This window comes from Octopus sinensis, unplaced genomic scaffold (genome assembly GCF_006345805.1).
Source record: "Octopus sinensis unplaced genomic scaffold, ASM634580v1 Contig18740, whole genome shotgun sequence".
NCBI classification, from domain to species: domain Eukaryota; kingdom Metazoa; phylum Mollusca; class Cephalopoda; order Octopoda; family Octopodidae; genus Octopus; species Octopus sinensis.
The window spans coordinates 237,771-309,859 of NW_021835990.1; the positions used below are offsets into that span (position 1 = coordinate 237,771).

The window sequence follows — 72,089 nt, forward strand, 5'->3', positions numbered from 1 at the left end:
AATTTCTACAATATGTACGTTCGCTTAACATCAGTGAGAGAACGTATGCATACATTCAATTACTCACTATAAAGAAGACCCTTGAGGTCACTGTTTGTTTCTTATAAAAACAGAGTTGAACCGTGGGAAAGAACGCTTGAACTGGACAAAAGAATAAACGATATTTATCACCAAATTAGTATGACTTCAACATCGCCCCTGCCTGTCAATACCTCGAAGGGAAAGAGGCTGGCTTGCCTACCTGAATCACTTTGGGAATAGAGAGTGTAGCGATCAGAAGGATAAGTTTAATTAATATCTGGATTTGATAATTTGTTTTTGGAAATTATTCCAAAATAAATTTAATATTAAATTTATTCTCAAAAGAAAACTCTTGCTTAACAGAATCAGCTGTAAATCAATACACTCGATAATGTTTAAATTTGAGGAGTCAAATATCGACGTATCTAGGTATTTGCAATGAATCTAAAAATGGAACGATGGTCCACGGGGCAAAGCATTGTACTGTCTTTTGCAAGATAGGAATTTGTTCTTTGCATACAAAGGATCACTCTGCGTCCATGATAAAAAAGCAAGCAGACTGTTGACCATATAGCCACGCGATGTGGTAGGATTCTAAAAACTGATTTCTCAAAGACATAATGAAGTTGTTAAGTGTGTCCATCTTCACTTATGTCGAAGTATGGAATTAAACAAAACAGGAAACTGAAAGGACATTTGGTTCTGTCGATAACATCGACCCAAAATGTAGAAATCAGAGTTGACACGTTAATTATGACTGAAACGAAAGTCCAGTTCAATAAACATGACATTTTTGATTACGAAAAAAGAAATAAATTTAGTAATCAAAGTGGGCATTACCTCAAAAGATAGTTTAAAGAAAGTTAAAGTGGATAAATTTAACAAATACGACCTCTTTGCAGACAAACTGTCGATCCTCTTTAAAGCGAAAGTAAAGATTATTCTAATTGTCTCGAAATGGGATGGAGTTGCGGCAAAATTTTTTAAAATTCATAGGGATAAGTTATCCATTAAAGTAGGAACTAGGACATAACCAGGCGGTTGTGCTGAAGAGGACGCTGGAGAGTATGCTCATTGAACAGACACGGACTGAAAGTAGACAATGAAGAGTACTCCTCTGCTGCCAATCAACTTGCGGAGGTGGCATGTCGCAAAGACACGCAGCTGAACAATTACTTTAAAGCAGAAATGGAAAATTAAGGGAAGTTTGTGGAAAACTCTTCTTATTTATTAAAAAATCACTTATTTATTATTTATCCAAGCAAAGAAAAAAAATCACTGACGATTTGGATTCTTAATTAAATAATTTAAAATAGAATTTACATGATTAAGTCATAATAAAAAGTTTATGTAAAACTGGTCCGTTCAAAACCGGTGAAATGTGTAACCTTGAATGGCTTTTTCAACGGATCGCGATATTACGTGAGGATTGCCTGTCAATCCGTGAGGAGTGCAACTAATTTAAATTAGAAACAGTTCTTTCATGCAAAAAAATATATGATAAAAACCTAAGATGTGTATTTTACTTTCATTTTTCCAATGCTTTTTAAATCTAACTGTTTATATATACTTGGAGGCTTTCTTTGATCTTTAGAAGGTCCATATTTTTTTGAAAAATGTAGACAACTCAGGAACGGACAAATGGAACAAAATGAAGTAAACTTTATAGTTATTTAATCTTGAAAGTAAATGCTCCTCTCAGGTTGTTGATCATTTATTTAATTTAGAGAATAACCCCCGTAATAATCTCAGATGTGCCTATAACTTTTTGACGTAATCAGCAACACCACAAAGATTGAGCAATTTGTATACAATCAAATAAATTTAATACATTTGAATACATATAATTTTTTATATAAACGGCCAATACGCTTCCATCCATCACCCCGCTGTTTAATGGGGGATGAATATATTGACACATTCCTCACAACACGCGACAACACTCCAACATTCTTTGTCCCCTCACAACAAGAAGCACTCATAGACTTTGAAAACCTGACCAACATCCTCTCATTCTCCTTCTTACATTGCTTTCCCATAAAACAAATCACTAACCACATAATATTCTCGCCAATTCTGGTCCTCCTTCTTTCCGCGACTGGATCGAGTATTAATTCTGGCACAATGATCTTTCCACAATGACTGTGTGTGACTCACAAACATCTACAAGTCACCAAAACACACAACAGGATTATAATACTCAATCCTCGCCAACTGCTCGGGAGTGCACTTTTCCAAGACGGGCCAGAACAACTGCAGAGGGACCAATCCGACGTGTTCTATCTATACAACACCGGCAATACGAATACTGTTGATATTCCCTAACAAATGTTCCAGACACAGGGATTTTAAGGATGACACGTCTGTCCACATTATTTAATTCCTTACCCTTATTCACTCTTTTTTGTCCTGAAAACACCCGCGTTTTTGATGTTTTTTTTGAAAGTGACAAATCTTGGACTTGGCTTGTCCTCGAAGGCCTATCCAAAATCGAGTCCACGATCTACACTCTCAGTCCTTCAACCACCTTATTCACTGCCTTCCGAGGGATCCGAGTCTTAGCCTCACTACACGTGCTCATTGCATCCTCGAAGGACAATTTCCCGCCACTACTGAAACCTCCCTCGTACCGTCGCCGTTTTTCGACACTATTTGAAACCATTCCTTCCTGTGCTGGCTGTCTTTTGGCGGGAAATGCATTTTGGGGTGGAGACTCGGTCATCTCGGGAATAACACGGGCGATGGTATCTGAAATCACGACTTCCTTGGCGGGAATTGGCTGTTTTTTGGCGGGAAATGCATTTTGGGGTGAAGGCTCAGTCATCTCGGGAATAGCACGTGCGGAGATAAGTTGGCGGGCCTGTTGTAGTTTTCGTTCTCTGCTGCGTTTAATTCGTTGGAAATATATTTTGTTGAGGAATTTGGGCTTGTCGATGAGCACAGGGAGACCATCATTTTTGTTGATCAGATCAACGTTGGGGACAGTTGCCAGGATTAAGGTCTTCCAGTCTCTGATGAGAGCACGGGCCATAAAGCCCACCGAGCCAGGATGGTTTCGGAAGAGAGCGACCGTCCTTCCTATGCCTGACACTGCGATTGTACAAAACTCGATGTTTTTCATATTTTTGAGTTTATTTAAACAGTTTTTGATCTACTTTTATTTCTAAAAATATACTCGACTGGAGTCAGGGAAGTCATTTAAAATTCCTTTGACTACAAGAACCTCATCAAGTGACATTAATATAATAATTTATAACTTTCCTTCCACATTAACATAATAAATCAAAAAAATACAAAAATCTGTTTAATTAAAAAATAGTCCTTTCAACTGAGGGGTATAGTCTTGCTCATACCATTAATCTCCAACAAGGCCACACCCGGGATAAATGCTTGTTTAATTTTTGGTTGATACAAACCCCAGGCCGTAGTGAAATGTCGTTTGGAGTGTGCTATTTTAGAGTTTCCATGTTCTTTTATTTTCTTACGTTTCGGGGAACAGATGGTCAGCTCGTGTTGTTACAGATCTCTTGAAGTTTTTGATACACAAGATTGAGTCTGGAGATAACAAGCGTGAGAAAGACATTTGTGCAAAAGAGGGACCTTCACCACCTCAACCAAAAAACTTTTCTTTTTCCTCGTAAATCACGTTTTTAGGTTGGAAATAAACATCTTTGAACTAAAAGTAACAATAACGCAGAATTTATCAAATCTATCACCTTGAAATAACCATTGGGCATTTTTTTCTGTCTCTAAAAAAGAGAAATGATGTCATCAGTAGCAGTCCATTGAACTTGTCGTATAAAGACATAATACAGTCAATCCTTTGCGGAGATGTCCCTATGGACGCTGATGACTAATCAACCCCTAGAAGAATGGTCGAGGAGCATGTTAGCAATGAATATTGATGTGTGTTAGTTTGGGCATCACCGGTGAACAACATTCGTCCATATACTTTTCAGATGTATCCCTGTCTCAGTGAAGGAGATTTAATTATTTCCAGAGGCACCAAATAATCGAAAATATCCCAATCGTATGATCAAATCGATTCAACTATATACCAAATATCCCAAGTGGCTAAAGATACGTGCGAGATTAAAGATATCAATAATTTATCGGAATTCGTGGAATATAAACATCCTCACCTCTATACTTACCTGTTAATATCGTCGCCTCTATTACGTTAGCCATCAAATTTTTGATAACTAACCTCGTTCCGTTGCATAATTTAGGTGGCGCAAGATTTCGTAATAAAACCACTGGAACGCCTATCTTTAACTTTAAAAGATGATTCGGCATTCGACATCTAAGAAGTTTAAAAATTCAATCCGGTTGAATTTTTAGAAAATAACAAAAAAAATAAAAAAAACAAATAAAAATAAATAATTTAAAAACAAAAAAATAAAAAAAACTTTAAAAATTTGTAAAATAGTATAAACAAAAAAAATCTCTGCCGCCACGGCAACAACCTGTCTAATTTTTTTAACAGCCAATTAAGATAATGCTTAAGAGCCTTTATAGTCCGGAGATTTAGCTTAGTGACCTTGATTAGACAAACCACTGGCGGAAATGGGGCAGGCAGAAATGGGACAGGCGGAGATGCGGCAGGCAGAGTAGCAGCAGCCAAAAAAGCGACACACAAAAAAGATTTAATTAATTACCTTAAGCTGACCGTTTTTTCTTCAGCTTCGTTTTTCCTCCTTCGGTTATCTATTTAAAAAATTATTTTTGAATAATAAAAAATATTAGGAAAAAAGAGGCATACAGAAAATAAATTCTATCTTTACGAAAAACTTCTTTTCTTAAGGTCGTCTTCCCTCCTTCGGTTATCTATTGAAAAAATTATTTTTGAATCTTTGTCTTACTCAACATTTTTTTTTTTTTTTTTTTAATCATGAAAATATTATGCGAATTGTGGAAATGTTAAGAAAATTAATTAAAAAAAATAAAATTTCTGATTTTTTTGATTTTTTTTTTGATTTTTTTTTTTAAATGACAAACTTATTGTTAATAAACGAAAAGAGTTAAAATGCGCAGCGAATCGACTGGCAATTCCCGCGCATGATGGCCAATGAGATCCTTTGAAAGAGTCTGATCGACTCGTTGGGATCTTTCGTGGCAACCACGAGCTTAGATCCAAGGCGACGGAGAAACGATAGCGTCTGCGGACCGATGACTCCAGAGGTTTCCACCGCGACTGCAGCGAATAGGTGATTCATGGCCAGGACCCGGTACTTCTTCTGTTTGTTAGTTCCGCCTGCTTTGCAACTGAGCCCGGTTCCGCAGCGGAGGCAATTAGATTCTTGGCGGAGAAAGTGTCGGAGCAGGTGGCGTCCCAGATAAGGCATTTCCCTTTTTCAAACGGGAAGATTGTCATGCCATCCGGGCGCTTACCGTCGCCTCTGTCGAGCCCGACTGGTTCGAGCTCATTAGGAAACCCCGCCGTCGTTAGGGCACGGCTCACGGTGTCGTTGATGGCGGCGTGTCGTGGGAAACGTCCGGCACTACGTGAGCAGGAGAGGGGATGATGGCCATAAGGGTCCACTCTTAAACCGCAGCGGCACTGGTGTGTTTTGCAAATGGGAAGTCCGAGGCGGAGAGAGACGGAAATCCTTACACAGTCGTTGTCCATTAAGGTGCCGATTGACGCCATAGGGATTGCTGTAAGCCATGCACCGGAGTATGGTTGCGAGGCGGCCAATAAGCACGCCAAGCGATGTTGATTGAGTTTCGGCTTGAGACTGTTTATCTTGTGGTCGCAAAGGATCCGGTCCCATTGGCCTTGAGCGTGCGTATTCTCCGGGATTTCCAGAGACATCCCTTTCCAGCAACTTTCTGCGGCGACCGACTCTGTGTCCATAGATGATTCGGTTACGGATTGGAGAATCTCCTGGACCAGATCATTTGTCGCATTAACTGAAGATAAGTACGCCGGGATAGAAAGGTCCACAGATGATCGGATACCAATACCGCCATGGCTTATAGGAAGGATGGCCTGTTGCCAACCGATCTCATCGAGGGTAATGTTGCAAATGGACTCCAAGCTGGATTTAAGCGAAAAATCAAATGATTCGAGAGCCCTCAGGTTAAAGAAACATGGGGCACTTCTGAGGATAAATAGAAGCTTTGGAATTGCAAAACAATTGCGTAGGAAAAACAGGCCGGAATGGGAATCGATTTTTGCTAGTTTGTTAGAAATTGCCACCAGCGAGGATGTTTTAGCATATAGGGATGATTCAACACCCAGATTAGATATAGGGGACCCTAAGATTTTCAAATTTTCAATCAAGGTCCTGCGGATATTTGGAAGGACATTCGAGAACGTATTAAATACAGAGGTAAAATCTTCTGGGGTAAAGCCAATATTGGCAATTTCGGATTTGAGCGGATTGATGGATAGGCCAAGAGAATTAAGGGAGGGGATCAGATTTTCCAAATCTTTAAGGACAGAAGCTACCGGACCTCCGATAGTAGCGTCGTCCAAATACCATACATTGAAACGAGATGAGATGTTCCGAACAACAGGATCGATCGTCAGGGCAAAAAGCAACGGGCCAAGTGGGTCTCCCTGTTGAACACCGTTGCTGGAATGTAGGATTTGGTCATCGGCAATAAGAAGGCTTGGCTTGGAGTAAGCCATAGATACCAAGCGGGCAATTGAGGGAGCACGGCGGTAGCAAGTTTCGAGAATACAGTCCCGACGAAGACTGTTGAAGGCATTTGTCAAGTCTAGCTTCACGAGTACAGAGGCGTTATCCGGCCTTTCGGACGAGGCGGAAATAAACTTTCTTGCGGCATGGACAGCAGCTTCACAGCCGCCGCGGACACCGACGCCCAACTGAAACGGGCGTAGTTCCTGGCCCAAAGACTTGGTAACTTGTCTACAGGCTACTTTGGAAGCTAGACGGCGAAAAAATGTACCAACAGCAATAGGGCGGATCCCGCCTTCCTTCTTCCTCAATGCGGTGATGTTTGCAGAAAATAGGAGGTCCCGAGCGTACTCGGGGATTTGTGCCTGGATGATCATGTTTGTCAGAGCAGTTATGGAGACGAGGAGCCGAGCGCCGGCCTCGCAGGTGTGGCTTGAGAGTAGATCTTTCACATGCCCTGGGCGTAGTCCGTCGATGCCCCCGCAGCTGCCGGTTGCGAGGGAATTAATAGCATCTAGAACATCTTCTTTGGGGGCATAGGTTGCGGGGTAATCGGAGTTTAGAGTAGTAGAGCGAAGGTCCGCGGGGGGACTCGGATGTTTTGCATTAAGCTCAGCGAGGACACTTGGTGTAATGGAAAGAACTCTGTCATCAGATGATAAAACACGGACAGCGCTGGCAACATTTCCCTCCATCAGTTTAGTGTTGATCCTGTGAATAAAGAAAACACGGACTTTCCCTGTTTTCAGGGAGATGCAAAAGCGTTAAAAATCCCAATCACAGCGGAAGAGGTGGAACTAGCGATAAATAAACTGAGGAACAACAAGAGTGCTGGGCCGGACAATTTCCCTGTTTTCAGGGAGATGCAAAAGCGTTAAAAATCCCAATCACAGCGGAAGAGGTGGAACTAGCGATAAATAAACTGAGGAACAAAAAGAGTGCTGGGCCGGACAACATAAGCCCCGAGCTCCTAAAATATGGGCCAAAAAAACTCAGCGACACAATTGCAAAATCCCTAAATGAAATTTTCGAAACTAATACCGATCTGGGACTTGGAAATGGATTACTAATACCCATACAAAAACCGAACAAACCAAAAAAACCAGTAGAAAATCTCCGCCCGATAATACTCCTGAATTCGATACGCAAGGTGCTGGCAAACGTCGCACTAAGGCGGATAAAGGGTGTGGCGGATCAATACCTATCACCGAGTCAAAGTAGGTTCCGAGATGGGAGGTCTACGGCAGACATTGTATGGAGCCACAGATGGCGAAAATCCCGAGACAAAACAATCAGATGAAAATTGGATCCCCATTTCGAGACAACTGTTAAAGAATACTAATAAAATTTTAATATAGAGAGTTTGGGGGGAAGAAAGAATGGAATAAATCTTTTAAAAATAGTCTGGAGTATCTTGAAAAAAACTTGTTTTGTTTCTATCCGTTATTGGTGGCTATTCGGAATTTCTACTACGACACATTGCTGACAACTACGTTTCTGGATATCGAAATTGCAATGTGAGCAATATCAAAGAATTATTCAATAATAGGAATGAAAAACCTTACGAATATGATCTATTTCACAAAACAGTAGAATTTGCATGTGACAAGCGTTGTACAAATATCATGCAAAATTGGTTCAGTCAGCTCATCAGAATGGTCACTGTCGACTACTCAGAATCACTTTAAAAAGTGAGGAATCAGCGAAAGATTCATAGCTGCATCGACTCCCTTATGTCAATTCAAGTAAGATAGGACGTAAAATTCAGATACGAGACCTACTGATTCGGTCTCTAGATGAGTGGGTGAACTTTTTGGTCTCTGATGAAATCTCACCAGTCTTCCGCATGCAGTTGGTTTTCGACAACAATGTGATGCAGACATATCCTTCATACAAAAATTTTGAAAAAATTCTTTACTACCCTATAGAAAAAGTAAATCTGTGTTATTTTCACTTAAAGATTAAAACTTGCCTACAAACAGTTCCGACGTTATACTCTTGGATAAAGAACGACGAGAAATATCTCAACACAAGAGTATTCGTTTTGTGGTCGATTAATAGGTCGACGAAGAGTTTGTAAAAACTGTGTTTAACAGATCACTTCCTTTGCCATCTATTTTTATGGGCAAGTTATGCAGTTTATTGAATACTACGGTTTTGGGAATGTAGATTTAATCTTTCTAGGGGAGGTTTATGGAAGCATTGCAGATGGTAGTAGGATCAACGAGTTTACGGAATATCTTAAACAAGATCACATGTTTGATGACTATTGCCAAGTAATATTTGTTCCATATACATAGCATATTGATTACTTTCGTGGAATCGCTAAGAAAATAATGAGTCTGCCTCGGTATGAATATGTGAAATGTACAGTGCTCGTCAAAAAAAATTGCTCAGCCATTTTTTCATGCTTTTATTGACAAATTAATAAAAAATTTAATCTTACGTTTCATTTTTTATTCTAATTCTCTAGTATATTAATTTATTTATGCGATTTTATTTCAATATAAGGAATTTAAAGCATAAAAATTTAAATCTCGTGACAAAAAACATTGCTCACTTTTCTTGTTATTGCATATGCCACGTTCTCCCAAGAAACAGTTAACTGAATTTAAAAAAGGCATGATTATTGCGTACTTTAAATAGGGTAAATCAATCAGAGAAATCTCAAAAATACTTAATTTGCCGTATTCCACAATTTCATTTAATATTCGAAAATTTCGAGAATTTGGAACACTGCATCGGAGACCAGGCTCAGGACGTCTTCCGAAACTAAGTTCCCCCCAAATACAATTTTTATGTAATGAAACCGAATCACATCCTACATTGTTGACAGTGGATTTGTCCAACAAAACTAAAGAAACTTTCAATATTGATGTTTCCCCTAGGACAATTCTGAGAACTTTGAATAAAAATGGGGTATATTGTCGTGTAGCAAAAAGAAAGCCATTGCTTTCTCAAAAAATATTATTTCGAGATGGTCTGCGTCACTACGATTTTTATCGATATCTGATAGTACATGGAAATCGGTGATATTCTCAGATGAGTCAATGTTCGATGTTTTTAACAACAGAAAACATCAGGTTGTTCACAGAAAAAATAAAACGGAGTTAAAAAATGCACATTTGCTGCCGACTGTTAAGTTCGGAGTAGAGAGAGTTATGATTTGGGGTTGTATATCGTATAGTGGTGTAGGCAATTTGGTTTTTATCGAAGAAACTATGAACTCTGGATATTATATAAAATTACTGTCTAATAATCTGGACCAATCAGCTGGAAAAATGGGCTTATCCTCGTTTATTTTTCAACAGGATAATGCTCCATGCCATACATCTCGTATGGTTAAGGCATATTTCGAAACCAAAAAATATATTATTCTTGATTGGCCATCGCAATCACCGGATCTTAATCCAATAGAGCATGTATGGTGCTTTATGAAAAGAGAATTAGCTAAAAATCCCCCGAAAAGTAAAGAGGATCTAAAGACAAATATTATGAAAATTTGGCAGTCAATTCCTAAAAGTTTTTACAAAACTTAGTAAATTCAATGAGAAAAAGGAGTTATTCTTTATATTTAGCAAGGGGAGGACATATTAATTACTGATAATGAGATTTCCAAATTTGTGCTAATGTTTTTTGTCTTGAAATTTTTTGTTTTTGTTTAAATTTGTAAATGAAAAAGAAAAATTTTATTATAAAAATTAAGGTATAATAATAAAATACTACTTAAAGATGTTTACAAAAAAAATAAATCAGAATAATGCTATATAAAGACATAAACATTGGTGAGCAATTTTTTTTGACGACCACTGTATATGTATCGACTGCGAAGAACTTAAAAGTAGTTTGGCGGAAGAAGCCCATTGAATATCTTCGATTCTTTTGGAAAAAGTAGCAACGGACAATAGAAACGAAAACTCTTTGTATTACAAAATCAATTTGAATTTAGAATTTGCCAAGAATTCGAGGAAATATTTAACAATGCAGTGAAACAACCTGAAAACACAGAAGAACTTATAGAACTAACAAAATATATTGAAAAAGCTCGCACAGTTGGAATGGTTAGTTTGAACAAACGATTAGAGGCTGATTACTTTATTTATTTTTCGAAGGAGTCGAAAGAGCGGTTAAACTGGCTGATTGACTATTACCTTTTTACTAAAGAAGACATTGAACTTAATAATAAAACATTTTTATGGTTCAAATCAATAAACAATATTTTTGATGAAAATGAAAAGGTTATTTTCTTATATTTAGTTCAAGCTAATTGAGAATGTTTACGTGAGTAGACAAGAAATTCTAAACGAGCAAAAGGAGAAGACGTTGCTAAAATTAAATCAACTAAGACTACACGTCGAAGAATTTGCTGATTTCGGGGAACAGTCGCTATTACCTCAATACCTTCAGGACATCAGACAGACAGCACCAAGTTGAACGAAGAAATGAAAATGATAGAATGGATCAACAAGGTCATTTGATTTATTTAGATTGGTAGGAAGAAAAGTTGTTGAAGATCGCGATTACAAACTACGACGAAGCATCTGAAATATTTTCTTCGTTGGAAATATACCAAAGACTTTTCACGATTGTACAGAAATGGCAGAAAGCAGATAAAAAGTCAAAATCAATGTTTATTTCAAGGTGGATGGAACCACCAAAGACCTCGCCAAAGCCATTGCTGTTCAATGTGTTGTGTTTAACTGTTCTGATGGACTTGATTATTTGGCAATGGGAAAGGTTTTCATTATTTAGACCTACATGTTCTCATCGTTTTTTAAAGGGTTAGCCACCACCGGGGCATGGTCTTGTTTTGACGAGTTCAATAGAATCGAGTTAGAAGTCTTATCTGTGATAGCACATCAGGTTTTAATATCTAATAAAGTACTGTTAACAGATTCTGTCAATTATCCGTGCAGTGCAAACAAAGCAAACAACGTTTAATTTCGAAGGGACAGATATCAGCCTAAATCCTCAGTGTTACATCTGCATTACAATGAATCCTGGATATGGCGGCCGGTCAGAGTTACCAGATAATCTAAAAGTTTGTTATCGATATTTAAAACATTTAGGTTCTTTTTAGACCAGTGGCTATGATGGTCCCAGACTACGCAATGATAGGAGAAATAATGTTATATTCGTTTGGTTTCTTCAACGCCAGGGAACTGGCTGTTAAGATTGTAAAGACATATCGACTTTGTTCTGAGCAACTTTCGTCGCAATTTCATTACGATTATGGAATGAGGGCTGTCAAAGCAGTGTTAGTTGCTGCAGGAAATCTGAAATTTGAAACTCGCATTTCCTGATCAAGATGAAAACATTATAGTTATAAAATTAATCTCACATTTAGCTCCCTCGTTCAATTATTGATGTCAACTTGCCAAAATTTCTGTCTCATGACGTCCCTCTATTCCAGAGAATTGTTTCCGACCTTTTTCCAGGAGTACAACTCCCGAAAGCAGACTACACACATTTGATTAGTGCAATATCCCAAGTTTCTGAGAAAAAAATTTGCAAGTAACAGAGTATTTTGTGTCCAAACTGATTCAAATGTATGAAATGATGTTAGTAAGACATGGGTGGGTTTTTTGAGTCTAAAATAGTTTTATGCTTGTGGGGGAGTCATACGGAGCCAAAACATCTGTTATACAGACACTTTCTGATTCTCTAACACTTTTAAGCAAAACTGATAGTAACTACAAGCCTGTGGTATCCAAGACGGTAAATCCCAAAGCTGTGTCTATAGGTCAATTATTTGGCCAATTTGATATCGTTTCTCACGAGGTAATATTAGCCGATTAGCAACCTAATAGTGGACAGATGGAATTGTGGCTAATACATTCAGGAAATTTGCCTCAACTGATTCGAGTGACAAAAAATGGGTAATTTTTGATGGCCCTGTGGATACTCTGTGGATCGAAAGTATGAACACTGTTTTACACGATAACAAAAAACTATGTCTAATGAGTGGGAAGATTATTCAACTTACGAATAACATGAGTCTCATATTCGAAACTGTCGATCTTTCACAAGCTTCACTACATAAACATAAATCTTTTTTAAGCCAGCCACAGTCAGTAGATGTGGAATGATTTACATGGAGCCAGCAAATCTTGGTTGGAAGACACTACTAAACTCTTGGCTTGAAACACTCCCAGAAAAGTTGAAGAATGAGAGTCAATATATTTTTGATCTGTTTGATTGGCTAGTCGACCCAATGCTAAATTTAGTCAATAAACAGCTTAAAGTTCACAACCAAATGAGATATGATATTTTAGAGTTATACGCCATCTAATTCAATCGGATTGGTTTATTCTCTAATGATTTGGATCGACATGCTTTTGAAAGAACCCCTCGCTACTCAAAATGTGGAACAAAGGCACTGCAAAATATGGATTACTGTATTCTAATATTATCTAACTTAGTCGGCTTTCCTGTTCGGGCTAGTTTGGTCACTTGGAGCTTTGGTAGACGAAAACGGAAGAATAAAGTTTGATAGTTTATTGAGAGATTTAATTAAAAATGAAATGCCTAAAAAGATCGGGAAATTTGACTTCCCTTTTCCAGAAAAACTTACTGTTTACGACTATTTTTACGATGTAAATTCATTTCAAACTACAGATAATAGTTTAAAGCACGTGGGTCGTGGAAAAATTGGAATAAACTCATCGTGGGAGCATCGATCCCCGTTGATAAGATACAGCGCGATACAAATACTTACTGTCTATTTCCATAGAGAACCAGAGGTTATTTTTGAAAGTATATTTCAGACTAATTCTTTTCTGCGGCTTACTGGCACCGGAAAAAGCTCATATGTTCAATCAAAACTTTTAAATGAACTAGAAGATGATAAATATTCAGCATATTTCCTAAACTTTTCAGCACAAACAAGTGCAAATCAAACTCAAGTTTGCTATTTTTATATTAATTTAGAATATTGTCATGTCAAAATTGGAAAGACGACGGCGGGGAGTTCATGGACCACATATTGGAAAGAAAGCTGTCATCTTTATTGATGACCTGAACATTCCAGCAAAGGAGAAGTTTGGTGCTCAACCACCAATCGAGTTACTTAGACAGGTCATTGATCATAAAACATGGTATGATTACTTTTTAAAATATATATAGGTATGATCTCAAGGACACTAGTAAGTTGACAATTCAAGACGTCCAATTTGTCTCTGCTATGTGTCCTCCTGGCTGGGGAAGAAATTTTGTTACAGAACGATTATTAAGACATTTTACTCTTGTCGGAATAACGCCATTTGACGACAGTTCTCTCACAAAAATATTCTCGACAATAATGACAATTTTCTTTAAGGTTTAGTCTCAACTTTATTTGTAGAAAGAGGACTTTTCTTCTGATTATATTCAACTTGGGAAAAGTATTGTCGAAGCCTCTCTGAGAGTGTACAACGAAGCTATAATATCTCTTGCCAACTCCCAGCAAATCTCATTATATATTTAATCTTCGGGATTTTTCAAGAGTTATAAACGGATGTTGTCTTATAAATAAGAAGAAAGTTGAAAGAAAACGAACACTAATAAGACTTTGGGTGCATGAAACCTTGCGCGTTTTTTATGATCGGCTGACAGACAAAAGTGACATGAGTTGGTTATTTAAGTATTTTTGTGCTTTAAATGATTTTAGTCTTTTGAAATCAATTGTTAAAGAGTCTTTTAATGAACGGTTTGAAGGACTCTTTGAGGTTCTGATGAAAGAAAATCAAAAACAATCGTTGAAGGACGAATGTGAAGCAGATTTAGCCGAAGCAATCCCTGCCTTAGAAGCTGCTATCAATGCCTTAGACACACTCAAAGTAATTTTTGAAAAAGACCTTAGCCCTCTGATATCGTCATTGTCAAAAATTTTATTAATCCTCCTTCAGGAGTTAAGCTTGTTATGGAAGTCGTCTGTGTAATGAAGGGAATAAAACCGGATCGGGTGAACGATCCAGCCGGAACTGGACGAAAAGTAACAAAGCATCTAAATAGTTTCTAGATATTAGATTACTGGGGTCCTTCAAAGAAAATTCTCGGAGATATGACGTTTCTTCAACAGTTGAAGGAATACGACAAAGACAACATACCGGTACAGATTTCCTAGCTAATTTCCAGGCTTCGATAATGGCGGTCGTGCGCAACGAATATATGAAAAATCCCGATTTCGATCCTTCCAAAGTCGCGAAAGCGTCATCTGCAGCTGAGGGACTATGCAAGTGGATTCTTGCTATAGAAATATACGATCGAGTGGCCAAAGTCGTTGGCCCCAAGAAGGCTGCCCTAAAAATTGCAGAAGAAGAGCTAGAAAGCACAATGACAAATTTAAAAATCAAACAAAAGGAATTAAAGGATGTCGAAGATCGCTTGGTCAGTCTCAAAATGAATTTAGAAGAAGCCCAAAATAAGAAAGAAAATCTTGAAAATCAGGCAGCAAGCAAAATAATCACGTTTTAGGTAGAATTGTGCGGGAAAAAACTGGTCAGAGCGGAAAAGCTTATTGGAAGTCTTGGCGGAGAAAAAGAAAGGTGGAATAAAGAGGCTGCAAACCTCCAAAACACCTTAAATAATCTTCCTGGTTGTGTCGAAAAAATAATTCCTCTTTCTAGGAAATATCCTCATATCTGCCGGATTTATATCGTACTTGGGCCCGTTTGCTTATTTATATCGAGATAAATGCACGAGTGAATGGACCAAATTGTGCAAAAACTTGGAAATTCCATGCTCGTACCGATTTTCGTCGCCGGAAACATTGGGGGAACCAATTAAAATACAATCTTGGAATATTAACGGTCTTCCACGTGACCAATTTTCGACCGACAATGGAATTATAGTGGCCAACGGGCAGAGATGGTGATGAATTTCCAAAATACTTTTTAGGCCGTTGATGATAGATCTTCAGAACCAGTCGAATAGCTGGAATAAGAATATGGAGAAAAATAACTCACTGGCTGTAGTAAAATTAACTGATAGTGACTACATGCGAACTGTAGAAAACTCTATCCAGTTTGAGAACCCTGTCCTCATTGAGAATGTGGGAGAAGAGCTCGAAACATCGCTCGAGCCAATACTTTTGAAGCAAATCTTTAAATCTGGTTGAATCACAACATTACTGATATATAAACAGGAGGAGTCGAAATGATTAGTTTGGGAGATTCCGTGATTGAATACAGCAAAGATTTTAGACTTTATAACACAACAAAAACTTCGGAACCCTCACTATCTTCCGGAGATTGCCACGAAGGTCTCAATAATAAATTTTATGATCACACCGGATGGGCTGGAAGATCAGCTACTCGGAATTGTGGTGGCTAAAGAAAGGTATTTCTATGGGCAACTATTTTTAGACCAGAACTGGAACAAGAAAGACAAAATTTATTTATAACAACTGCTCAAAATGCAAAACAGCTCAAGGAAATCGAAGATAGGATACTTTACACATTGGAAAACTCTGAGGAAACATTTTGGAGGACGAGACCGCGATCGAAATTTTAGACTCTTCAAAGCAACTTTCAAATGAAATTTCCAAGAAACAGAAGGTCTTTCTATTTTGAAATATTTTCTAAGGTTGCAGAAGAGACTCAAAAACGGATCAACGAAACAAGACTTTGCTATCAAATGGTCGCCAATCATTCTTCAGTGTTGTATTTCTCAATTTCTGACCTTTCCAATATTGACCCAATGTACCAGTACTCTCTCACGTGGTTTATCAACTTATTTATAACGTCTATCCAAGACAGGTAGTTATGTTCTTTGCACAATTCTTATTAGCAATAAATCTAAACAAGTTGAAAAGCGAATTCGATACCTTTCCGATTACTTTACATACAACTTGTATTCAAATGTATGTCGCTCTTTGTTTGAGAAGGACAAGTTGTTGTTTTCGTTCATTCTCTGCCTCGGCATTCAAACGTAAAATAAAATTCAATTCAGTGCTAAAAAAATTATTAATTCAGAAAATGTCTTATTTATGCTCACTGGCGGCGTGGGATTGGAAAACACCGAGTTCAATCCACTTTCCTCGTGGCTATCAGACAAATCATGGGACGAAATTTGTCGGCTAAGTCAGCTGGAACCATTTACAGACTTAAAGTAATACGTAAAGTAGACGCCGCATTAGAAAATCGGTGGTTGAATCCGAGAATCTTTGGAGAGACGTGCATCAAGACCCTGTAAAGATAGACTACCCGTATCCATGGAATAAACTCAGCTCTTTTGACAAAATGACTATTTTGAGGTGTTTTAGGCAGGATAAGGTTTTAATTGATTTGTAATTTATAGATTATTCCTGCAATTGTTTCCTACGTATCTGAAACATTGGGAACTAAGTTCACAAACCCGCCACCGTTTGATCTCCAAAAGAGTTTTTTGGATTCTTCAAACGAAACTCAATTGATTTTTGTGCTCTCCCCTGAAGCCGATCCCATGAATGCCTTGCTCAAATTTGCGGATGATAACGGCTTCAACGGAAAAAGAATGCAGGTCGTCTCCCTCGGGTTATAGAAGTCGATGGTTTATAGAAGGTTTATAGAATGATGGTTTATAGAAGTCGAAGAATCTTCCAAATTCCCAATCTCCAGAGGTTTTTGGAATGCATGAAAATGTGGACATTTCTCGAGAACTTCAGGAGACTAAACAACTCTTTGACTCGGTCTTATTGGTCGTCGGTACAGGTAGTCGGGGAGGATCGGCTCAGTTGGATGAGAGTGTCAACCAGGTTGCCTCCGAAATCTTAGCCAAGGTTTAAATAAATATCTAAAAATAATCTTTTCAAGCTTCCTTCCAGTTTTGACATTGAACTGGCTAATATTAAATATCCCGTCGTCTATAATGAGAGTATGAACACAGTTCTTGTGCAAGAAATGGTAAGATTTAATCGGTAGTGAGGCATATGCTGACTCTTTAGCTTAACTGCTCTAATTCGCTCAAATCTAACAGATCTCCAAAAGGCTGTAAAAGGATTAGTTCTACTCAATTCAGAGTTAGAGGAGATTGGAAATAGTCTTGTTTTGGCAAAGAACTGTCAATTTGGAATAATAATTCGTATCCTTCTATGAAACCATTGGGCAGTTATATCAACGACTTGGTCGACAGATTGAATTTTCTACAGGTAATATTAACAAAAATACATGCGGTATATTTATTATACGAGTTTGTGGTTTTGATAGTATTTGAAATTTCCTTATACTGGTATCTTCCGTTATTATTAGAAATGGTTCGATTTCGGGAAACCGAACACTTTTTGGCTTTCCGGATTTTATTTCACCTAGGCCTTCTTAACTTGAGTCATGCAGAATTATGCTCGGAAATATGTGATTCCGATTGATTTATTCACATTTGACTTTAAGGTTTGTCATTACATCACGACAAATAAGGTTATGACGCAATACACCTTGGACAGTTCAGTCGAAAACGGAGCCTATGTGTATGGACTTTTCCTTGATGGAGGCCGATGGGACATTGACAAGTTAAATTTTAGTTTTGATTGAACTTAGAAACTGTTTGGTCGAGCAAAAACCAAAAATATTGTTTGAAGAACTGCCAATAATTTGGATAATTCCTAAAAAGAAGACTGATATGGCTGTAAATGATCAGAGGTTTAGGAAAGCCTCTCGTATGAAATTCAACATGCTCCGACTCCTTGTCAAAGACAAACATGTTGGAAAGTGCCTGCAATGCCGGCACAACTGCGGATAAAGCAGAGGACATCAAGAAGAAAAAATATGATGGGCTCACCGATCGTTACGTTTTCCGGCCGGTTGCTGTCGAAACCCTGGGATCGATTGGGAAGGAGTCGTTGTGCTTCCTCAAGTGTATTGGACGTCTTAAGACCTTGAGAACACACAATCCTCTGGAGACAAGATGGCTCCTCCAGAACGTGTCCCAAGCAATAGTGATGGGAAACAGGATCGCCATCAGCTCTTCTTCTTATTCCAATTAGACTTCATAATTTTTCATAATCAATATTCTAAAAAAATACCATCATAGGTTTTTATATTCATGTAAATGTGCTTAGATACGTCTGTCCGGTGTATAAAACACTTGAAAGACGTGGAACTCTATCAACCACAGGACATTCGACTAATTTCGTGATTTTTATGCTTCTTAATACGCAAAAGCAAGCCCAACATTGGATTAAGCGCAGAACAGCAATAATATGCCAGTTAGCAATCATATTAAAATTTTCCTGCTACAACCGAGATCATGTTTTTTAACATCCCATCTACAAATCATCACTATTCTCAATTCACTAGAGAACGTCATAATTTGATTAAAAAATAAAAAACTAATTAAGGACTCGCACTTATTAAATCTCTAGTAATTGAGTTTAAATTTCAAAAATTTCTGAATTTTTGCAAAATAATTATTGTTTCTCTTACTCGCTGAGACCACCTTTATTGATAAAAAAAAGAAACTAATTAACTAAGTATTTCTTCTAAATAAGTCCAGAGCCATCGAAGTGAGCAGAGGATGGCACTCCACGCACCTCCTTCCCTTCTTCCTTCTCTTCTCCGGTACCGTAGACCTCCAAGAAAGTGCATTTCAGCGCCACTTGCTGACTAAATGTCAGGAAAGGCCTGAATAGGCGAGCATCAAACGAGACACTCTCCAGAGTCCTCTTAAGAACAGTTGACTCCATATAAGCCTGTAGAGACTTATCTACACCCAACTGTCTTAAGTACCGCTTGTGGTAATTGGTGACCAGTCCATCCCATGTCATCACACACGTGATGCCCACCTCCACGATAACAATCTTCCCGGTAACCTTATCATTGATCACAATATCGGGTCTGTTGTGCTGGACAACAATCGAGGTGCGTATGGGGACATCCACTTTAATGCACACCCGCGAGTTCTCACACCGATTGAACTCGATGGGTTCGCAACTTTCTGGACCGCCTCAAGCCATACTTATTGCAGAGCAAAAGATGGAGGGACCTCACCACCTCGTTATGCCTCCATGTGTAATCATGGTAAAGCATACTTCCGCACTTCGTGGCTAAATGGATAAAGACAGAATATTTCGGATAGTTTGGATAGACTGGAGACCGATAAGAAAAGAACTGAACACGTGTTGGAAAGACTTAAATTGGAGATTTGAGTTTTCGTGGATGTTTGATTTAAAGGGTTGTGAAGAGAACATGTCTTTATGTCACTAAAAGTTGGAAGGACTAAAAAAGAAGGCATCTCAGGTGATCGTCGACACCAAGGCCGTGGGTCAATATGAGAAGCGCCTGCAGTGTCGATTAGAAAGGGACTCGACTAAGGGTTTGGCAGACAAGCAAAAGTCGGTGGTGGAGAAGTTGTACTGAACTGAGCGAGGCCCGAGGAACGCGATTCGTGGAAGCCCAGAAATGCCTTGATGAAGCCACCACCAAACTGAATTCAGTCAACTCCGAAATTGGTCGTCTTTCAGTAGAACTTTGTCGATATGACATGTTTGGGTGATTCGAATGACTGGCAGGTGACAGATAACATCGAAAAAATTGATTTTCCTGTTCAGATAATCATTATGTTTCAATCTTCTTTTGATGGTCAGAAGCCATTCAGTTATTTGATAGAGAAATACGTTAATCCAAATTTTGAGTTTGATTACGTTTTAAGTTAGATGCTACCTATAAAATGATTGTTGCCTTTTTTTGAGATTGTTTTTAGACATCTTTTTGACAGGGTTCATTTCCTTAGCAGGAGGGTTGTCCTATGGAGAATTGGGATCTGCCATAACAAAATCTGGGGGGAATACGCGTATTTACAAAAAGCCTACGGAAACTTTTTTGCATTCCTATATTCATGAACACTGCTTGTAATAGTGATGCCAGCCAGTACGTCAGTGAAGGCCCTGGCATTCGGATACTACACTCTCAAGTCTATCTATCCTGCATGTGATCCTCCTATATATCTAATACTACTTGTGTCTGATCTTTCCATAAGTATTTGTTTTAATTCATCAATGATAGTTCTTCTCGCTGGAATCAACTGTCTGAGTGTTAAATTCTCTTCAATAATTCAAAATATATTCACAGGTGCAAAAGCCATTTCTTTGATTATTATAATTGGAGCAGGACTTAACGAAATAAGAAAAGGTAAAAATATAATTATCAAACTAGATCCCACCATTATTTATAATATCAACATGAATGGCACTTCAAATCAAGCTGGACCTATAGCACTCTCTCTTTACGCAGGAATATTTACATATTCCGGATGGTTGGGAATTGTTATTTAATTGCAGGAATTGTCTTAATTCGATTAGCGAGGAAATTGAAAACCCCAAGAAGTGTGAATTTTTTAATATTTTAGAAATATTCAACTGGCTATAGTCTTCTCGGTGGTCTCCCTCATAGCAATATATATGTTTGTCAACCTGGCCTACTTTGTTGTCATCCCCAAACAAGAACTTTTGGCGACCAGCACAATTGGATTAGTTCTCTCTTTATTTTTTAATATTTTAGTCTTTCGGAAAAGAAATATCAACACTAATGTATACAATCATTCCCATCTTCGTCACCGTCTCGACCTTTGGGAGTATGAATGGAGGATTTATGTCTTTGTCGAGGTAATTTTATTTTCTTTTTTTTCAAAGCTTATTTTGCTGCAGGAAGGGACGGAAATCTTCTTCGGTTGTTCTCCCTGGTCACAATAAATCTGAAGACACCAGCAGTCCCCCTGATTTTTACGTCTTGTTATAGACATATGGGCTAATCCATTTATAATCTAATGAGTTGGTCTCCGAGGGAATTGAATCAGTCGTATGGCGTAACCAGCCATGCCTAAAAAACACAACGAATTCTCAACCATCCTACTGGAACGTGAGTTGCATCATAACTGAGATTATATTGAGGTGAATATTCCACCCATCGATCTCGAAGATAGAAATAAATTTTATTCTCAAAGTATTTGTTACCAAAAGAATCCTCTCCAACAAGGGTTCCCATTTTTAAAGTGTCGGTTCTGGATTTCTATATTTATTTTACCTGTAAAGTTTTTTTATACTGCCGATAATTCCATCGTTATGTTTTATTATTTTTATGAGGTTTGAAACTTTTGACCAAAGTGACATCACAGCAAGAAAAACTGATATTATAATTTAAAATATTTTTACTGTTTTTTATTTCAAAATATAATAATTACAAAATTAACATTTATTGAATAATTTCAGATATCACATAGAAAGTCAATCTTCTAGTTCTAACACAAAAATAAATCAAGTATTATTTGCCATTTGTTGTTCATTAAATAAGATAGTTTACGCTGATTTCAAAAAGAGTAAAACAACAAACCGATGTTTTCATAAAAAAATCCGCTAAAACGATTAATAATATCGTTCAGGAATACCTTTTTTAAACAAAAACTCTCAAATTCTTTTTTATTATCCATATAAGACGTTTATGTTGGATTTTCGAAGCTTTAACGTCTGGAGCGCAAGCATTGACCCTTCAACCATTAGTTTTGACGCATTTATCATTACTGTTAATGCACCAAAGATTACTTTTCACGCTTAAGCATTAATGTCAATGATTGAAAGTTTAAACATTAGTTTTTAAACTGCATATAAGCAAATATTTACGTTTTTCGGGAAATTCTGTGTTACGGTAAGAGTTATAGATAACTTTATACAGAACTTTTCGAGAAATAATCCGTTACGTAATAGTATACTCAATGATTCAAATTGATGCATTGATAAAATTTGGAAAAATAATTATTTATTTGTTATATTTTATTTATAATATTACTTTAGCTCATAAATACTGAAATATAAATTATTCATAAAACTAAATTTTTAAAGCATTATCAAATGCTTCCAGTTATTAAATTTCTTAATTTTCTTCATCAGTCTGACCAACCTAGATTCTTTGGTCCAATTACCTCTTAAAATATCAATTTTTGTGTCTGTTCTGCAGGCTTATTTACTTTGCATGTTGTGAGAGTATCTTTTTTCACGACTTATCGTGTGAATCCAGGCTCTCTCGTATTTCGCACCAGGCTACAATAAATAACCTTATCAGCCTACCTTTCTAAATTTCCTCTACAATTGAACCCACTGGAAAAAAAAAAATTGAACCCACTGGAATCGATCGGCGGGATGGCTTAACTTTTATCATCACCCTAGAAATGTCACTCAAATGCGCCTCCACGTGTGTGGATTCATTCTCGTCTAAGAACCTACTGATGCCCGCTTCCGCCCCTGAATCAATCGCCACAAAAGCTAAAAGAAAGAAGATGCGGAAGTACTCTTTACTTGCGGAGATTTAAGAATTCCCTTCTTTCGCAGTTGAGACTTCCGGTTCCATTGCAGGAAAGGCAATCAGCTTCGTTCCGGAGATCGGTTCTCGGATGTCTACATTCACGGGCTAAGCTCGAAAATGCTTGAACTCTCTGGGATCGACCGGGGGGACGGAAAAAGGCCTGACGGGATCACTGTGTTTTCCTTCAACAGGGGGAAGCCTCTTACCTGAGATGCCACGTGTGTGGACTCTTTCTCGCCTCAGAACCTGCTGATGTCCGCATCCGCCCCTGGATCTATTGTCACAACCGCAGGAATGCAAAAAGATGCGGAAGTACTTCTCACTTACGGAGAAGTTCCAATTCTTTCCATTCGCGGTTGAGACTTTCGGTTCCTTGGGCAATCAGCTTCGTTCAGGAGATCGGGTCCCACATGTCTGCTCTCACAGTCAACGCCCGCGAATCAAGATGGTTTTTCGAGCGGATATCCCTTGCGATAGTACGCTCTAATTCTTTCTCGATCGCGTCGGCTTCCCGTTTATGAAGCTTTCGAACACTTGACCGAATTCTTTTTTCGTAATAAACAAATCTCATAAAAAAAAGCTCGAAAATCGAGATGGTTGTACAGCCAGTACTCACATATCGCTACGAAAGCTAGTTCGGTACAGAAAAGAGTAACTACCTTATCGAACAGTTGGAAAAAACAAGACTTTTCGCATTGAAACTGCCTAATTGTGTAAACCTTGACTGGAAGCTAAAAGACTTGCAAGAATCCTCTGTGCTCACGATCCAAATGATTCTGGAGGAAAGTTATATTAAGTAATTATAATTGTGGTTAGCATAAAAAGACACATTTCGGTGTCTTTTTTTTTATCTCCTTGTTAATGATCTTTCCTTGTTTTTTGGGTTTTGGTCTGCAAAAATAAAAAACTATTCTATTCTAAACATTTTTTTTATTTTTTTGTCTTTTCTTGCTCCTGTCCAGGTAGTTTTATGCCTTGCTCGGTGGTCGAAGGCGGTGTTCGATATGAATAGGTCAAATGCCGAACAGAATTGAATCAAGGACTCTCCGCAAGAGTTTCTGCGATTTCTCCCATGCGACCCAATGCAGGTCTCTCCAAACCGGGCTCTCCCTGCTCTGACGTTCCAATCGCCAGCAATAAGAATTAAATATGACGACGACAGGGAGTGATATGTTTTCGTAAGGGTGGAATAAAATTCGTCCAGCTCTTCAGGATTGGAGTTGACTCTCGCTCCTGTTGGCGCATATATGTTGATAATTGATATAATAGAATTAGGTTTGTCTACAAACTTCATTTGCATAACTGCAACACGATCAGAAACCGCCCATGTTCTAGTCACCAAATTGTATAACAGACGGTGTACTGCAAACCCCAGACCATAGTGTCGACAAGTGCATGGTAGGGTAATAATATAAAAATTGCCAGCCAGTGTGATGTTTTCCTCAGTCGTCTTCGTCTCTTGGAGACAGCAGACACTGACGTGGTGATTCCAGAGATCCCGTGCAAGTTGGTGCTGTTTGTAAATGGATTTCAGTCCTCTTGTGTTAAAGCTCCCAAGTGAAAACGTGGGGGACGTCGTGAAAGTTATAAAACGCGAAAAAGACATATCCGTAACAGACAGAAGTACGTCACCACCTCAACCAATGAAATTGAAAAATATAAGGATGGAACAAGGATGTTTAAAGCTGTTCGTTTAATAAACAGAGGAAAAAGAACAAACCATATTACTGTGCATGATAAACTTAAAAGAACAGTCATTAGTGAACCTGAAAAAACTGCAATCATTTCGGAATATTTTCACGAAATTTTTAACCAAAATAGCGAAGTCAATGAAATTCTGAACATTCAAGACACTCGAATAATCAGTCCTATTAATATTACAGAAACTATGGATGCCATTAAGAAATTAAACTGCAAAAGGTCCCCCGGACCAGACGACATTCCTGCAGAGCTTGTCAAATTTGGACCAATCGAGCTGCCCGAAGTGATCACACATACTGAACAAAGCAATTAAAGAAACGGAAACTTAGATATTGGAAAAGGATTGCTAATTCCACTACCAAAACCCGGGAAACCGAGAGGACCTCCTGGCAACCTGAGGCCAATTATTCTGCTATCAACATTGAGAAAGACATTATTGCTAATTATACTGACCCGAATCAAAGACCGAGTAAACAGTTTTCTATCCAATAGACAGAGTGGATTCAGGGAGGGAAGATCAACAGCTGATGTAATTTGGACATACAGATGGACTGGTGCCCTGTGCCAAAAATATAAAAAGTGTATTGAAATTCTTGGGGTAGACATGACTCGGGCCTTCGATTCCATTCACAGAGGGCTCCTTATGGAAGTATTAAAGAGCTTCCTCCATTCAGACAAAACAAGAATGATAAACCTTCTCCTAGTGAACACCCAACTGGCTGTTAAAGTCGGAAAGACGACATCAAGATACTTCGAAACAACACGGGGTGTTCCACAAGGAGACTCGCTATCTCCCGTGCTTTTTATTGTGTATCTTGAGGCCGCTCTGAGGGACTTTAAATCAGTTATAAAAAATGATTATCACGAGATATCCTACGCAGATGACTTGGACTTTGTGTCGGACGACGGAGAAATTCTCAAATATATATAATATGCTTCCGAACAAATTCGAAAAATGGTTTCTCACTGTGAACACCGAAAAAACCGAATATATATCCTTAAGCAGATCGGAAAGACGCATTGATGAATCATGGAGAAGGCACAAAAAGTTGGGAGCGCTCCTGGGAGACACAGGAAAATCCTTCCTAATGGTGCCTTTAGAAAGCTTATGTCTCTATGGAGAACTAAAAAGAAGCTAACTGGAAAAACGAAAATAAGGATATACAGCTCGTTCGTACTGCCAATCCTTACCTACAACTGTGGAACCTGGGGACTCACAAAATTGGAAAATCAGAAACTAGACAGTTTCCATCGATCTCAATTACGTGCAGCACTTAACATCCGCTACCCGCAGAAGATCACAAACGACAAACTATACAAATTATGCAACTCAGAAATTCTTTCGATCGAAATCCTGAAATCACGATGGAGGTTATTTGGCCACATTCTGCGGATGGACGTCGCCACTCCTGCTAACATTGCTATGGAAACATATTTTATGCAATGCGGAGACGCATTTCGAGGAAGACCAAGGACAACACTTCCATCGGTGCTAAATCAGGATCTCAAAATTATTGGGAGGAAACTCGAAACTGCTGATGATCTCGACAACCTGAGAGAATTGGAAAAGAGAAGAGGCACCTGGAGAAGGTTGTGGGACAGTATTGTTGTTCACGCGGCACAAGGGAAGCTTAATTAGTTTTATGACTTCTCGGGAGTGCTTTTAATAATAATAATAATGAATTATTGTTTCTCAAATTTTCTTTTCCTTTACTGTTAGGTTAATTTCATTTTAAATTCATAGTAAATACAGTGAAACCTCTCGAATCCGCTGCTTCTCGAATCCGCCGCTTCTCGAATCCGCTTGTTTTAATCAAAAATTTGAAATTTCCTATGAATGATTCTTGAATCCGCTTGTTTCTCGAATCCGCTCCTCAAGTATTATGAAAAATAATTTTTTTATCTAATTGTAAGTTAAATTAATTAACATTTTAAAATTTTCATTACACGTTAAATTGTATTTTTGTGATGCGTCGCTGTGTTAGACTTTCTATCAACGAAAAAATTTCTATACTACGTTATATTTCTGACAACCCATTCGTTTCTGCACCTCAAATTTCCAGGATTGTTTCTTCACGGTTAAAAAAGAAAATTTCTCCGAGAACTATAGACGACCTTAAATCAAAATCGGACCTTTTGAATAGGACTGACATCAAAAAATTAAACATAACGAGAATTCCAAAACTCAAATTTAATGAAATTGATGTAGCGATGATAACATGGATTAACTTAGTGGAATCTAGCGGAGCAATTCTATCAGATTCGATGTTAATTGCAAAAGCTCTTAAATTTGGAAAAAATTTTCCAGAATTTAAAGCAAGTCGTGGGTGGCTAGAAAAGTTTAAATTACGAAATGGTATCAAGTTAAGAAAATTTCACGGAGACAGTGGATCAGTAAATCATGATGAAAAATCTATTACTGATTTTAATGAAACAATGAGTTTAAAAATTGAACAATATGGATTGGACAATGTTTATAATGCAGATGAAACTGGTGTTTTTTACAAGGCGATTCCTTCCAAAAGTGTGTGCACCAAATCACGGCCTGGAATAAAGTTGTCGAAGGATCGATTTTCGTTACTATTATGCGCAATTTGTTCTGGTTCCGATAAAAGAAGGCCTGTGATGATAGGAAGATTCAAAAGTCCAAGGTGTTTTAAAAATTTCAACATTGGAAAATATGTTACCTACACCCATTCCAATAAGGCATGGATGAACCGTGAAATTTTTAACAAGTGGCTCAGTGATTTTGATTGTGAACTTGCAAAGAAAAAAAGAAAAATTCTACTTGTAATAGATCAATGTCCATTTCATCAAATTATTTAATAATTATACTTAGGAAACAATTATTGAAGAGGAATCAAATGAGAAAAAAGTTGATCTCTCAGAAGCCTTCAGAGCTCTAGAGATTATTAAAACTTATGCTTCTCAGGTAAATGCAGATATAGATGATCATGAAAATATTATGCGAATTGGGGAAATGTTAAGAAAATCAATTAAAAAAATAAAATTTCTGATTTTTTTGAATATAAATAATTTTATGTATTCAGTCATTTGTATATAAAAAGAAATACTTAATCTATATTGTAAGTTCATATTTCAACTATAAAATATTATTTAAATTGCCTCTCGAATCCGCCGATTTCTCGAATCCGCCGATTTTTTGGTCGGTCCCAAAATCGGCGGATTCGAGAGGTTTTACTGTATGTAGATTTTCGGGAAATTTTGTGTACATATTATATTCGAGTTTATTTAGTATGTCAAGTATTCTAATTTCTTCAGTTTTAATTCTATCACAACATTTTATCCTCTGCTGGGTTGAATAATTGTTTATTTTCCACATGTCGTAAAATAAAATCATCCAAGTGCTCATCCGTCAGTCTACTTTCAAAATGGCCTCTCCATCAAGAGTTTTGAATAATAGTCCATGCCTCCTTTTGAAACGGTCCAATCACCCAATTGATGCTTTAAACGAGCTCAAGTTTAGTCTTACAGCAATTTTTAACGCAATATTTTTTAATAATGTTCCCAAAACTGGAATTGAATCATCGCTTAAATCTTGGAAAGCTGAAAAGACTAACTTGTCTATTTCCGATAAATTAGTTGTGGATTCATGGCTCATATAATTAACAGAAAAAACAAAGCTAGCGCGATTTTGAAAGGTCTTACACAATTTTGGTTGAAACCGAAAGCGTTCCTATACGTATACTCTTCCTGTATAGAGCCTTTCCTAATTTATGGCTTTCAAGGACTGTTCAGAAGCTGTGAAGGAAGGAAACACGTTGAACTTTCGAAGAAAACGTGGGGATATTTTATTAAATTGGGGTATGACTTGAATTTAAAATCCAAACTAACCCCAAAGTTGGAGGTATCTGTACGATTTATTGAAAAATTGTCTAACCACTTAAATAAATAGTGGTGAAAGGTGTCATTATTTTGTTTAAGGGACATCTGGTGTCTTATTAGAGTAGACCACAATCAGAAAACAAACTCGGTTCTTTCGTTTCTTGATTTCGTCCGGTTGTTTTCTGGATTGGCAAGAACTCTTAGGTTGGTTACATGCCGCTTTTTAGTGTCAGGAAGAAGTTGAGTCGCAGATTCCAGAAGTTTCGAAGGCGACAAATTCGAAAGCGTATGAAATGCACACATATTTTGCTCTTCAGCATGAAAACTGATAGAAACCAGGTTGCTGCTCATCTTTGATAATATTGAGGCAACACTAATGGCATTCAAACAAGGGACTTGCTTTCTCTAAAAAGAAAGGTAGTTATCTGCCAGGACGCTTTCCGTCACTCTGGCAAAGACCGAATGGCTTCATCGTGGAAAGAAAAGTGCAAGATGGTAAACCTTTTCGACTCTTTCACTGTCCTCGGCAAAGATTCTGACAGTTGAAAGTAAAATCCAAAGTCCTGAAAGACCAATAAATGATTTGGTTTAGATTTGCATGTGTAATGAGCTCCAAATATGTTACGAAATGAAAGAGAGTCTTAGCCAAAGTCGCCTGTCCCTACGCTGCATCAAAATTGATGTTCTGCTGTAAACGGTAAGTCAAGGCATAGTCCGATTCTCAGTGTTTCGTCTTCCACATGAGAAACAATTCAACTAAGCACCTCCCAAGAGCTGTCTATTCATTCTTTGACCCTGCCGGCTTTCCCTGGCCCCTTGCCTTCATTTAGTTGTTCATATGCTTTTTATTAGATTAGTGATGTCCATTGCGATTGACGGAGAGAATGAAAATAAAAAAGAGGTCATTTCTTAGCTCTTCACACGCTGTAATAAAAAAGTTTGTAAAATTCATTTGATAATTTAGCATAATTGTATTTGATGAATTAGAAGTTGTGCCGTAAACTTGAGTTGTTGAGTAATTAACACAAATGAAACTCTGAATTAAAAAAATATTGATTTTATTCTCGAATTGGCAAATTTCCGGAATTTTTCACAAACTTTCGAAGAACCAAAAATGGCTAATTCAGAAGGAGCCACTGTACTTACTTTTTTAATTTTTCTTCAAATAAAGTTTTGGTGAACGAACTAAGCAAAACATTAATCAGAACATGTCTTATATAATCGATACATTTTCAAAGAGAACTGAATTCCTAATCAAAAACTTGCCTATTAGGTTTCAGTAATTAATTTTTTAAAGCAAAATCTTTCCACAATTTTTTTCTATTAAAACAATCAAAAGAAGAAAAATGGATACTTTTAGGCATCTACCTACAATCAAAATTTTAAGTTATCATACAGCTGGACTTTTAATGTCAGATTATTCTAGTTAGTAAGGGAATCCCTTTCTTTTTTGTATGTTCTCCAATGTTTTCCTAAACACGAAAAAACTATATATAGACCCTGGTTTCTTTTTATACTTCAAAAAAATAAGTATCTGTTGTAGAATTTGGGCAAAATCCCGTTTGATGTATGACCCATTAGAGATCATCCTCACATTCCAATCAGAAAATAACAAAATATTTAAATTTATTGGTAAAATCAATTTAATGAATGTCAATTTTTAATTCCCCGATGTAATAAAATTATTTTCTGTCATTAAATTACTTGAATTAAGTGGGACTGCAAGATTTATAAATCTAATAGAATATCTCTTATTTCTAATATATTCACGAAAAAATCTAATCTATATAACATGAGAATTTACATTAATATTGCTGAAATAACAACGAAAATGCTGAAGAATAATTTTAAAATGAATATTTTAGTGAAAATCATTAAATATGAATATTTAATAATAATCAATAAGAATTTATTTGTAGCAACTATGAAACCTAGATGAAAAATCACTTAATAAAGTTGATTATATTTAAATTATGTATTTTATAGATTTTAAAAGCTAACAAAAGTTTTATTTTTATGAATAATTAAAAAATAAAAGCTATAATTTAATATCTCTCTAGTTTAGAGATTAAGCAATAATAATAATTTTGAATATTTTGTTATTCTAGAAATTAACCAATACACTTTCTTCGTATTTAAGAATCACGGCTAAATAATTAAAAATAAAATTAATTAAAGTGTTATTAAAAATCTCATTCATTCCCAGTGATGGTTTTAAGAGTCGACACAAGTACCTTAAGAAACGGTGGATTTAGGAGCCGACAAGCAAAAAAGATTTTTATAAAAAAAGAAACTTGTCAAATGGTCATTAATCATTTTAGTATAAATAAGGACTTTTTTAAAGGTGAACCAAATTACTCAAATCACTCAACTTAATGTTCACGTCACAAATATACATATAAAAAATTACAAAATCTTGCCCTTTGTAATATAACTATAGATAGTATGTCGCGAATTTTTTCTCCATTTTTTTCCAAGTCCGCTAACAGATCTGTATTTCTGATAATTAAATAAAAAAATTATTAAAAGTCAAATTTGAGCTAAAACTAGCGGCAATTAAACAAAATGAAATCCAAATGCATCAATCACAAAATCCGCACAAGCAGGAGGCAAATTTGGCCCAGAAATTACAGTAAAAGTGCGTCTACTAGTCCCCACGGATGGACTTGTACAGTGACGAGTTAGCATTACACGACCAGTCATAAAATGGGCCCATGTCAATCCCAATGCTGGGATTTTACAAGGAATAAATTCCTCTAAACAATCCGCAACTTGATTCAGACACAAAATAACTCCTTTTGTTCGACGCTGTAGAGACTGGAGAACCAAGCCCAATTGACAAATTTGGCGGGCTTTTTGTGGTGCAGAATAAACATTCTCATCTCCTCGAAACACTCCAGCCACGGAATCAATGATGATCAAAGGCACTGAAAAACGTCGAAAAAGCCCTTCGATTTTAGTTTTGAGGCACTTTATCAGCGATTCCTGTATGAGTAAGTTGAAAATGCCAAATGACATAATCTCGACAGTCCTCGACGAATATTCTGTCCGATCGGTTTTGGATTTGTTGTTTACTCTCAAAGAAAGAAAGGATTTGGAAGAGTCTTTGACTAGGAAAAGGGCCTCCGGTGTTTATGAACAGAATGACTGAAATTTATTTTTAGAAAATTTTCCTTCTGATTCTGCAAGATTGGCAGCACAACATATTTGTAAAGCCAGCTGAGTTTTCCCCGAGGCACTTTCTCCGCTTACTTCAAATATCCCTCGAATTCCACCTTCGATATTTACTTGGCGTATTACCTTTGAGCATTTCGTCAAGTTTAGGGCAACCTGACTCAATGTACCTGATAGGGTTCATTCTATAGTATTGTTGAGCTGAGAATAATTCACTCATTCAACAAACCTGTGACTCACATGAATAAATCAAAACTTTTATTTAATTCAAAATTAAAATTTATCGATTTTTAATACCGATAAATTCATTTATAATCCCAGAAATATTACATTGGACTAGTCCAGCGGTTCTCAACCGTGGTCCCCGGGGACCACTAGTGGTCCCCAGAAAATTTTTAGTGGTCCCCAGGAATTTTCGAAAAATAAAAATATATTAAAGTTAAAACTAATTGTACAATTAAGTATAAATCAAAAACATTGAAATTAATCAAGCGGTTTTCAATCGTGGTCCCCAGAAAATTTTTAGTGGTCCCCAGGAATTTTCGCAAAATAACAATATATTAAATTTAAAACTAATTGTACAATTAAGTATAAATCAAAAACATTGAAATTAATCTGATTTGATTAGCGTGGTTTATCATTCTAGTTATGGTTAACAAGAATCGTCGTCTTTGGTCGGATTCTTACGTACAATTTGGATTCACTAAATTCATTGCCCCAAATAATGAAATAAAGGCAAAATGCATGATTTGCCATAAAATTTTGGGAAACAATTCACTGAAACCTTCTCAACTTAGGCGCCACAAAGAAGAATTCCCCATTTTGAGTAAAACTGCATTGGAATCAATACTTGCATTCCCCACTACTTATCACTGTGAAATGGCGATGTCGTGTCTGACTTTTCTAAAAACAAAATATAGAAATAGATTACGGGTACAAGATGATATGCGAGTAGCTTTGTCGAACATAGAGCCTGATATAAGTAAAATTATTCTGAGCAAACAAGATCAGAAATCTCACTAAATTACTATTAAATTTTCTGTTATTTTCATAATGTTCATGTTATTTTTATAATAAATATTCGAACATGTCTAAACCTGGCCCTGGCGAGGCCAAAAATTGTGCGCTAATACCAAAAAATGTTTATTTTATTTAAGGTGGTCCCCACAAAATTTTATAGTGCAAAAGTGGTCCCCAGTCTAAAAAAGGTTGAGAACCGCTGGACTAGTCGATATTGAGCTATTTAAATATGAAGTGCTGGATCATACAATCCGGGAAAAATTAATGGAATACAAGATACATCTGTGATCAACGAACAAACAAAGATTATAACTCCTCCGTAAAAATTTTGGGCCAGGATTGACTTCAATTTCTCTTTTTTTATCATCGTCTCAGCTAATGATATTGATTCGATCGTTAATTTTACCACTTTTGCTGAAACTCTGTTCCAGGCGTTGACAATTTCCATTATTTTTTACATGAGAAAGTACAACAAGGAATACAAGCCAGCATTTAAAGTAACAGGTCAATATATTTTTTCCAATTTTCTTTATAATGGTCTCAATCTATCTCCTTTCAATCACACTCCATTCCAAACCAAAGTGGTGTGGATGAGCCTTCCTCATCATTCTGGCTGGAACCCCAGTTTACTTTATTACTGTCAAAGGAATTTCAAAAAATTCAAAATATAAAGAACTTTCAAGTAAATTCATTTTCTATTACCTCAGAACGCTTTTCGATCTTTTTAAAAACTATCATTGTTTCTGACTTTGCAAAAGAAGATTTGTACCTTACCGAAGAGGGCCCTCTTACTGAGTTACTTTAACTAATCATACTTGTTTAAATTATTTTGGTGCTATTTAAATCTTAATTCTTTAATTATGGACAGCAAATTGTGTTTTTTGTGGGATTATCGACTTCTAGAAAGTCACTAATATGCGCTCTTCAAAAGTTCTAAACGAAAACCTCAAGCCAATGAAAAGAACAATAAAGAAATCTAAGGTAATTTATGGTTTCTCTTGTTATTACGAATTAGTATTTTTTAAATTTTGTTATTAATCCTCGGAAAGCTAGTTAGTAAGTTATTAATAATATATCCCCGGCTCCGATGAATAGATTTTTGAGTTCCACAGAATTTTTTGTCCCGTCAATGTTCATAATCATTCCATGTGAAACATGAGTTATCTTCGCGACATCCCTTTACAGTTAAAACAACGTTAGAACATTGATATTGATTGATTGTTTAAAGAAACTGCAATAAAGTATGACTGAAATCCGTCCCGTTTCACAGTGTATATAATCACATCGTTTTCAGAATTCACATTATAGCTTCCCCATTTGAATGTATCTTGGTTATAAATGTCCAGATAAAAGGAAATGGTTGAGAATCCTTTAATTTCAGTTTCAGCAGCAGTTTGAATCTTTACATTTTTATCAAATTCCAACTTTTAGGCCGTGCATGAAGAAATTACGTGAAAATCCAAAATTAGTTATTTGAGATGAGCTAAATCCTTTACTTACGGCTCCATCATTCCAATTCATGATTGGCTGACTATCCATGAGAATATCAGTAACTTTTATTAAATAAAAACATCCCTTACTTGGTACCGAGAGGAGTTCGTCCCCATAATTTATGACGATTGACCACCCTTGGAAGAACATTGGTAAACTTAAGTTTTTGCGTGAGGGTGAATTGGTTTCATCACTGATCTAAACAGATTTAAATAATTGGTTAGACTGTATAAGCTCGGTAAGGTTTAGTGCTAAAGCGAGTCCCATCTTGTTTGATGTTTTGAGAGCATTGGGATACGGTTGTGCATTCGAATTTATTAATAATTAAATCAAGCTCTTTGTGCTCTTGCATGTTAGTTTTTAACTGCATTGCAATTATCCTGAAAATTATTAATGTATCACTACTTGTCCGATGGAAGGACTTTTTTCAACTTTTGGTAAACGGAAGAAAATAAATTCGGATCAAGGTCGTCTAAAACAATTCCGTCGATGTAATACACCACTTTCAACAATGCAGATTTCATATCAGCATTGCCCATATTTTCTGTTTTGAAGTCAATTAGAAGATTAATGTCTGTCAATTTAGAATAGTGAATTCAAACCATATTGGCGTAATGCTTTGCTTAAAATAGCCAGGTCTTTATACGGCTCCAACGTAGGGACCAAATTTTTTTCAAAAACATCGGTTGTTTTGAAAACTTCGATCCAAATTGCACCAACATGAAGAGATCTAAGATAATCTAATTTTTGAATAATTCCTAGAAATGTCAATTGAATGTTTGACCTTTTAAGTCTCCAATTCCGTCATTATCAGAGTCAAAAAAAGATTTGACATTAATTCGGTAAATGACGGAGTTTTGGTACCATTTTTGATCCCAGGGAACAGTACAGATAGGGTTAGTAGTCACCAAAACAACCACGGATATAATCAATGCGACAAATACCAATGCAAAAAAGCCAGCAGACCATATCTTAGCTACAAATAATCTTAAAAGCACTACCCTTCTCCAGAATGGAGTATTTGACTGAGTCAAAATCTCATCGACTGATAACCCTGTGGGGGAATCGTCTTTCTCAACTCTTTGGCGAATATTGTGACCTTCTTCCTCATTTAGATCTAAATTAATATTTTCAGTGATGCAGTCGACTTTGGACATTGAAAATACGATCAAATTATTATAATTTATATTAGCAAATTTTAACAATGAAAGTTAATAATAATTATGTAGATTCTATCTTAAATTATTTAAGAATCCAGATCGTCAGTGGTTTCTCTTCTTTGCTTGGAAGAAGAGTTTGCAACAAAATTCTTATCATTTTTTCATTTCTGCGTCAAAGTAATTGTTTAGCTGAGTGTCCTCACGACATGCCAGCTCCGCAAGTTGATTGGCGGCAGAGGCGTACTCCTCGTTGTCCACCTTTATCCCATGTCTGTGTTCAATAAGCATACTCTCTAGAGTCCTCTTCGGCACAACCGACTGGATGTATGTCCTCGTTCCTTCTTCAATGGATAACTTGTCCATATGACTTTTAAAGAACTTTGAGACAACTCCATTCCATGTCAAGACAATTGAAATAATCTTCACTTTTGCTTCATAGAGAACCGACAGTTCGTTTGCAAGCAGGTCGTATTTGTGAAATTTCTCCACTTCAACTTGCTTTAAACGGTCTTGCGAGGTAACTCCCACTTCGATTAAATGAATTTCTCTTTTCCTCTTGTCATAAACGAAAATATCAGGTTTATTGAATTGAAATTTCGTTTCAGTCATAATGACTCTGCAATTGTCAACTCTGCAATTGTCAGTTGAATTGTCAACTCTGATTTCGACATTTTGGGTCGACATTATTGACACAACCGAATGTCCCTTCAATTTCCTACTTCGTTTAATTTTATACATTCGACACAAGTGGTGATAAATACACTTTACCACTTCGTTGTGTCTTCGGAAATAATCACTGTTTAGCATCCTACACACCGCGTGGCTAGATGGTCAACAGTCTGCCTGCTTTTTTTGCAGTGGACGCATAGTGATCCCGTGTATGCAAAAAACAAATTCCTATCTTGCAAAAGACAGTACAATGCCTCGCTTCGTAGACCATTATTCCCTTTCGATAGCCATTGCGAAAAAGTGTGCGACCACCAAGAAAGACGTGGAAAAATATATCAAATTTGAGCGGAGTAACTCGCTAGGTCTCGCATGGTCCACACTGGGATACTAATATGACAATACAGTCAATTTCCGACTGATGGAGGGACCCCTTCTTCAGCCAACCTAATATCACAGAGATCAGCGAGTCGTCCAACATGTGGGAATTTTCGCTCAGAAGAACTCGAAGGAAGGCAACAAATCTGCAGTCGACATCCTCGTCAATCCTGAGGTCTTCGGTTGGGTAAATTGAAGAAGGGACACTGCAATAGAACAACCTAATCAACCGCGAATTGAAGATAATCCTCCAAAAACGTCCCCAATGTCGATTTCACAGAAATATTCCTCTCAAAGATGAAAGGACGAGGAGTACCACTCATATTCTATTCCAACACCTCAATCAAGGCCAGAAACGCCGCTCTCCACAAGTTCGGGGAACAGGCGTATTTGCACGATCCAACGTACCCCAATGTCTGCCACTCACCAATCACATCAACCTCGATTATCTTTTTGAAGCAGTCTATCCCAAATTTCCCACCACGGAGAACCGAGCAGTGTCCGGAGAGAATGGAGACCACTTTAACGGATAAACAAACGTGTCCAAAATGCACCAAATCCGGCTGGAATTAGTCACTGTCGTCTAACCGTGCCATAATCCCCCTCCGACACCAGTTTGAGTGGAGTGTCCTCAAAAACCGGGTTATTGAGACCCAGAGTGATAAATTGGAGTAATTGTGTAACAAATTCCACGTGGAAAGAAGAGGAATGGACTTCAAACCTCTGCTATTAACTGAACTGGCACAACCTGACACAAAAACATTAAATTTTCGACGACAGCGTTCTGCAGCTGAGTAAGTGAGTTGACGGACTTTGACTGAACGACGGAAGCAAACTCGCCGAGGACGGGGACACTCAGGAACTCATAATTGACCCTCACAAATGACCCGATTCTCCCGTCATCCAAACTGCCACGTAAGCAAATTAGAAGGCAACTCTAAAAAAGGAGTGACTTGTAGCATCAGGCCGAATGCTTGGGCAAACGTGGCCTGACTGTAGGGAAGACTGGGACTGTCCTTTAGATCCGTGTATCGGAGTCGGCCAAAGTACGTGCCAAGGGATATCCAATTGTTCCAACTGAGGGTCAGAGATCTCTCCATTTCCTCCGAGCTCGGGAATCTCTCCAAAGTATGACAGAAAGAAAAAATAACGGCCAACGCCAAGGTCTCAGAGGAGTGAAGTGAACCCCTGACCACCAAGTCGAGATACTTGTCCCAGAATCCGTCAAACACACCTGAAATGAGCACGGAAAATACCATCTTTGATGAGAAAAAACATTCTGAGGGAGAATATGCGGGATAATCCGTCAAAATATTGCACAAAAGTGTCGACCCACTCCGAATAAGTAATGGAAGTGAGGACAGTCTCCCAAATCATGGTCTGTGTGTCGAAGAGACCTTTGAGGAGTGTAACCCACTGGGAGTCCTCGATGGACTTGTTGTTAGCAGTGATGGCCGAATAGAGTGAGTTGACGGCAGACCGACGGAGGGAGTATCTCTCATCCATGCAGCAGGCCGACAGATTGGCGAATATGTGACAGAACATATCCGGGTGCATGAACACATCTGGTCGCACATTCCCCACTACCAGTAATCCACTACACTACCAGTAATCCTATGCAGGACAGACTCGTATTCAAATCCACCTTCCCCGTGGCAAATTGGACGACCAAATCAGCGAGAATGTGGACATTTTCCACACACATATACTCCAAGTGTCGTTCGGATATTGTCTGGACAGTCTTGAATGCCCTCTTGGTATCACTGTCATGTCACAACAGGCCATTACACTCCCCTCAGACTGTTCAATAAGAGTGACCAGACTTCTCCCTCCGTCGGACATGTTGATAATATCAAATTGATACAATCCAGTTGAACTCGTCTGCACTCCTCGTCGTGGGGGAAGGAGGCGACCACCCGAGTAACTTCAACATGCAATAGAATGGCCACCATCAAAAGAACTGTACGATTTGACGAGAGCGAATATGACAAGTCCTGAGACAAGACCGAGAGTGGCTGTCCTTAGTCGTTTGTTAGAGAAGGAAAGGAGTTGAAGAAGACAGTCGGTGGCCATATTCCACCACACATCGACCTTGGCAGCACACAGTCCACACAACTCCCCAATCCAGGCAGCAAAAAGGAGTTGCATGTCCTCCTAACATGAAGGGTGCCTCTACCTCGTGGTGACTCAGTTTGCCCAGTCTGGCGATATGGGACAGGACTTGCAGCTGGTCGTCCTTAGCACTGCAAATGGACAAACACACCAACCTGACATATCGGCATAGTCCGGGGATCAGACACATCTTATCCCACACAATCTCGAAGGGGGGTCCTTCACAGGCACTGCAGTTGGAGGTGGAAAGCACATCCATGACTGCAGTGAAATTGAACGTAGGTCTCATTCCACGCAAAATGGCCATGTTCTGGGAATATCAAACACACCCACATTAAAACACAACACAAGAGGACCCCACCCAGCCTCCAATCCTCCCTCGGAAACCAATCGAATGAGGACCTGTTCTGCCATTTCCCTTTTACGACGTTCCTATGAGTGTACAGAGAAATATGACCACACTATGAATACTTCCATAGACATCTTCGTACACGTGGGAGTACCCGAAATCTGCAAGTCGACAGTAACCAGTACAGTTCTCCAAATACGTGTGCACATTGTCGTAGGATAACACTCCCGTGAATCTCCGAGGGAGCATCGCGGAGGACACGAGTGCCACCAACAAGTCGACTTGGCAAGTCAGTCCCCGCCTATTCCACTCTCGCACTACTCCCTCCACCAAAGAAAGCAAATTAGTCATTTAGAGTCGCAAGTACTACAAATAACAACGAGAGGCCACCAGGATATCATAAACAGACTGAGGGATTTCACAATGTCCTCCAAAACAAGAGAAATGAGCAGACGACCTCCCAACGTGTCCAGAAAGAGGGTCAGTTTGCCAACATGTCCTCCACCTGGTCATAGATCAGATTCAGCACGTGTGCAGGACTAACCGAGGGTGCCTCCCCCTCCCCCATATTGACACTGGACGATTAGGAGGGTCACCTACCAGTGCACTGAACACCCGTCCGTGTAGACCAGTTTGATGAGAGGATAAAACACGTTTCCGACACGGAATCCCAGCTGGTCATAAAATTCCGCAATTCCGTGATTTTGACTCCACAAAATGGATTCACTCCAGCAGAGAGCAGAATATGTACTCAGACTCACTTTGATGACCTTAAAGTAGCAGGACCTCCTCTCACTGTCCTCCAACTCCACCGCCCTGCCACTTTCTCGCCAACCAAACCTTCTAACAAATGCGTCCTCAAGAAAGCCTGCAGGGTGTCTGCGGCAAGAGAATAAAAGAAGACGTCCCGGTCTCCCATGAGGACCAGTTTAGACAGGAGACCGGCAATGAGATGACTCTCCAGTGCCTACCACATCAAAACGTGTCCAAACCAGAAAGTCAAATGTCCTGACTAGTAGGAATACCAATTTCATCAATTGTTGTCTTGCCGAAAAAGACACGTGCAGATATTGATTTTCGAATGTACGGCCGTGGGACAAGAGTTGGACGACGACCGAGCAGACCTGTGTCCTAACCAGGTCTCGGAAGACCTCTTTCTGGAATGATGTGACACCCAAACCGTGCTAAACAGCTTGTTGTTCAATACTGAAATAATTAGTTCAATAGAAAGGGCATGCCCCCCATTTTCTGAATCCACTTGGATTTGTCGCCTCCGGCCACTGCACACAAGTCCTGAAATATAGGCAAAAGTGACCTGAATGAACATGTAGGTGTCCCCCTCATAGGAGTTGAGTCCCGGGGGGAGAGGACAGTCACTCACTCTCCGCGAAGTGGACGGGTCGTCGTTCAATGTCAGTGCACATCAAATACAGAGGAGGCCAACTGATTGACCACGGCCAGGCCGGCCATGCACGTGGTTTGTGTTGGTGACCCAATAACCCCGAAACAGAGGGAAATGACCCGTCGGAGGACATCCGAGGATATGTGCTCGTACATTGCCACCAGCGAAGAACACGTCTGGAGGACCCGGAGTTCCTCGATTCCGTTATTGGCAAGAAGGGAGAGGAGGGAGACCAGATGGTCCACGCCTGCCTGTGAATAAGTCTGGTCACTGCGTTGTCCAGGACAGACTTTGTGGTGCAGTATCTGATCGACTGCAGACCGATTTTCACGGCTGAGGGAATTCGCGAATTGACTGCCTCGAAGAAGGGGGAAAGAAAGGGGACTGAGTTTTCTCACATGGCTTTAATCAGAAATTCATCTTGTTTAATATCTGAAAGCAGTTTTATTGTGTTTACACACGACTATATTTAGGAGATTTGGATTACTGTTATTAGGTGCTCGGACTTTCTTTTTGCTTGATTTTTAAGAGAGTTTAAATCCCTGGTCAGGATATCTATGAGGTCAGTCATGTGCGTCCACAAAACAATTTCTTTTTTAATTATTTAAATAGTAATCAATATGCTAATAATAATTAAACTTTATTTATTAAATAAATTACTTTGTATTTTTTTACGAAAATATTGATTTTAAAAAATATAGTTCAAGTTAACATTCAAGCTCCAAGGATCCTAGGGAATTTACATTCCTAATCCAAAGGATCCTGTTGGCCGTTGTGCGCGGGAACAGCTGTTCCATCCGGCTTGCTGACCGATTAATTTATGATTAATTTAACTTTCCTTATTTCCTGATCTTTGTCACGATTTTCTTACATATTTGACATTCAAGAAAAAATGGGGAAAAAATAAAATGATATTTTCTAACAAATTGATTTTGACTATATTTGGCGTAATACTGATCACAGTATGTACTCCAGTATTCATATCATAAATAAAAATCTAATATTTAATTAAAAAACCTATATTTCAGGACAAGTTAAAATCAATAGAAGTGATTGAGCAAGGAGAGTGATTGATAAGAATATCGGTCGAATTCTTATGGACAGTCATATCCACTTGAAACCGGCAAAAAAGACTTTATCTTTAAGAAAGGAATTTGGGAGTAGCCTGGAGTCAGTTAGCAATAAAGCGGGAAGAATGCTTCTTCAATTTTATAGTGATTTGAAATACTGCCTAAAAAGAACAGAAATTCTGCGTCCATTAATCCAAAGAAAACACATATGGCCACTACCGTAGAATTCTTATCTTGAAAATACAATGAAAATGTATATGAATTGACAGTATCGGACCTGCTGAAAATTCAACGTGAATATTTATGGGAAAAAATTGAAAAGAAGCCCTTTCAATCTATTTTGTTTCAATGCATAAAGAATACTGAAGTTGATGTTAATTATGCTTGCGGGTTGTTAACCCATGGAAACAATTCCCCCAACTGAAGCAAGCCTGTCACTACTGCAAGACCGAAATTTGTTTTTTAATAACGGAGAGAATAAATGCAGTCACTGCAACTTGGCAAGTCAAGTCAAAGTGGAATACGACTTGATGGCGAAAAAACTGGAAGCGATCCACCGCGCAAAAGTGAAGATCGTCTCTGTCATTATGACCTTGGACGGATTTGTGTCAAAATTCTTTAAAACCCGCCTGAAGGCGCTTGTCGTGGAAGAAAGGGCGAAGGCATAGATTCAGACACTGGTGTTGCGGAAGACCTTAGAAAGCATGCAAGCCGAGACAAGGCACGGGTTTTCAATGTCTGTTGAGAAGGTAGCTACTGAATCTAGACTCGCGTTGATATGAATCTGGACATTCGTTCATTGAACGTAGGTGAGCCCTAAGAGGGTGACGTTGATGTAACAAAATACTAAGAATTACGAAAACGAAAACTGAATAACTATTAATTATTTTTATTTGTGACTTTCAGAATTATGTATGCAAGGCGATTAACAAATGGGTGAAAGTGACATTGAGAAAACTTGATTATCAAAAACCGATCCCTAAACTGGAGTAACTGCTCCGCGTATGGGCATATGGAATGTTTAATTGATAGACGTTTAAAGTTTTTTTTTGCTTTATTCCTACTCGGATTATTTTGGTTGGATTATGTAATTTCCATTTTACTTTGCTAGAAAGTTACTTTTTCTGTTCATTTCGTAATTATAAATAATATAAATAGTCATAGTCATTTCTTTCTTTTCATTGCACGTTGCTGTTGTTGTTGTTCATTTCTTTCTTTTCATTTGTTCATTTCTTTCTTTTCATTTGTTCATTTCTTATTCTATAATCCATTTTTGTAATTGTCATCTATCTAATAATCTCTCTCTTTTTCCATTTCTCTTTGTCATCCATTTTTTAATTGTTTCTATCTTGCTCTCTTTCTATGTCTTTCTGTTTCCAACCCACTTCTGTTCAATGCTCTTTTTGCGAAGTTAGTAACAACCGCAAGAAAGGGAGAGTCTGTTCTAGTTGCGACAGATTCTTCCACCTTTCCTGTGTACATCTTTCCAGGCGCATTTCAGCTTCTCTTGTAATTTGGAACTTTTCTTCCTGCCGTACTCGCCAGCCGGTTCAGTCCTTTTGCCCGCAAGAATTCCCCGAAAAAGTTCCAATCACAACATCCCCGTCAGCCGAGGAAGCTCTAAGACGTATCCAATGTGTCCGTTCCATCCGCCATATCCCTGCGCGGATTCCTAAGGCAGCCAGGTTTCAAGCTGCTCTCTCCTTGTCTACAGCTATCAACCGCGCTCTGTCCTCTAATGACGAGTGTGACTGGCTGCACCTTTTCGGTTTTGCTGTATTTGGTATCGGGATCCCGCCCTCTAATAGCAACTCTAAAAAACTTTCTTCCGCCTCGATAATAAAGCAACAACTTACCCTCTTCGATCATTGTAATTCATTGTTCTCTTTCCAGTTTGACTCTCTTCGCTCAGACTCCTCCCGTTCTGACTCTCACAAAATTGATGCCCCTTCTCCCGTGGACAGTGAAACTTCCCCTGACAACAACTACTTTCGCCGCAGGGTAATTAGTAAATTAATGGATGGTGATGTCCGTGGAGCGGTCAGACTTGTTGCCTCTTCGAACCGACTGTTATCTCCCTCTCCATCGGTTTTGTCTAATCTGAGGTCTAAACACCCTCCGCATCCCGTTAATTACCGCACACTACCTGCTATTGATTCGATTGCATTTCCACAACTACTAGTTTCTGCGGAACAAGTTGTGAAGGCACTCAAAAGTTTCTCCCCAAGCAGCAGTGGGGGCATCGATGGTTTGAAACCAGGACACATTAAAGATCTGATTTCTCCCCTAACTGCTGAGGCTGGTCGCCAACTATTGTCTTCTATTACGGATCTATGCAACCGCCTTATCGGGGGTGATTTACCTGACTTTGCACGGACGATTTTCTTTTCTGCTAATCTCACCGCCCTGGGGAAGAAAGATAATGGTGTTAGACCGATCGCCGTCGGCAATATTTTTCGCAGATTGGCCGGAAAGCTTGTCTGCCACGCAGTAGTCCCCGAGCTGGCCCAAAAATTTCTGCCCGCGCAATTGGGAGTTGGAATCAGCGGAGGTTGTGAGTCGGCCGCCCATGCTGTAAGGGAACTAATGGAGACTCCAGAAGAATTTATTTTGGTTAAACTGGACATCTCCAACGCATTTAATTCAGTCAGAAGAGATTTCCTGTTGGAGTCCTGCTATGCTCTTGCCCCCTCGGCTTATCGTCTGGTCCATCTATCTTACTCTCAACCAAGTCTCCTCTTGTTCGGTGATTCCGTTATCGTATCTTCGACCGGTGTACAACAGGGAGATCCTCTTGGTCTTCTGTTGTTTGCAATCTGCGTCAACTCCATTGCCCACTCTGTCCTTTCCCCTATAAACATCTGGTATCTTGATGACGCCACAATATGTGGACCACCATGCTCTGTCCTAGAGGACCTTCGCGTAATTATCCCTGCCCTTTCATCTCTATTGGTCTTGAGATAAACTCTGCCAAATCCGAAGTTATAAATCTCAATATCCCACACGGAATTTTTGTCGAAACTATGGCCGTTCTGGAAGATATTTTAAAAGGCGTGCGGATCACCGATAAAAAAAACCTCCTCATCCTTGGCTCCCCAATTGGTCGCGAGGCTTTGTCTCAAACTCTTATTGACAAGGCAGCTGTTCTGTCATGCATTGTTCAAAGACTCTCTCTCATCGACGCTCATGTCGGGTTCTTTCTTCTCCGTAATTACTTTTCAACTCCGAAGCTCCTATATACATTAAGAAGCTCTCCGTGTTTTCACGAACAAAATCTCCTTTCCGTTATTGAAAATATTCTGAAGTCCGGAGCAGAGTCGCTATGCAACGTACGTTTCGACCCTCTGGGTTGGATTCAATCCACCCTGCCTGTAAGCCGCGGTGGGATTGGACTCCGTTCTCCCGTGTCTATCGCTCTTCCTGCTTTCCTTTCGTCAACGGCATCATCCCGTGTCCTCACTGACATTGTTCTCAGAAACCTACCCGAACGAAAAATGTCAGTTGATCACGTGGCCGCTTTGGACCTGTTGGATTCATTGTACAACAAAAGACCCAGTGACCCGTGTATCCAAGCTCAATGGGATGCCATTTCTTGTGAAGCTCTTGACGTACATCTACGCAAAAATTTCGATCAGCACAGACTTGCATGTCTCCGCGCAGGCTGCTGCACAGGGAGTGGGGCCTGGCTGGATGCTCTCCCCGTCCCTTCCACCGGTAACTTACTAGACAAAGATTGCCTACGAATTGGTTTATCATTGCGTCTTGGATTGGAAATCTGCGAAATACACAAATTTCGTTGTGGTGCTGTCATTGACCGTTTTGGTCTACATCCCCTTTCCTGTCGTCGCAGTGCAGGGCGCGCACCACGCCATGCAGCACTTAACGACGTTATTCAGAGGGGGCTCACGGCCGCTGGGATTCCATCAATCCTCGAACCCGTCGGGCTTGCGAGGGGAGACGGAAAAAGACCCGACGGCCTATCGACTTTCCCGTTTGAGTTCGGCAAGTCTCTGTTATGGGATGCGACGTGTTCAGACACTTTCTCGGAGCTCAACCTTCCTTCTTCAGCTGTCGAGCCTGGCTCAGTCTCTCGCAAAACCGAGAAGATGAAGATTGGAAAGTACAAGGAGCTCTCTGAACGGTATCTGTTCACTCCCATCGCCGTCGAGACTTCCGGCGTCATCGGCGAAAAGTCTCTTTCCTTTCTAAAAAAGCTTGGCCGCATGATCTCCCATAAACGGGGAGACCCACGCGAGTCCAAGTGGCTTTTCGAAAGGATTTCCTTGGCCATAGTACGTGGAAACTGTGTTTCCATTTACGAGGCCGGAAATTTAGTTAGTTAATAACTATTTGTTAATTACATATAACTTTTTATATAAAAAAAAAAAAATAATATAAAAGCAAAAAATTCGTAAACTGTCTGAGACATCAAATTATACAATCCACTTTGCTGAATGAGAGACGGGATTGTATTAAAAGAAAGGGCTCATCATCATTTAGACTAATAGACTCCTTGAAGGATCAATGTATCCAATATGCACCCGGATTGACGACTGACGCCGTCATCAGTTTTATCGCTGCGGAACCGGATGTCTTAATCGGCCACACAACAAAAAAATGGGGAGGGGAAACAAAATGAAGCAGAAGAGAAACATGACTTCATTTAGATTAGTTAGTTTCTTGGTAACATGTTCTCTTTCTGTCTTGTTCTTTTTATAAAAAAAGTGTGTCCGGCCTGGGCGACATGTCAACATTTGCGGAAGGGATATTTACGATTTTTACGCAACTCCTTGCCGGATCAACTATTTTTTTCAAGACAAGTGAAATTCTTTTACATGTTATAAAGTTACAATACCAGGTTGTGTGAAATTCAATTAATAAGTTTTAAATTAACTATCTTAAATTATTTATTAAACTGAAAGCGTTTTTTATTTTTTAAACAGGCCTTCGACTTCATCTTTTTATATTTGCATCACCAATACATTATGAATAAAAAATCAAACTTTTACCGGTCCTCCAGTATGAGAATCTTCGTTGGTGGCGTGTCTGATAGTTGCCCAGTGGTCTATTTGCTTACAATCACGGAATACCTCAAGCGCAAATATACATTTCATGAAATGGGAATCTTTTTTTAAACATGCTGAGAGAATTGCAGAGGAACTTTTTGATTGAGCAAATAAAGAACAAGCAATTGCATGCAACTCTCTCAGATTTTTTAAATGATCCAAACGTCGATGTTGCTAATTTTCCAGTTGATTATTGCATAGAAAAAACTTACCGAAAACAGTGAAGGCTCTCTTTTTCATACAGAAAAGTATTCTATTTTTTATAATGCTGGAATAATGTGCAGTCATTGTAACTCAGCCAAGAAGACGGTTGATCACTTGGCGACAAGGTGTGATTGAATGCTAGTGACTATTTACAAAGACACAGTGAACTATGTTGTGCAGGTAGTATAGAATTACGAAATCGAAGGTTGAAAATCTATTCTTTTTAGTCGAAGAGTGCGAATTACTCTGTGAAGATTCGTATCGATACAACAATAAATACAAATACGAAAGTCCAGAGTAACGAGGCGGACATGAAGAGCACATCTGCTTATAGAGATTGTGATGATCTCCCAAAAAGACCTGATTGATCAAAAAGTGCAGATTGTAGGAATTTTTGAGTAACCAGCCCATCCCATGTTAATACAATAGGTACATTAACCAAGTGTCTGACTCTGCAGTTCCTTGCGTAATTCGCAGAATTACTGTGGCAATGTTGTAATTAGAATATGGTTTATTTTTTTATTAATTATTGTTTAATTATCCTAATTTTTAATGGTAAACATAATAAATTATTCCACATGTGAGCACGCAGTTGATTCACCTTGTGGTGATGTTTATATAATTAACCCTTTTCTTAATTTTTTATATAATTGGATTTAGTGGGAATATTTCGAGATGCAGTTTCTTTTAATGATTAAATTATTTGAAATTTCATCACTTTGTGATATTTTTCGAATTTATTCCTATAATTTGTTTCTTTTACGCATTTTGAAATTTCTGTAACGCTAATATTTTTTGAAATATTTATTTATTCAATTTTTAATCATTTTTTGGTACTTTTTCATATACTTGTCGTTTTCCCACGACCAGTTAAGTTTTTTATATACAGTATAAACTCCATTTGGGGCATCAATTTTGTAAAATTGCCTGAAATTTTCTTAATTTTTATAAACATAACATTTTTTAAGTATTAAAAATTTTTATTCTATTGACGATTTTTTCGTTATTATTTGTTCATTTGTAACGGTGAGTCATGTAATATGTGACATGGGCCAAATGATACTTATGCGATGCGCGTTACACTGACCTTAAATTAATGTTAATCTGTCAATTTATCGATAAACTTCAAACAATCTTGTAGCAATTTATTTCAGAAACGAGTTAATTATAAGACAGGCTAGTTTTCCGCGGCTGACGACATAATCGAATAGGCATTGCCGCGAACAACGGCCAAACCTATTCTTTGTCGAAGCCATGTTGGTTCCCTCCAATCGTTTTTTACATGAGCAATTTTTCGTCTGATTTATTTAAGGAATGACTCAGTTAAGGAATCTTGTTATTGATTTATCGACTAGAGTCTAGTTGAGTCTATCAAATGGTTTTCCTTTTTTTGCGATCTTGTGGCTTATCAAAAAACTGGTAATAAGCGAGGGAGATCCTACTGAAAGGTTCAATCCTGCCCACAATGATCGGACTGAGACGACGATGTCCCAGGGCCAGAAGTCCTTTTTCGGTAGGCATTAAGTGCCTCCTGAGCGTTTCCATATCCGATTGGAAGTTCCAACTGACATGGTGGACCCCATAACGCCACGCTAAGACTGGAAGGAAGGTAAGAGATCCCCATTTTTTTTCAACTGTGTCGTGCCAGAAGTACTCGTTGCCTCACGGGCAGGGGAACGATAACGAGAATTGACCCCCGGATGAAGTCTAAGATGTTATTTAAAAAGGACAACTTTAAGAGGGAGGGAAAACTTACATATCTCACATTCAGTAATAACTTTTCTTATAACGCTACTTTCTATAATAAAGTAGTTTTGAAGGCAGAGAAATTCTATTTTGTTTATCCCTTTATGCGAGATCACATGCAGCGACCTTCTTTCACTGTTTCCTTTTCTTCATATGGGGATTCAAATCTGCTTAGTTTTAATGATGGATTTGTTCCATAATCTTTTAATATTCGAACCTATAATGTTACTAATTAATTATACGTCATTCCCTTCTTCAAAATCATACTTCGATCTGTGCACTCCCATCTTTTTATTCATTCTTTTAAAATACGGTGAATCCATATCTGTGGACAAAAAATTAAAAATAGTGTTATTCGTTTCTAACGATGCCTCAATATTTTCATCTAAGTTATAAATGTGTTATTCTTTTTTTCTTTATAATAGCGTCAATATCTGGAGTGAAATCCTGAGTTACCGTCAATCTTAGAATATCACTTAAATGAGTGTGGGTGAGCCTTGATCGAAATTTTGTTTTGTTTATGTTTAAAAGAAAAGTTGTTCACTTAGATATTTACTTGCAAACATTGACAAGATTTTCGCAGCTAAGGCTGTTAAGTTGGGATACTTCGGCAAGAGATATTTATAAAAGGTGTCTAAGCCCACCATGGTAAATTTATTTTTCATATCTGAGTCATATTTCAAATCAATAATTTCCAATTGTAAGTTAGCTGCAAGATCTGTAATATTTGCAATGAATGGTGATCGAAAAACGATAAATTCTTTTTCAAGTTCACGAAAAATTTCAAAACGTGTCTCTAACTATAATCCTGTTATTTTCACTTTATAACTCACATTAACATTCGATGTGGTGGAAATTACACTTTTTAAACAAGAAGTCTAGTTACTAGACTATTTAATTTGAAGTATTTCGAAGCAACGCCATCCAAGACAACCGGGATAATCTTTACCTTTGCATCATAATGTATTGAAAGTTCGTTTGCGAGCATATTATATTATGAAATTTCTCGCTTTCGACTTGTTTGAGGCGGTTTTGGAAGTGATGCCAACGTCGATTAGGGTTATCTTTTGTTTAGTTTTGTCATAGACGAAAATATCTGGTTTGTTGGATTAAACTTTTGTTGCCAAATGCCCAACCGTTTTTTGCTTCTCATACAATGATTGCACAATGCTCCCTTGGTTGAAAAGAACAGATTTTTGTCCTGCAGTAGGCAATATTGTGTTTTATTTCTGGGAGAAACATTTATACTGAAAGCCACCCACTTGACGTTTCTATATCGACATTCTGGTCATCTAGACATTTGAATAATATGGAATGCACAGCTTTAAATTCGATCCTCTTGATTAACCAAAACCAATTTTCGACGCTCTCTCAAGTTGAACAATCAAATGAATCTTCCATTTGCTCTGAAATAGCACAATCATTTGAATCATCTAAAACAGGGGTCTCAAACTTTTGACAAGGCGGGACGGATAGAATATTTGGTAGATGACCGTGGGCCATAGTGTAAAATCAATTAGATTTAATAATGTTCCTAATTTTTTAATCACGACTAAGAAGACAGAATAACAAAAAAAGATTTAAACATTGAATAATATTCAAAATTTATTGCCTTGGTTGCAATTTGTCCCAATAAGTTGCAATTAATATCCTCGATTCGTCGTGCAATTGTATTTGCTCCAAGACTTATATTTTTAAATACATTTTCTTTTTCCGGGCATAACTCTTCTACTGTTTGCCTTATACATTCTTTTATTAACACTGCATCAGAAAAAGGCTTTCCATTTTTAGCCAAATATGAAGTAGCAAATGGCAACAAAACTTTCATTGCTTTATTCGACAAAATTTCATATTCCGTTCTTACATTCAACCAAAAAGAAATTAGCGGTTCTCTCTCAAATTTTTGTTTCAATAATGTATCGCATGACAATTCTATCAATTTTTCTTTTTCAAAAGTTGTCAATGCAAATTGATTATCTTCTTCATCAATAAATGGATTCTGTATCCATTCGAACATTTTACAGTCGAGATCTTTAAAATAGTGAGCAAAATGCTTCAACAAACAATCCAAATGTTCAGCAAATATGTCTTTGTTTGCTTCAATGTTCACTATGGCGCAAAAGGTGTTTAAAAGTGGAAACATGTCATAGATATTTTTTTGTATATTTGATTTCCATAATACCAATTTTTTCATAAATGCTTTTATTTTGTCCTTTTGAGAGAATAAATGTAGTTGTGGTCCCTGCATTGATTTATTCAATATACTCAATTTCCCAAAAATGTCAACTAAATAGGCAAATTTGACAATAAAGTCATCATCCCTGAACAACTTTGCATCTTCAATATCATTTTCATCAAGAAAATCTGCAACTTGATCTTTGAGTTCAAACACCCTTCTAATCACTTTTGCACGAGATAGCCAGCGTACCTCACAATAGTATAAAAGCGATGTATATTTTGAATCCATATCTTCACACAGCTTTGCAAAAAGCTTAGCTCTTAAAGGACTGTGTTTTATGTAGTTTATAACTTTTGTAATTTGCGCAAAAATATCGTTCAGTTCTGGACTCATATTCTTTGAGACAAGTGCTGATCTGTGCAGCATGCAGTGCGTCCAGATAATTTCTGGTGCTCTGTTTTTTACAAGAGCTTGAAGACCAGATTTATTTCCTGACATTGACTGTGCTCCGTCTGTACAAAGTCCAACACAATTGATCCATTCTATGTTATTTTCTTCAAAAAAAGTATCAATTATATTAAAAATTTCATTGGCCGTGCTCCTTCCAGGAAATGGTTTGCAGAATAATAGATCTTCTATTATTGTACTTTCTTCAGCATATCTTAATAATAAAATGGTATGGTGTGTGTCTGTCTGTCTGTCTGTGTGTCTGTCTGTCTGTCTGTCTGTCTGTGCACACCCACATTCAAATTGTTACAAACCAGATCAATAAAAAAATTATTTTCTGCGTTTTTGTTAAAATGAACAACAAGAAAGTCCTCGACTCACATGATGTGGTCCCCCAAAACTTTCAAGCCAAAAAATTAAAAAAATTATTTTCTGCGTTTTTGTTAAAATAAACAACAAGAAAGTCCTCGACTCACATGATGTGGTCCCCCAAAACCTTCAAGCCAAAAAATTAAAAAAAATTATTTTCTGCGTTTTTGTTAAAATGAACAACAAGAAAGTCCTCGACTCACATGATGTGGTCCCCCAAAACCTTCAAGCCAAAAAATTAAAAAAAATTATTTTCTGCGTTTTTGTTAAAATGAACAACAAGAAAGTCCTCGACTCACATGATGTGGTCCCCCAAAACCTTCAAGCCAAAAATTAAAAAAATTATTTTCTGCGTTTTTGTTAAAATGAACAACAAGAAAGTCCTCGACTCACATGATGTGGTCCCCCAAAACCTTCAAGGTAAAAAATTAAAAAAATTATTTTCTGCGTTTTTGTTAAAATGAACAACAAGAAAGTCCTCGACTCACATGATGTGGTCCCCCAAAACCTTCAAGCCAAAAAATTAAAAAAAATTATTTTCTGCGTTTTTGTTAAAATGAACAACAAGAAAGTCCTCGACTCACATGATGTGGTCCCCCAAAACCTTCAAGCCAAAAAATTAAAAAAAATTATTTTCTGCGTTTTTGTTAAAATGAACAACAAGAAAGTCCTCGACTCACATGATGTGGTCCCTCAAAACCTTCAAGCCAAAAAATTAAAAAAAATTATTTTCTGCGTTTTTGTTAAAATGAACAACAAGAAAGTCCTCGACTCACATGATGTGGTCCCTCAAAACCTTCAAGCCAAAAAATTTAAAAAAAATTATTTTCTGCGTTTTTGTTAAATGAACAACAAGAAAGTCCTCGACTCACATGATGTGGTCCCCCAAAACCTTCAAGCCCAAAAATTAAAAAAATATTTTCTGCGTTTTTGTTAAAATGAACGACAAGAAAGTCCTCGACTCACATGATGAGGTCCTCCACAACCTTCAAGCCTCGTGAGGCCATTAATTAGCTTAGCTATCTTTTTTCGATGACATAAATTCTTTTTTGTTAAATTTTCGTTAAAAAAATAAAATAAAAGCTCTAATTGTTATCGACCATGAATAGACTGTGCAATTATCAGATTTTGAAAACCACTAAAAAGGAAAAAGCAAAAATTATTAGAGATTTACATAATTGATTCTTTTTAACTGCCGAAACTGACAAATTCGATTATGCTACTGTTTAGATTTCTTAAAAGATAGAGGCAAATAAAATTTAAATTAGTCATGTAAATTTCAATTTGCCTATATTTAAATCTCCTTGATTTAACAGGCTTTAATTTTTTTCCTTATAATACTACAAAGATGAAGCTGATTATCATTTTCTTTACCGAAACAGACAAGTTCGATTATGCTAAAGTTTCAATTCCTTTAAACATAGAGGCAATTAAGTATAATGGCTTTGATTGGATAATACACTTTACATAAATTTCACTAAATAAATTTACGTAGAAAATTTAATATAAATTACTGATTCGCGTTTACAAAATCATAAGAATGTCCTATAAAGAGAGATCTGAGAATGTTAACAAACAAGAGAATATGAACCATATAACAAAAAAGAGAAACGAGGGAAGATGTGCTTAAATGGTGAGGGAACTTAGACAACAGCTGAACAAGGTCAGGACTGCTGTTAGACTCAACTACGGGTAATAGAATTATGCATTCTAGGTTAATTGTTTGGGATGAATGTACGATGGCTCATAAAGGCGCATTCAAGCAGTTGACCGAACATATAGAGATATCAAGAATTGTAGCGACCATTTGTTTGGGGGAGCATTAGTTGTATTGGCAGGTGATTTTAGACAGACGCTGCCAATTATTCAAAGAGGGACGCCTGCGGATGAATTGAATGCCTGCCTCAAATCGTCATATTTGTGGACACACATGAAAAAGGTAAGCTTAGATGTAAATGTACATGCACATTTACAAGGCGTTAATAGCATATTCCCACAAATCCTTCTAGATATTGGAAATGGGGCAATCACTTCAGAAATGCACGACCAGAAAATTAGGCTACCGGAAGAATTATGTATTTTCGTAGAAACAGCAGAAGAATTATTGAATGCCGTCTATTCCGAACTATCTGAACACTACGTGAATTTCGACTGGCTGCGTGAACGAGCTATATTAGCTCCACTTAATGATGAGGTACTTAATATAAATTTAGATTTATTAATGAAAATCCCTGGCAGAGAAAGAATATATAAATCGGTCGACGTTATTATGGACCATGAAAGGGCCTGCGATAGATTTAAGAGACTACAATTTCCGCTGAAGATAAGTTTTGCTATGACAATAAACAAGGCCCAGGGACAGTCTTTAAAGGTAGTAGGCTTATTTTTAGAGAACGAGTGCTTTTCACATGGCCAGCTGTATGTGGGGTGCTCAAGGGTAGGTAGAAGAGAAATTTATTTATATTTGCCAAGGATGGACGGACTGCAAACATCGTTTATCCACAGGCCTTAGAATAAGGTTATATCAAAGCAGGTCGCATTTATATATCTACATAAATTTATAGTTATTTAAGGAAACTGCGAGCGTAGCGAGCAGGGCCTCCGCAGGAGCTAGCTCGCAGTGAGCGAAGCGAACTGCTGAGCTAGTCTGACATATGCAATTAAATGTGCATTTTTATTTATGTCAGCTCCCTCATCAACTTGTATAGCAAATTTACAGTTACGTAGTCGAGAAACCAACTGATCACAAAGATCTTCAGATATGTCATCAATTCTTCTAGCGACTGTGTTATCAGCAAGCGGTATTTGCTGTAATTGTTTTGCATAGGATTCGCCAAACATTGCTTCAACCATATCGATAGCTGCTGGCAAAACTAGAGTTTCTCCGATATTGTGCGGTTTCTTGCATTTTGCAATCCTGTAAGAAACTTTGTACGATGCTAGTAAAGCATTTGAAGAGACAGAAACAAGTTTTTTTAACGATTTCGTTTGGTTATCAAACTCTTCTAATTTTCTTTTAAAAAATTCTTCAGACTTATGGACATGTTCAGAATGCATCGTTTCAAAATGTCTTCTTAATTTGCATGGCCTCATACTATCTGCTGCAAGTGTTTTGAGGCAAAGCAAACAGAGGGGTTTTTCCCTCTTTTTTCAATCACTTCATCAAGATCCCTAAACTCTTTGAATCCCATATAAGGGATTTTCTCTGCTCGAAGGGGAATGTAGTTAAGCCATCCCACTGGCGCTGATAGTGCTCGGACTCAGGCCGCCTCAAGTCAAACCGGGCCTTTCATAAGAGACCTGCCGCAACAAAATCTGTAGACTTTCCGTTAGTGAAGGTTTCGAAGAACGATGTCTGAGAGAGTGCGGGAGGCAGAATGAGAGGACAGATAAGCCGGAAGGGCCAAATCGGAACAGAATCTCAGACAAGGCCACCCCAGCGCACAGGTAAAGTCGCCTGAGACCAGCCAGAATTGTCGAAAGCAAGATTGAATAGGGAGCTCATACTGAGCTTAAGGATGTAATTGAAATCAGATAGGAGGTCACTTCTGTGGAAACAGGGTGCACATCTTAGCGTATAAAGGACCTTAGGGGCGGAAAAGTAATTTCGCAGGAGGAAAAATGCAGCGTGAGGGTCGATGTTTTTAAGGCTCTCGATCATTTTAGAGAGATTCGATATTTTTTTGAAAATAAAATTTCTAGAGCGGAATACCCATAGGAGCCCCAAGGATGGATAGATTAAACTTTTCGGCAATACGAACGTCTGGAAAAATATTGCGGCAAACAGAAGAGGCGGCAGAGAATAAACTTTGTTGAAGGTGGATATTCACAATTTCAGATTTATTTGCATTAATGGATAGGCCAATGGCCGAGAGGGATGGAAGGATAATCCAGAGGTCATCAAAAACCACTTCGGGAGAACCACAAATAGTTGCGTCGTCCAGGTATTAAATGTTTACGGGGGATCGGACAGAATGGGCGATGCCATTAACGCCTAGGGCGAAAAGCACAGGACCCAGGGAATCGCCTTGCTGGACCCCAGTAGACGAGGTGATAGGAACGTCGTCAAACATAAGTATGCTTGTGGATGCGTAAGCGAGATGTACGAGGGGGTATGCAGAAGGAGCCATTTCGCGGCAGCACTCCAGTAAGTGATCCCGTCTGATGGAGTTAAAAGCATTAGATAAACTCCTCGGAAGATTTTAACAGCTCACGAATGGAATGGGCCGCGGCCTCGCAACCATTGAAAACGCTGACACCAAGGTGAGCGGGCAGAAAGTTTGGAGACAAACAAGGGACAATGGCATGACAGGGAAGCTTAGTGGAGACCTTCCGGAAAACATTTCCCACAGAGATGGGTCTTACTTCGTTGTCCTTCTTCCTGAAGGCAGTAAGGTTTGCTCTCTGTATGATCGAGTTGAGTTCACTGTGACTGGGGGCACGACCGGCACTCCGCCGGCAAGCGAGGGGATGCAAACCGTACTCGTCAACAGTTCCCCCACAACGGCATTTGTGCGTCTGGCAGATTTTTCGCCCGACACGGAGGGAGATTGCGATTCTTAGGCATTTCTTGTCCACCAGGTTCCCGATGGAAGGGAGAGCCTTTAACCAGACACTGCTGCCTTCACAGCGACCTGCACGGAGGCAAGCGACACGGTGTTGATTGGAGACAAGAAGGAGGCCTTCGAAAATTGCTTGACAAGAGATTTCGTCCTATTGACGCTGGACAGATTGAGAAATTATTTAACTTAAAACCCAATTTTATTTATTACTTCCTGGATATTTTTTAAAAAAGCGTGAGCTACTTGTTTAAAAATTTGAAAAACACTTTTTTCTTTTATGATTTTCCAATGGAAATTAAATCAAAAAATTATTGTTTATTAAAATTTATAAATTTGGTTTCGGCTCCCGCGTTGTTGTAAACACGGTAAAATAAAAGGATCTTCAACATTTTTCTTTTTAGCGTAGTCCCGTTAATTCGTGGTCTTACTCGGAAGGTCGTTCCCAGATGAGGAGCGTAGTGGTGTTCCATTGCGAGATTTGCTGGAGTTTTCCTGTCCATTTTTATGATGTGACCGAATAAGCCTCATCTATTACTTCTTATTTCTTCGTCCGAAGGATGTACATTGTAATTGGAGTAGAGATGTTTGTTTGATATGGGCTTTGGCCAAAAGATTTTTAGAATGTATTTCAGCTGCATTCTATGGAAGAAATTCAGATTTTCCATTTCGTGCACTGTGAGTGCCCAAGAGGAGGAATTGTACAATAAGACTGGTTTTACGAACATATTGTATAGTTTGATTTTTAAGACGCAGAAATTTGTTTACCTCTCAACCATACGTTGTTTAATCTTTTAAGCGCAAAAGTTTCTAGTGATTTTCTTCGTATCATGTCTTCTGTATCTCCTAAGAGAGTTTCTTTGTATGTTTCCATTTTTCCTCGTGTCGTTGTTCACATCGCCTCATCATAGTGTATTCTGTTATCTCAGTGTTAATTTTTAGGAATGATTTTTCAAAAGTGTTGGCCAAATGTGTTGACAATTTGTCCAAAATTTAATAATATGTGAAAAATTAATCTACGTCTCGATCTGCAAGCGCGACGGGCAGGGATTTTCCTTTGTAATTTATTAGTTTGTTCCCCGAACTATATTGGCATACCCTTCAACTCTCAATTTGTTTATTTAGTATTTAAAGAAAATTTTAAACTTTGAGCATTCACAAAGCACAAATTTTCTTGTCTTCAGTCAAACTTTCTAGCTTTAAAAGTTTTGATGTACATGTACATGCGCGCAATAAATTTCCACCTACCTTTTTAAATTTCTCCTTTAAATAATAAATGATCCAAGTGAATTAAGAACGACCAACTTCACTGATTAAAGTGAATTGGAGTTTGTCAGCTAAACCATGTGAATGACTTCAATCCGGATGACGTCACAATTAAAAACTGCAAGATTATCTTGAGGAACAATGCCATCATTAATTTAAGTCCCCAACCATTTACTTTTTGTTAGTTAGTTATAGGACGTTTGCGTTACCAATAAACAGTATTTATTGTTTCGCTTGTGTAATGTTCTTTGTAGTGTCGGCACTCTGACGTTAGTACATTAGGTGGTATTTTCCGAAAACGTCATCCTCCCTCGACTTTTGTATCTTGAAGACAACATACATCCATTTCATAACGATCCTTGTACAGGGTGTACCTTTTTGAACTCGCTGCTAGTCCTCTAACATTAAATGAGGCGATAGTAAATGGCCCTGATCGAATAGAACAAGAACATATTTGAGGAAATTGTCTAATTTTAGTTGAAAATTAAGTAAAGGTTTTGTTTAAGACTAGCCTTTTTGACGTCAAGTAAAAAGTTTAATTGGCTTGTGTTTACTGATCAAGAAGTTTTGCACGTTTTGCAAGGAGAATGTCGAATTGGTGTAAGTCCCCAACCATTTACTATCAGTGTAAATACGCAAGGTCAAATATTTATGGCACATTTATTGCAATCTTCCTTAAAGGCGTTAAGATCCATTAGAAAAGTGGCCGTTGTCGGCATACTTGTCAGATTTGTTGACCAATCCCTCCAAACCACCGAAATAGAGATGTCTCGAAGACAACCAAGAAGATGGCCTCCAAAAATGAGGACCAAAAACCAGTATGAGAAGATGCTCTTTAGTAAGTGCTGCTTTCTCTACATCTCTAGCCATATGCTTAAATGTAGCCATATAGAAAGTATATTAATTTTATTAAATAAAAATTAACTTCTGAGAAGTTTGTTCCTCAGACGGAGGTCCCCGATATAGTGACAAAGTCCTTTTTGGTAATGATTCCCACCACCTCACTACACGACAGTCTTACCATATACGCACTTATTTTTGGTAATCAAAACTTGCCGGATTCCCAACTTTTGGAACATTTCCAACGTGATGTGGATAGACCCGAACACAGTCATTGGACTCTGTGGTTGGCCCAAAGACCTGACCTGGTAGAGGATGACGAGAGTCTGACCGACTTGTGATGTTCCGGGCGAGGACCAGAAAAATAGACGATTATGCTGTCGGAAAATCCATTCAATCGGTCTATCATTAAGTAGAAGGTGTATCCAGTGCGTATTCGAGGTCTCTTCGATAAACAAACCCCGCCAACACTTTGTAGTGCCTGGACACGACCACTGGAAATCCGTTGTAGTTCGTTTCCTCGAGAATTTGTTCTGAAATGGAGAGAAATGAATACTGATTTCGGAAATGGTCATTTTGTTCTGCTCGATAACAGTCAGTTTGGCCGAGTTGTCCCTGAGAGTGAATGCCCAACAAAACATTGCGTGGAGAACGTCATTGGCCGTGCCACTCTCGAAAATCTCGTCCTTTCCGTCGAGGAAGGGGAAGCCGTTCAGGTGGATGTGTCGGTCGTATCTATGAAATAAAAGCAGTGCCTACATCCCTTCCTTCCCTAACCAGTCAGTAATCCACTTGCTGGTCATGGTGGCCATTATTATGGGGATTATGTAGGAAATCCCGCCAGTCATCTCGTACACCAGGGACACTACTATAAATACTCAATAACACCAGTCATTCGGATGACCCCCCAAGTGTGGCGGCAGCTCACACAAGCGCGTACACTCCGGGGTTGATCACAGCCACCAGAGAAGTCGAGTTGATGTAGAACGTCCTACAATGACCACAGTCCCCAACCGGGCAATCTGCTGCACTCCTATGCCCACGATTCGCCCCATTATGGCCCCCGCACAAATCGTGGGAATGAATAATCCAGCAGGCACCTTCGAATGAGCCCACACAACACCTTCAGTCCAAACGTGGTCACCGTGAACACAAATTTGAGGACAAGGATGATGACCAACTGCCACATGGAGGTGTATATTCCAGCCCAAAGAGAAGGGTTCCCCTGACGGTCCTGCCCGACCGAGTAGTCCCATTGGTAGTCACTAAGACATGGAAAAGTCCACTACCAGAGCGGATTGGAATCCCCGACGTGGCAGGCAGCAAAGAGTTGTCGGATGAAGGAATTGGAGTCCTGACGAGTGAAGGAGAAGGGGTATTGCATGTTGAATCTAGCGGCGTTAAGCGCGCGCTTCACAACGTCATTCAATGAGGCGTGCCTGGGGATCCTGCCGGCACTGAGGCGACAAGAGAGAGTGTAAACCTCTCCTGTCAATGAGTTGTTCACATCTGCAATGGTGCGGCTGGCAAATCTCTATGCCAAGCCGTAAACAGATTCCGATGCGGACCGATTCGTCGTCCAGGAACATGCTCGCTGACGAGATCGGTAACGCATTCAACTAATCTCCCGAATGCGGTTGACAAGCACAATTAATGCTTGCCAACTGAAACTGATCGGCGTGTGACCGGATATCTTCAATTATGTGAGAACAATAAATGTTGTCCCAGTTCTTTTGAGCCGACGGAATGTCCGGGACTTTAAGCCCCCGAGAAACCCACACGTTGACACCAGCCGCATATTCCAACAACTCGCACTGGTCAGAAGAGGGAAAAAGAACAGAGTTGACGAAATTAGTGGAAGCGGACAATGAAAACCGTAACGGGCTTACCATTGAAATAGTCTATAGAATCTTTTCTTTGAAATAACATTTGTTTGCTATATAATATTACAAATGTTTTAATTTATTTTAAAATTTAAGTAAATTTAGAGTAATAAAATTCCGGAAATTTGAACAAACAAGTCTTTACGTAGTGCATTATATTTTGCCGTCAATTTTATAAAGTACTAGCTCGGCAGCTCGCTTCGCTCACCGCGACCTAGCTCCTGCGGAGGGCCTGTTTCATCAAACAACTATAAGTTTATGTAGATGTATAAAACTACCTGGTTTAATGTAACCCTATTCTATCGCCTGTTGATAAACGATGTTTGTCGTCCGTCCTTCCTTGGCATATATGAATAAATTTTCTCTTCTGCCTACCCTCGAGCATCCCACATACAGCTGTCCATGTGAAAAGCACTCACTCTCTAAAAATAACCCAACTACCTTTAATGACTGTCCCTGGGCCTTGTTTATTGTCATTGCAAAACTCATCCTCAAAGGAAATTGCAGCCTTTTAAATCTAAATGGTAATTCATCAGAAATTATCGGAATTCGTGGAATATAAACATCCTCACCTCAATACTTACCTGTTAATATCGTCGCCTCTATTACGTTAGCCATCTTTCTTCAGCTTCATTTTTCCTCCTTCGGTTATCTATTTAAAAAATTATTTTTGAATAATAAAAAATATTAGGAAAAAAGAGGCATACAGAAAATAAATTCTATCTTTACGAAAAACTTCTTTTCTTAAGGTCGTCTTCCCTCTTTCGGTTATCTATTGAAAAAATTATTTTTGAATAATAAAAAAATTTAGGAAAAGAGGCATACCGAAAATAAATTCTATCTTCACGAAAAACTTAACTAAATAGCTAATATTTTTACGCAAATTCTTCTGATTGCGCTGTCAATTGGTGGTAAATTGTGTTAATGATTGTGCTAATGTGGTTTCAACTATCAAAGTGTTTTTCAAAATCAGTTAATTGCACACTCTATTCAAGGTCGTGCGTCAATTGGTGGTAAATTGTGTTAATGATTGTGCTAATCTGGTTTCAACTATCAAAGTGGTTTTTCAAAATCTGTTAATTGCACACTCTATTCAAAGTCGTGCAATCTGTGATTGCACATTCTGTCAAAGTCAAATATGATAATAGCTTTAATTTTGATTCATGGTCGATAATGATATATGCATTTAATTTTAAAGAGAAAAACATAGGATGAATTGAATTTCTTTATCGCGAATAATTGGGAGTTCATCATTGTTAATATTCTCGCTGTCGTTTTCATCAAGGATATTCTTAATACGTGAGATTTTTGCCTTGAAGGTTTTAATGGACCTCATCATGAATGTCGAGGACATTCGCGTTGTTCATTTTAATCAAAATGCAGAAAATAATTTTTTGATTTTTTGGGGGGGAAGGTTTTAAGGACTTCATCATGTAAGTCGAGGACATTGTAGTTGTTCATTTAACCAAAATGCAGAAAATTTTTTTTTAATTTTTTTTGGGGGGAAGGTTTTAAGGACTTCATCATGTAAGTTGAGGACATTGTAGTTGTTCATTTTAACCAAAATGCAGAAAATTTTTTTTTAATTTTTTTGGGGGGAAGGTTTTAAGGACTTCATCATGTAAGTCGAGGACATTGTAGTTGTTCATTTTAACCAAAATGCAGAAATTTTTTTTTTAATTTTTTTTGGGGGGGAAGGTTTTAAGGACTTCATCATGTAAGTCGAGGACATTGTAGTTGTTCATTTTAACCAAAATGCAGAAAATTTTTTTTTAATTTTTTTTGGGGGGGAAGGTTTTAAGGACTTCATCATGTAAGTCGAGGACATTGTAGTTGTTCATTTTAACCAAAATGCAGAAAATTTTTTTTTAATTTTTTTTGGGGGGGAAGGTTTTAAGGACTTCATCATGTAAGTCGAGGACATTGTAGTTGTTCATTTTAACCAAAATGCAGAAAATTTTTTTTTAATTTTTTTTGGGGGGAAGGTTTTAAGGACCTCATCATGTAAGTCGAGGACATTGTAGTTGTTCATTTTAACCAAAATGCAGAAAATTTTTTTTTAATTTTTTTTGGGGGGGAAGGTTTTAAGGACTTCATCATGTAAGTCGAGGACATTGTAGTTGTTCATTTTAACCAAAATGCAGAAAATTTTTTTTAATTTTTTTTGGGGGGGAAGGTTTTAAGGACTTCATCATGTAAGTCGAGGACATTGTAGTTGTTCATTTTAACCAAAATGCAGAAAATTTTTTTTTAATTTTTTTTGGGGGGAAGGTTTTAAGGACCTCATCATGTAAGTCGAGGACATTGTAGTTGTTCATTTTAACCAAAATGCAGAAAATTTTTTTTAATTTTTTTTGGGGGGGAAGGTTTTAAGGACTTCATCATGTAAGTCGAGGACATTGTAGTTGTTCATTTTAACCAAAATGCAGAAAATTTTTTTTTAATTTTTTTGGGGGGGAAGGTTTTAAGGACTTCATCATGTAAGTCGAGGACATTGTAGTTGTTCATTTTAACCAAAATGCAGAAAATTTTTTTTTAATTTTTTTGGGGGGGAAGGTTTTAAGGACCTCATCATGTAAGTCGAGGACATCGTATTGCCAATTTGAAGTTGGTGTGCACACACAGACAGACAGACAGACAGACAGACACACAGACAGACAGACACACAGACAGACACACACCATACCATTTTATTATTAAGATGTTAATTTAAAACAATTTTTAATATAGAATAAACTCTAAATGTCAGAAAACCTTCTTTTTTCAATGTGTAATAAAATGGTGGACAATTATGTGCGAAATCGTGGAGATGGACCACAAGCATTTCACCGTACATACAGAAAGTGTGTGGGGTCACGGTCTGAACATCGTGAAAAGATGGCTAGACTGTTGAGAAGTGTCGGAATCACCTGAACACGTTAGTTAATGGTTAAGACGGTGATTCTGTTTTTTGGCTTAAAATAATAATAATCTTAATAATAAAATGGTATGGTGTGTGTCTGTCTGTCTGTCTGTGTGTCTGTCTGTCTGTCTGTCTGTCTGTGCACACCCACATTCAAATTGTTACAAACCAGATCAATAAAAAAATTATTTTCTGCGTTTTTGTTAAAATGAACAACAAGAAAGTCCTCGACTCACATGATGTGGTCCCCCAAAACTTTCAAGCCAAAAAATTAAAAAAATTATTTTCTGCGTTTTTGTTAAAATAAACAACAAGAAAGTCCTCGACTCACATGATGTGGTCCCCCAAAACCTTCAAGCCAAAAAATTAAAAAAAATTATTTTCTGCGTTTTTGTTAAAATGAACAACAAGAAAGTCCTCGACTCACATGATGTGGTCCCCCAAAACCTTCAAGCCAAAAAATTAAAAAAAATTATTTTCTGCGTTTTTGTTAAAATGAACAACAAGAAAGTCCTCGACTCACATGATGTGGTCCCCCAAAACCTTCAAGCCAAAAAATTAAAAAAAATTATTTTCTGCGTTTTTGTTAAAATGAACAACAAGAAAGTCCTCGACTCACATGATGTGGTCCCCCAAAACCTTCAAGGTAAAAAATTAAAAAAATTATTTTCTGCGTTTTTGTTAAAATGAACAACAAGAAAGTCCTCGACTCACATGATGTGGTCCCCCAAAACCTTCAAGCCAAAAAATTAAAAAAAATTATTTTCTGCGTTTTTGTTAAAATGAACAACAAGAAAGTCCTCGACTCACATGATGTGGTCCCCCAAAACCTTCAAGCCAAAAAATTAAAAAAAATTATTTTCTGCGTTTTTGTTAAAATGAACAACAAGAAAGTCCTCGACTCACATGATGTGGTCCCTCAAAACCTTCAAGCCAAAAAATTAAAAAAAATTATTTTCTGCGTTTTTGTTAAAATGAACAACAAGAAAGTCCTCGACTCACATGATGTGGTCCCTCAAAACCTTCAAGCCAAAAAATTTAAAAAAAATTATTTTCTGCGTTTTTGTTAAATGAACAACAAGAAAGTCCTCGACTCACATGATGTGGTCCCCCAAAACCTTCAAGCCCAAAAATTAAAAAAAATATTTTCTGCGTTTTTGTTAAAATGAACGACAAGAAAGTCCTCGACTCACATGATGAGGTCCTCCACAACCTTCAAGCCTCGTGAGGCCATTAATTAGCTTAGCTATCTTTTTTCGATGACATAAATTCTTTTTTGTTAAATTTTCGTTAAAAAATAAAATAAAAGCTCTAATTGTTATCGACCATGAATAGACTGTGCAATTATCAGATTTTGAAAACCACTAAAAAGGAAAAAGCAAAAATTATTAGAGATTTACATAATTGATTCTTTTTAACTGCCGAAACTGACAAATTCGATTATGCTACTGTTTAGATTTCTTAAAAGATAGAGGCAAATAAAATTTAAATTAGTCATGTAAATTTCAATTTGCCTATATTTAAATCTCCTTGATTTAACAGGCTTTAATTTTTTTCCTTATAATACTACAAAGATGAAGCTGATTATCATTTTCTTTACCGAAACAGACAAGTTCGATTATGCTAAAGTTTCAATTCCTTTAAACATAGAGGCAATTAAGTATAATGGCTTTGATTGGATAATACACTTTACATAAATTTCACTAAATAAATTTACGTAGAAAATTTAATATAAATTACTGATTCGCGTTTACAAAATCATAAGAATGTCCTATAAAGAGAGATCTGAGAATGTTAACAAACAAGAGAATATGAACCATATAACAAAAAAAGAGAAACGAGGGAAGATGTGCTTAAATGGTGAGGGAACTTAGACAACAGCTGAACAAGGTCAGGACTGCTGTTAGACTCAACTACGGGTAATAGAATTATGCATTCTAGGTTAATTGTTTGGGATGAATGTACGATGGCTCATAAAGGCGCATTCAAGCAGTTGACCGAACATATAGAGATATCAAGAATTGTAGCGACCATTTGTTTGGGGGAGCATTAGTTGTATTGGCAGGTGATTTTAGACAGACGCTGCCAATTATTCAAAGAGGGACGCCTGCGGATGAATTGAATGCCTGCCTCAAATCGTCATATTTGTGGACACACATGAAAAAGGTAAGCTTAGATGTAAATGTACATGCACATTTACAAGGCGTTAATAGCATATTCCCACAAATCCTTCTAGATATTGGAAATGGGGCAATCACTTCAGAAATGCACGACCAGAAAATTAGGCTACCGGAAGAATTATGTATTTTCGTAGAAACAGCAGAAGAATTATTGAATGCCGTCTATTCCGAACTATCTGAACACTACGTGAATTTCGACTGGCTGCGTGAACGAGCTATATTAGCTCCACTTAATGATGAGGTACTTAATATAAATTTAGATTTATTAATGAAAATCCCTGGCAGAGAAAGAATATATAAATCGGTCGACGTTATTATGGACCATGAAAGGGCCTGCGATAGATTTAAGAGACTACAATTTCCGCTGAAGATAAGTTTTGCTATGACAATAAACAAGGCCCAGGGACAGTCTTTAAAGGTAGTAGGCTTATTTTTAGAGAACGAGTGCTTTTCACATGGCCAGCTGTATGTGGGGTGCTCAAGGGTAGGTAGAAGAGAAATTTATTTATATTTGCCAAGGATGGACGGACTGCAAACATCGTTTATCCACAGGCCTTAGAATAAGGTTATATCAAAGCAGGTCGCATTTATATATCTACATAAATTTATAGTTATTTAAGGAAACTGCGAGCGTAGCGAGCAGGGCCTCCGCAGGAGCTAGCTCGCAGTGAGCGAAGCGAACTGCTGAGCTAGTAATAAATAAATACAATAACCGCCTTGATTACACTTTGATGGAAACAATTTGAGAATGATTATGTCTCATTATTCGAGACAGCTCGTGCTCGTGCATTAGAGTTTGTTCTAATGTACATAAAACGGTGTTTCAATAAAGGGGACGACGGGTATAAGGTTGTGCTTGAGAACTTCTTACTGGACTTGATCATAGCCGGGAGAAAGCCGAGATGGTCTGGAGCAGATTTAATGTTGAGTATTCTCCTCAAATTGCTTGTAAAATATTAAATTTGATTTTTAGGTCAAACAATGTCACCGGCCGTAGGATAGACGGCGCCGTTGAGTGGACACTAAGCAATATTTTTAATTAAAAATATTTTTACAATAATAATCTCCATTAAAGAATCAAAATTATTTAAATAATTTATTAAATTTTCCTAATTTTTGTTTAAATTAAGAATCGCGTGAGAATGGTTTTGTTGTATCTATTGCAATCCTTTGTTGAAAAATTAATTAATTATATTGAAACTGGCTTGATAGAAGATGAAACACAGAGGAAAGAACGTTTTAAAATACGTTCTCTCTCAAAAAATTTTATTTATGAGCAATCTGTGCTTTTCATTCTGAAAAATGGTAAAAAACTAAGATTCTTCACTATCGAACAAAATGAATTTAAGATGAAAACAATTGAGGTAAATATAAAATCAAATTTTGTAGGCTGAACACAATTTAAACCATTTTGGTCGTGATAGGCTTTATTCCAAACTCTGTGAAGAAATTTATCCGATTACGAGAAAAGAGGTCCTTACTGTTGTTAGCCGGTGTGAAGTTTGCCAGGTTTAATATTTATGAGCAATATAGGCGATGCGTTTGATGGCCACTAAACCAACTATTACTCCTATTATAGGAGATTCTGTTATTATCCGACATGACAGAGACGCAAATGTGAATAATAGGAAATATCATCTTCACGATGAAATATCTTCAGAGAAATTTTATATCGTTGACAAAAAAATAATTTATGTGTGTTAAAAGATGAAAATGGAACAGAAATTGAATCCATTCACATTAGTAGACTCAAACGATTAGTTTAAATTTTTGGTTAATAAACTTTCAAAAATTGTATAAAAAGTTTTTCAACTTAAAATAAGAAGCAAACACACCGCGGCCGAAGGCCGCATAGGGGAATAGTTGGATTCCAAAAAAAATCCGGCCGTAGGCCAATTGGTTTAGGTTGGACTTTAAAAACTACACACCGCGGCCGAAGGCCGCATAGGGGAATAGTTGGATTCCAAAAAAATCCGGCCGTAGGCCAATTGGTTTAGGTTGGACTTTAAAAACTACACACCGCGGCCGAAGGCCGCATAGGGGAATAGTTGGATTCCAAAAAAAATCCGGCCGTAGGCCAATTGGTTTAGGTTGCACTTTAAAAACTACACACCGCGGCCGAAGGCCGCATAGGGGAATAGTTGGATTCCAAAAAAAATCCGGCCGTAGGCCAATTGGTTTAGGTTGGACTTTAAAAACTACACACCGCGGCCGAAGGCCGCATAGGGGAATAGTTGGATTCCAAAAAAATCCGGCCGTAGGCCAATTGGTTTAGGTTGGACTTTAAAAACTACACACCGCGGCCGAAGGCCGCATAGGGGAATAGTTGGATTCCAAAAAAATCCGGCCGTAGGCCAATTGGTTTAGGTTGGACTTTAAAAACTACACACCGCGGCCGAAGGTCGCATAGGGGAATAGTTGGATTCCAAAAAAATCCGGCCGTAGGCCAATTGGTTTAGGTTGGACTTTAAAAACTACACACCGCGGCCGAAGGTCGCATAGGGGAATAGTTGGATTCCAAAAAAATCCGGCCGTAGGCCAATTGGTTTAGGTTGGACTTTAAAAACTACACACCGCGGCCGAAGGTCGCATAGGGGAATAGTTGGATTCCAAAAAAATCCGGCCGTAGGCCAATTGGTTTAGGTTGGACTTTAAAAACTACACACCGCGGCCGAAGGCCGCATAGGGGAATAGTTGGATTCCAAAAAAATCCGGCCGTAGGCCAATTGGTTTAGGTTGGACTTTAAAAACTACACACCGCGGCCGAAGGTCGCATAGGGGAATAGTTGGATTCCAAAAAAATCCGGCCGTAAACCAATTGGTTTAGGTTGGACTTTAAAAACTACACACCGCGGCCGAAGGTCGCATAGGGGAATAGTTGGATTCCAAAAAAATCCGGCCGTAGGCCAATTGGTTTAGGTTGGACTTTAAAAACTACACACCGCGGCCGAAGGCCGCATAGGGGAATAGTTGGATTCCAAAAAAATCCGGCCGTAGGCCAATTGGTTTAGGTTGGACTTTAAAAACTACACACCGCGGCCGAAGGTCGCATAGGGGAATAGTTGGATTCCAAAAAAATCCGGCCGTAGGCCAATTGGTTTAGGTTGGACTTTAAAAACTACACACCGCGGCCGAAGGTCGCATAGGGGAATAGTTGGATTCCAAAAAAATCCGGCCGTAGGCCAATTGGTTTAGGTTGGACTTTAAAAACTACACACCGCGGCCGAAGGTCGCATAGGGGAATAGTTGGATTCCAAAAAAATCCGGCCGTAGGCCAATTGGTTTAGGTTGGACTTTAAAAACTACACACCGCGGCCGAAGGCCGCATAGGGGAATAGTTGGATTCCAAAAAAATCCGGCCGTAGGCCAATTGGTTTAGGTTGGACTTTAAAAACTACACACCGCGGCCGAAGGTCGCATAGGGGAATAGTTGGATTCCAAAAAAATCCGGCCGTAGGCCAATTGGTTTAGGTTGGACTTTAAAAACTACACACCGCGGCCGAAGGTCGCATAGGGGAATAGTTGGATTCCAAAAAAATCCGGCCGTAGGCCAATTGGTTTAGGTTGGACTTTAAAAACTACACACCGCGGCCGAAGGTCGCATAGGGGAATAGTTGGATTCCAAAAAAATCCGGCCGTAGGCCAATTGGTTTAGGTTGGACTTTAAAAACTACACACCGCGGCCGAAGGTCGCATAGGGGAATAGTTGGATTCCAAAAAAATCCGGCCGTAGGCCAATTGGTTTAGGTTGGACTTTAAAAACTACACACCGCGGCCGAAGGTCGCATAGGGGAATAGTTGGATTCCAAAAAAATCCGGCCGTAGGCCAATTGGTTTAGGTTGGACTTTAAAAACTACACACCGCGGCCGAAGGCCGCATAGGGGAATAGTTGGATTCCAAAAAAATCCGGCCGTAGGCCAATTGGTTTAGGTTGGACTTTAAAAACTACACACCGCGGCCGAAGGTCGCATAGGGGAATAGTTGGATTCCAAAAAAATCCGGCCGTAGGCCAATTGGTTTAGGTTGGACTTTAAAAACTACACACCGCGGCCGAAGGTCGCATAGGGGAATAGTTGGATTCCAAAAAAATCCGGCCGTAGGCCAATTGGTTTAGGTTGGACTTTAAAAACTACACACCGCGGCCGAAGGCCGCATAGGGGAATAGTTGGATTCCAAAAAAATCCGGCCGTAGGCCAATTGGTTTAGGTTGGACTTTAAAAACTACACACCGCGGCCGAAGGCCGCATAGGGGAATAGTTGGATTCCAAAAAAATCCGGCCGTAGGCCAATTGGTTTAGGTTGGACTTTAAAAACTACACACCGCGGCCGAAGGTCGCATAGGGGAATAGTTGGATTCCAAAAAAATCCGGCCGTAGGCCAATTGGTTTAGGTTGGACTTTAAAAACTACACACCGCGGCCGAAGGTCGCATAGGGGAATAGTTGGATTCCAAAAAAATCCGGCCGTAGGCCAATTGGTTTAGGTTGGACTTTAAAAACTACACACCGCGGCCGAAGGCCGCATAGGGGAATAGTTGGATTCCAAAAAAATCCGGCCGTAGGCCAATTGGTTTAGGTTGGACTTTAAAAACTACACACCGCGGCCGAAGGCCGCATAGGGGAATAGTTGGATTCCAAAAAAATCCGGCCGTAGGCCAATTGGTTTAGGTTGGACTTACTACCTGAAAGCCTAAGGCTGGATAAGAAGTAATACGTATGCAGCAATTAAGGTTTGGTTAGGGTTCCCTTTAGAAATCTGTACTGGTCATCTCTAAAATTGCTGTTAGGATACCAACGTCTATTTTATTTAATAAATTTTACAAATAAATTCGATTTTATAACTATTAAAAAGTATTATTTTAAAATGGTAAACCTCGAAATATAATAAACATTATGATTTTTAATCAATAATCGTAGAAAAACGGTGTGGTTGTTTTTGTTGGCTCTCTTATTTTCTCAAAAGTCACCAAATTCATCGAAAATAGGCTTAAAATGGGACTTGGAAAAAATTAAGGTATGTTTTATACGAGCAAAATTGAAATAAATGAGATTTTGAAAGTGTCCAACGAACGGCGCCGTCCAGCCTACGGCCGGTGACAAACAATTCTCCAATAAGTCTTTGGAAGTTGTTTTCCGACTGCAAGCACTGGATTATATGATCATGGCAATCCTCCGCATACACGAGGACATGGAGGTATTCAAGGTCCGTCAAGTCTCCCTCACAAAGTTCCTCTAAAAAATATTTGGGGACACTTCTGAGGAGGCACACTTCTCGATTCTCAAGACCCGATCAGAATTTATTAGGTAATCTTTGATTTCCTTGCCTTGAGGGGAAATGTGGGAATAGTTAGTATTGAGATCTACCCTTGTAGACTGCCAGATCATTTTTGATTGGGAAATTAGTTCATTATTTGTCGGAGAAGGAAAATAAAGCCAAAATTAATGATTTGAGGAAATATCTTTCTCTCTCAGTCGATGAAATAGAACAGTCCTATAAAAAACTGGAATTATCTTTGGATCATGAGAAGGTGGGTTCTTGCGTAGCCTTCATTCAATACCGGGGCCCATTTGTCCCCAATTTCGATAGTTTTCTCAAATTTGTCATCCTCCGAGTAATACTACTTAAAGGCACTAGTAGATATTACAATGTTTAAGTGAGCCAATTGCCAATCTGAGAACTAAGGCAGAAAAATTTTTGAATTTTGTTGTGGATATTTTTATTTTTTCTATATTATAAAATCATTCAAAAATCACAATTTATTAATTAATATTATATATTATTGTATTTTATTTTTAAATTTTGCACCTTTATTTTGGAATATTGAAAGAGTGTGCCAACAATGTGCAGCTATGCATACAAGTTTTAACTAATCTGGAAATATTTATCGTCCATCATTCCAAAATGGAAAAAATATCGGCCGATCTGGAAAGTGGACAAAGTAAAGCCTTTCAGCCCACCTAGGCAACAATCATTGAAAAATGGTTTTGCAAAGGCCCGTCCATCGTCGCTTTCGACGACCAATTTCAGCTCTACATTAAAATCATCAAAGAAATAGAGAAAGCTAACGACATCCAAGACATTGAGTGTCTCCGAATAAACATGCAGCCTTTGGTTGGCTCTCTCAAAGAGCATGCAAACAAATGGACTGAATGTCTGGGAAATCATTTGCACGATTTGGTGAGAGACTCGTTATTCCACGTCCGAGATTATGTCAATGTTCACCTAACTGGATAATCAATAGAACAAATACAAACAACTGGCGGTTGAGCCCGAAACGTTGGAAGAGCTAAAATTTGTCTTGAAATCAATTTCTGACATCAAAAAAGATAGACTGGAGATTGAAGTAAAAATATACCAACTCCTCGAAGGCTATCGCTAAAAATCACAAAGTCAAATTAGACATTTGTCGATGTACAAACTCCCCTATTCAGACGAGGAACGGGAGTTGGTGGAGACTATTAACGAGAAATGGCAGTCACTCGTGTACCAATCCAAAGTCAAAGACGTGGGCCTTACACTTGTCGAGAGACGTTTTATTGAAGTATTCGCTCGCCATTAAAATTAGCTGACCAAAAATTCGATCATCGAGTTTTCCACCAAAGTAAAAGAATTCTCCGATCGATACTTTGAATCCGGTCCCGGGCTGTGTGGAACTGAATTTTCAGAACCTTTGACCTTTCATGTAGAAAGCGCGGGAAACCTGGGCAGAGATATTGTGGTCCGATTTAAATGTGCAGACTTTGAGCGAAAAAATCGACGAATTTTTGAAAGCGCTGAGAAAGCTAGCAAAAGAAATAAGAGGCTTCAAACTTTGGGGAATCGTCGAAAACAAAATAAAGCAACTCAAGGAATCGCTGCCCCTTTTTATTGATTTGAAGAACGAGGCCTTGAGAGAAAGGTACTCAGCCCCATAAACCCGCCAGGCACTGGAACAACTTGATGGAAAAGACTGGAAAGAGATTCGACATCAACCCAGACACGTTCACCCTCTCCAGCGTCTTTGAAATGAATTTGCACGATTTCCAAGATGAAATCTCGAATATCGTGACATGTGCCATCAAGGAAATGGCGATCGAAAAGGCGAGGCTCCTTTTCTTATTTCAGTGAATCAAAGAGATAGAGGACACGTGGACGAACATGCGCTTCAGCATTTCAATGTACACCAAG

At 38.2% G+C, this 72,089-nt stretch overlaps 5 protein-coding genes and 3 pseudogenes across 5 annotated transcripts; 5 read left to right on the forward strand and 3 right to left on the reverse strand.

Annotated features, from left to right (window-relative positions):
* Positions 1-5,233: 5,233 nt before the first annotated feature.
* Positions 5,234-7,363, reverse strand: LOC115231570. Its single transcript, XM_029801563.1, has one exon. The coding sequence runs from the start codon at positions 7,361-7,363 to the stop codon at positions 5,234-5,236; it is 2,130 nt and encodes a 709-aa protein (XP_029657423.1).
* Positions 7,364-8,876: 1,513 nt separating this feature from the next.
* Positions 8,877-13,143, forward strand: LOC118761926 (annotated as a pseudogene).
* Positions 13,144-13,192: 49 nt separating this feature from the next.
* LOC115231571 lies at positions 13,193-18,880 on the forward strand (annotated as a pseudogene).
* Positions 18,881-20,097: 1,217 nt separating this feature from the next.
* LOC115231572 lies at positions 20,098-20,892 on the forward strand (annotated as a pseudogene).
* A 4,751-nt stretch (positions 20,893-25,643) lies between these two features.
* LOC115231573 lies at positions 25,644-26,252 on the forward strand. The gene has a single exon (XM_029801565.1). It carries the CDS (start codon positions 25,644-25,646, stop codon positions 26,250-26,252), a length of 609 nt encoding a protein of 202 aa, XP_029657425.1.
* A 572-nt stretch (positions 26,253-26,824) lies between these two features.
* Positions 26,825-27,439, forward strand: LOC115231574 (tigger transposable element-derived protein 6-like). Its single transcript, XM_029801566.1, has one exon. It carries the CDS (start codon positions 26,825-26,827, stop codon positions 27,437-27,439), a length of 615 nt encoding a protein of 204 aa, XP_029657426.1.
* A 3,566-nt stretch (positions 27,440-31,005) lies between these two features.
* On the reverse strand, positions 31,006-31,602 carry LOC115231560 (DNA repair protein XRCC3-like). Its single transcript, XM_029801556.1, has one exon. It carries the CDS (start codon positions 31,475-31,477, stop codon positions 31,016-31,018), a length of 462 nt encoding a protein of 153 aa, XP_029657416.1. The 5' UTR covers positions 31,478-31,602; the 3' UTR covers positions 31,006-31,015.
* A 16,931-nt stretch (positions 31,603-48,533) lies between these two features.
* Positions 48,534-54,349, reverse strand: LOC115231575 (SCAN domain-containing protein 3-like). Its single transcript, XM_029801567.1, has 4 exons — positions 54,016-54,349; positions 50,731-51,030; positions 48,854-49,015; positions 48,534-48,622 (listed from the first exon to the last, which is right to left on the reverse strand). Exons 1-4 carry the CDS (start codon positions 54,347-54,349, stop codon positions 48,534-48,536), a joined length of 885 nt encoding a protein of 294 aa, XP_029657427.1.
* Between the last annotated feature and the right edge of the window lie 17,740 nt (positions 54,350-72,089).

Coding starts and splice junctions, on each gene's coding strand:
- LOC115231573 (XM_029801565.1), top strand. CDS start 25,644: ATGGAGAAGGCACAAAAAGTTGGGAGCGCTCCTGGGAGACACAGGAAA.
- LOC115231570 (XM_029801563.1), bottom strand. CDS start 7,363: ATGGAGGGAAATGTTGCCAGCGCTGTCCGTGTTTTATCATCTGATGAC.
- LOC115231575 (XM_029801567.1), bottom strand. CDS start 54,349: ATGCATTCTGAACATGTCCATAAGTCTGAAGAATTTTTTAAAAGAAAA. Junction 51,031..54,015: donor TCAGTTGGTTTCTCGACTAC/GTAACTGTAAAT, acceptor CTTTTTTTGAAG/AAAATAACATAGAATGGATC. Junction 48,623..48,853: donor AATCTTGTCAATGTTTGCAA/GTAAATATCTAA, acceptor TTTTGTCCACAG/ATATGGATTCACCGTATTTT.
- LOC115231574 (XM_029801566.1), top strand. CDS start 26,825: ATGATAACATGGATTAACTTAGTGGAATCTAGCGGAGCAATTCTATCA.
- LOC115231560 (XM_029801556.1), bottom strand. CDS start 31,477: ATGTCATTTGGCATTTTCAACTTACTCATACAGGAATCGCTGATAAAG.